The following is a 72,089-nucleotide window of genomic DNA, read 5'->3' as shown; positions in this document are numbered from 1 at the left end:
GAAGCAGGGATGACTCAAAGGGTCTCCTCCCTACCACCCGCCCCAAGAAAACTGTATCTGTGTAGCTTGACCATCCCAACATCTCTCTTTCCTCAGTTTGGCTGCTCTGAGTCTTCACCCTCAGCGAGTTGTTTACTCTTCTTTTTGTTTTTTATATTGCTGAGGGACCATTAAGACTCAAACTTCAGCTTTCTCCTCCTGTTTACCTCCTGAGTCTCATGAGCCTCCCCCTACTTCCTGGGGCAAATGTTTCAATTTGAAGGGAATGATGCAATGGGAAGAAACATGCCAGAGAATCTGGCCATGGGAGACCCAGATTTATGTCAGGTTACAAATACAACAAGGTGGTCCTAGAAAAAAAGTTCTTTACTTTTTCTTTAATGTGTATTGGTGTTTTGCCTTGGATGGCCCGTCCACTGGAACTAGAGCTACAGACAGTTGTGAGCTGCCATGTGGGTGCTGGGAATTGAACCTGGGTCTTCTGGTAGAACAATCAGTGCTCTTAACCACGGAGCCATCTCTCCACTCCCTGCAAAAATTCTTTCCCAGGATGTGGAGGTGGAAGGGAGGTGACAAACCTCATGGATCGTCTCAATTCTGCCTTCCTCCTACTTACTCATCAATGAAGCATTAGGATGGAAGGCAACAGTGGATTGACCAGGTTTCGAGACAGCATGTGTGAAGGGACGCTAGCCCACTAGAGCTTGTGGCTCTGGCAGCCTTCTCCCCACCCCCTCTGCCTTGATAAAAGCCATTAGATTACACTCTTGAAGCTAGCCTACAAGGGCTATTCCCTTATTTGGCTACTTCCTCCTCCTGAGGCTGACTACCAAGGTCCAGCAATGAAAACCCCCTTTGGTTCAACTAATTAACATGGCCAATTAAAAGGAAAAACCTTACTTTAACTTGGGGATTTCCCCCTTTACCTTTATAAACCACCATTTGCCTAAGTGCCATGTCTGTCTCCTCTCTATCCAGAGGCAGTCTTTTGTCCCTCCAGGACAAATATCCTGCCCTCTTTCCCTTTTCCCTTCCTTCATCTCCTTTAGCATAGCATCCTAGCCTGTTCTCAAACAAACCTCCCGTCTTGTCAAGAATGACATCTAAAAGGTCATTGTGCTGCTGCTTTCCTGCCTGAGCCAGAAAGCAGCCACTTTTAACTTTTCTTCTCCACTTGGTAAAGGATCTCTCTGTAAAAACAGGTGTTTGGGTGTGGTTTGTGCCTGACCCAGGGTCTGGGAGGGAGTCCCCTCTGTATGGGAGTCCCCTTCAATGTATACCTACTAAGGCGGGTAAAATCTCTGTCCAGATTACTGGCTAATGGTCATATGAGTATGGACTTGATATCAGTGGGACAGTCAGAGACAGTTCCCTTCTGACAAAGATCATTGGGGTATGCCTTACATCTGTTATGAGCCGAGTGCTGGCATTTATACTCTATCCCATCTCTTGTAGCTGGCTGGAGCAGATATCTGTATTTTGGAGCTTTTCCACACCAGACTGGTAGGAGCTTGGCCTTAGACTTGGGTTGGGATGAAAGTAGAATGTGGTGGTGGAGACCAGATAGCATCAGAACCCTGGAGCTGGAATTGAGAGCCACCTGATATGTATATTGGGAACCAGAAAAACCCAGGTTCCCCAGAATCGCAGCAAGCACTTTTAACCACAGAGCCATTTTCCCAGCCCCTCTGCATCTCTCTCTTTTGAGAAACTTAAGAGTGGTTACTGGTCAGAGGAAACATTTGCTTGTCTTCTCCCAAATACTTCATTAAATTTATAAGGGGTGCCTTATTTCTATTTTCCATTATACCATCTTACAAACAGTGCCTGTAGCCATCAAATGATAATCACACAGACTCCTGGAGAGTTTTAGACATAAAATTACTGTTTAATAAACATGAATGGTTTTGTAACATGAACCAAAATTGTGCTTTGTACTGGAAAAATGAATGGTAGTTTCTCTATGAGAAAAGGTAACATGATTATAGTATACAAAGGGCTGTGATGGAAGTAAATGAAGGGAACATGAAAGATTGCTTCTTGGGGGAAGGGAAGGATGAATTGAATCTTAAAAATAGAGAAGAACTGGCAAATAAGTGTGGGTGAAAGCAGGGGATGGACAGAGATACTGCCTAAGGGAAGATCCTGCAAGCAAGGGCAAGGTATCCAAATCCCACCCTGCAGAACAATTGAACACGTTTATCCTGAGAACTAATAGGACACAATTCAATCTCTAACAAGCTCACTGGCAATTACATAGCGAGTGAGTTATAATGTGGCTCCTCTGAATGCAGTCGAGCCTGTTAGGACGCCTCTGTCATGTCGAGCAGGGAGGAAGAAGTGAGACAGGCATAAATGTGGGCCCTTAAGAACATGGACTGAGAGCCAAGGGGAGACAGGAGTGAGGTGTGGCCAGACTCAGGGTGAGCCTTCCTGTCTGGGCAGGTCCACTCTTGGAGAGGGGCAGGCTCAAGAGAAAGGGAGGAGGGGATGATGGGGGAAGTTGGGGGCAGAGCAGCACCCAGAGTCACATCAAGAGGCAGGCAGAGGGCAGAGCGCAGCAAGGGTTGGTGGGAACTGACTTCATCTTCTATGAGGAAGAATGTCCAGAGTTTAGGCCCTGAGCAGGGCTCATTAAAACTTGTTGGCCTTGAAGTGCGTTATTAACACTGTATTTACTTGGGATCAGGTTAACTTATACACTGTAGTTCACCCTTAGAAAATGGGCTGATGAAAGAGTTCTAATTTAGTCCACAGGCCCATTTGTCTTTTAAGCACTCACCTTACCTGCCTCTCTTGTCATGTGCATCTTTCCAAGAGAAGGTGAGCATCCCTTTTGTGTCTAATTCAGACTACTGAGTCTGTTTAGTGTTGCTTGCATGCATATAATGACTTCAGGGATGGCCATTTGGCACTGGGTGACTAACTAATGGGGGTCATCTCCCGGGGAAGACTAACTCTCTCCGAAGTCCTCGGTTGCCTGGAGTTCTTTGTCTAGGGGTAGGGCCCCATGAGATCTCTCCCTTCAACATTAGCATGTCTACTGCTATTGTCATTGTTCAGGTCTTGTCTAGGCAATCATATCATCATGAGTGTAGTCTCCCTGTCATTTCTAGGAGCCACAATCCGATAGTCAAGCTCCTTGACACCTGAGTCTTAGTAGTCTTTCCGTCCCCTCTTCTATGATGTTCCCTGAGCTTCAGGTGCAGGCATTGTGTTGTAGATGTATCCATTGGGACTGGGCATCCTGTGATCAATTGTTCTCTGCATTTTGACCAGTTGTGGTTTTCTGAGACAGTTTCTATTTGCTGTAAAGAGAAGCTTCGTAGATGTGAGGTGAGAGCTACACTTACCTGTGGGTATCAGGATCAGTACTTACAATGCAGTTAGGAGTTATCCTGACCTAGAAAAGTGATGCTTGTAGGTTCTCCTCTAAGATCCATGGCCTCACTAGCCCCAGGTAGTTGGCTAGATTTCTAGTAGCAGACATGCTTTCCCTCCTGTTTAGTGGGGCGTAACTCTAACTAGAGAGCTGTTGGTTGCCACCAAGATGTGGGTATCAATATTGCACCTGTAGGAGAACATTTCTTTTTTTCAAGTCAATTTCTCTGTGTAGCCCTGGCTGTCCTGGAACTTACTGTGTAGACCAGGCTGGCCTCAAACTCAGAAATTCACCTGCTTCTCTCTCCCGAGTGCTAGGATTAAAGGTGTGTGCCACCATGTCTGGCTAGGATAATCTTGCAGGACTAGTTATTGTCAGTTTTCATAGGCATCATGGGTGGGCAGGGCTATTGATTATTTTCTTCCTTTGGATGCTTGTTATACATGGTGAAGGGACCAGCTCCCCATTTCGGCAGCCATAACAGCCAAACACGTACTTGCCTGATCTTGTCTTGGTCACTAGGAGATCAGATGCCTGCCCCTTTCGGTAGCCATGCCAGTAACACATGCTTGTCTGATCTTGCCTTGGTCACTAGGAGGTCAGATGCCTGCCTCATGGCAAGGAACCAATCAGAAGTTAGCTGGTGGTGCTATGCTTTACGGCTCTGGGTGTGCTTTATGGACAAGTGCACAGCAATGACGCACAGAGCATAGCAACCACCCTGGGAAGGACTATGGGTCATAACAATCAGTTGACCAATTAACACAGAAACCCTCCAAGCCTGGAGGCACACCAATCCTGAGCCTGTGTGTACCCCTAGACACTCCCCTTACGCTGCCCTATAAGATCTCTATGCAGTGGCTTCGCAGCATCTTTCCTAGTCATCCGCATGGTGGGTGGATGAAAGACCTGAGCTAACATAGGGTTAGCTTGTTAAACAACTACAATAAAGCCTCTTGCTGTTTGCATCAAGTTTCTGACTCTGCATGGTGATTGGGGTGGCTGTGGTCCTGGGCTGAGATCCTGGGGGCCTGAGCCTCTGGGGGTCTTTCAATGATACTATGGGTACCTCTGGGTACTATGAAATCTAGTCTTTAGGGCAGAATCTTTCAGGTCAGGCCCAGATCAAAGGAAAGTACATGGTGTCTTCAGCAATAGGGACCTACCTTCAACCCCTGGAGGCATCTAAGAGCAGCAGAAATAGCCTATATTTTGGGGGGATGTCTCTTGGACTCTTCAACAACAACTTGAAAAGAGGTTTCTCCTGCTTGGTGCTGGGTTTTTATTAGATGGTCTGAGGCTCTTGGGGAGAGCATTGTCAGCCCAAGTAGCATAACTTCTATATATATGAATCACCATTTGTATGTATTATATACAATTTTAGTTAAATATAAAACATTTCCTTAAAGTGTTTTCAAACTTCCTTAGTGTTATTTTCCCTCCTCTTCTCTCTCTTTCTATATTAACCCCCCTTTCCCCTTCCCAATTAAAACTCCCCTCCTCATCTTTTCCATTTACCCCTTCACTTCATTTATATCTTGATACTTTCCTCTCTAGCCACCCTCACTTTATGGTCTCTTTCCTCTTCCCTGCTTTTTGTATTACTCTCTGTTTTATATTTGCACTTGAAGTTTTGAGCTAGGAACCACAGATGAGAGAGAACACACAGTGTTTGTCTTTCTGGATCTGGGTCACCACACTCAATATAATCTTTTCTAGCTCCACTCATTTACCTCAAAATTTCATGATTTCATTTTTTTCTTTCTTTTCAATTCTGTCAACTTTTATTCTTTGTGGATTTCATATCATGTATCTTGATCTCACTTATCTCCCTGCCCCTCCCATCTGCCCCCTGCTCTTGCAACCTCCCCCAAACAAAGCAAAAGAAAAATAAAAAACCAAACCACTGAAACTATTGAGTCACACAGTTTACCCTTTAGTCCATTCACTGTTACTTGTAAGTGTTCATTGCTATGAGTCATTGGTCTGGTTTAAGACCTCTGGCTTCTGCTACACTATTGATAGTGGTCTATCACTGGGGCTCCTCTTGGATATTCTGTTGATGTCCTGTGTTGTGGAGAGCTGCAGTTTTGGATCTGTAGGTTTGTCCCTTTCACATGCTCCAATAGTTCATAGAAGAGGAGGACGTTGGAATGGGCTAACTCATAGTCCTGGTTCTGGGTCTGGGTCGTAGCTGGGTTGGTCAGCCCACCAGTTTTCTGTCATCATCAGTACCCAGGCAAACACTCCAGCACTGCCTCAGCTTGCTCACCCAATGTAGCCTGAATCAAGGAGTGGAATTTCAATTTTCTTCACAATGTAATAATATTCCATAGTGCATATGCACCACATCTTAATTGTTGGGACCCAGCCCCCATGGGGTCTCTATGTGTTGTTTTCCAGCATAACCACAGGTACCTCCTGTTTTCACAACCTCACCCCACTAGCATCAACATCCTGTTGTGAACCCTTATACCTGGGGTTTTTGTAAATTTGTATATAAGGCTGATCCACAATAAAGATGAGAGACATTCTCTCAGAAAAGGACTGGATGTCTTGTCGTTCATCCAAATCTCCAGGCTTTCGCCCGATACTCAGATTTAGTGGTGGTGCAGGGCAGCCACACTTAATTATCCACTTGTCAGTTGAAGGACATTAGATTGCTTCCATTTCCTGTGCTAGAGCTTAGCATTTAGCCTTTATCCCAGGTTCACAGACTTCCATCCAGGGAATTCTTATGTCTGTTCTCTTGATCATATTGCGGAGTTCTTGGATATTGTGCTCTTGCTTAATTTTCTTTCAGCTTAATTGATCTTTGAATGTCGTGTTCCTTCTTTGAAGTTCAGTTGTGGTATTCTTCCATCCTTGACATTATTCTGTTCAGTCTATTGATGCTGCTTTCCCTTATGGCTAGGATGTAATTCAGTGAAAACTTTCATTTCCAACATTATATATCCAAAATCTCAGCTTCCTTCTTGAAGTGATCCTCTGTGTCCTGGACTTCCATGGTGCATATTTTCTCATCTATTTTGGTGACACTTTCTTCTGTTGTAGACTTTCCCCTACCAATCTTGAAATGAGCCAATTTGCTTGTTTGTATTGTCTTTGAGGTTGTTGTTCATTTTACTAGGAAACTTTTACAATATTCATCTGGCTTTTGCCTATTTCAGTTTTTATTTTTTTTTAATTCGGTAGCTGAGGAATTTTGATCTTTTGGAGGATAATGTCACCCAGCTTTTTTTTTCATCATTTCTTATGTTTCTATGACACTGTGTGTGCATCCATTGGTCCACATGTCTCTTTCAGTTCTATTTGGGAATCTTCTTAGTAATCATCCTTTTTTTTTTTCCGATGCAAAAGCAATGAGAATTTTGTTGCAATTATTTAATGAGCTAACCCCATTAGCTATGGCCTTCCATCCATCCACCATTGTGGATGGCTGGGGAAAGACCCCAAGAAACCAAAGGACAGAGATCTTATAGGACAGCATAAGGGGAGTGTCTAGGGGTACGCACAGACTCAGGATTGGTGTGTAAGTATCCTTCTTTAGAGCACTCAATCGGCTGTATCACTCAGACAGGAAAAAAAAAAACAAGTAAAGTAGCATCAAAAGCATTCATTTTGTACAAGGTACAGAGTTATACTTAAAATTGGTTAGAGTCCACTAAGATATCATCAATGATTATAAAATAGAATCATCAGAATGAACGTAGAGTGTTTTATGAAATAAAATATGTTGGGGAAATGTGAAAATAGCAAGTGTATGATGATGAACGGAGACAAAAAAGGAGGAAAGTGGGAAAGGAAGTGAAGGGGGAAAGGGAGAAGCAAAGGAGAATGTTTTCAAGGAGAGAAAAAAGAGCAAGGGCTAAAAAAAAGCAAAAATCACAATGGAAAAGAAAAAAAGGGGAAGACAAGGAGGAAGGGGAAAGGATAAAAAATAAACAGGAAAATGTGCTCAGGACATTGCTCAACAAAGTTTGCTGTGCAAACATGAGGGTCTAAGTTTAGGCCCAGCCCATATAGCAAGCCAGGCTCAGCGATGCACGCCTGTAAGCTTCTCTTCAGAGAGTTCCTTCATGATTTCATGTCTCTCAAGTCAGAATGGCCCCCATTAAGAAATACACAAGAGAAGAGGGTGAAGACGTGGAGGACGAGGATGATGATGAACCGTTACCCACTAATGGTGGGGATATAAGCTAGTGCGACCACTGGGTAAGTCAAGTGCATGTTCCTCCAGGGTGTGAAAGCAATATTCAAACACCACACTTCTGAATTTACTCAAAAGGATATTTGTGAGTATGCTTATCATGACACTGTACACAATACTGTAGACAAGGAACTAGCCTAGATGTCCTCCAACAAATAAATGGATAAACAAGGTGTGGTACATATACACCATGGAGTTTAAAAATATTCTTTGACATTAAAACGTAATTATATTTCTCCCTTCCCTATCCTCACTCGAGCCCCTTCTGTGTATTCCCTTGCTCTCCCTCAAATTATTGAACTCTTTTTCTATCATTCAGACATAAATGGAACGGAATTATGTCATTTTTCAAGAAATGACTCTGGAGGGCATGTTAAATAAAATAGATCAGACTCAGAAAGACTAATATTCTGTGTCTTCTCTCAACTGCATAACCGAGATTATATATGTAAATATGGAACGCTGTGGCAGAAGGTGGGATTATAAAGGGAGGGTGATGGTGAGGGATCCAGAGATGGTAATGGGGGTAATGGTGGAGGGAGAAAGTCAATGATTACATGCTTTCTGTTACATGCAGAAACATGACATGACATAAAAGCACAAGATGAGCTCTTTGGAGGTACATAGTGACCATTGGAAGTGGTGTCAGATATTAATAGGAGTGAATATGAGAAAGTGCAATGGTATACATGAATGGAAATGCCATCATTCAAACCTGTATTTGGCATACTAAAACATTTTAAAAAGTTAATTCTTTTAAAAATGTATTGCCATATATTCCTTCGGAATTTTATACGCATGTACAATGTATTTTGATTTAACCCATCCCCCACAGATCCCCTTGAACTCCTCTGCAATTGTTCCACCATATCTTTCAACTTCATGTTCTCTTTCTAACCCACTGATAGTAATTTTGTCCTTCTCATGTTTGCATTGGTGTAGGGCCACCCTCCAGAGTGTGGGCATTAGAGGAAATCTTTTATGCCATGTCCATTAACTGAAGGTTTTTCTGATTGGTATAATTTTACAAGTTATTTTCCTGGTTTGTTTAAGCACTGTGAAATCTATTTTTACTCTCTCAATTTCTGGATTTACTAGTTCACTGAATGGCACATGTTTGATCCTTTCCTCATTCTTATTTGTATCTCTCTCTTTCCCTGTGTCAGGAAATGTATCCTTTCCTGACCTCTCATACTTGTGACTCTTTCTTCTTCCTCTTTGCTTAGGGTTTCAAGTATCACCTCCAATGCTTATTTAGTACTCACCAATTGTTTAATTTGTGCTTATTTTGCAAATGTTATTTCTGCATCTACTTTAAAAGATAACTTTGCTGAATATCCCAATTCTTGCTGATAACTGTTTACTTCCAAAGCTTGACGTATACCACTCGCTACTTTTCTGGATGTTAGTTTTGGCCAGTTGTCTGAAATGATTCTGACAATTTGGCCATTGCACACAAGCTGGCATTTTCCTTTTATAGCCTTTTGTATTGTTTCTTTGTTGTACTGTCTTGGCACTTCAACCAAAAGGTAATGTGGTGAGGTTCTTTTGTGAGTATGTCAATTTGGAATCCTAAATGTCTCCTGCGCTTGGATGTTCCTATCAATTCCAATTTACATGTTATAAACTCCATAAACAGAAACCACAGAAACTACTAGTGTCCTTATTATTTTAGTGAGCAATTTAAATAATCTCTTCCAGTTTTGGATAGATCAAAAGGAAACATAAAGAAGGCACATGTTTACAAAACACATTGTAATAACTTATGGGCAATAATGATTCATTTTTATGAATTGCATAATACCTATGCTCCCATGAAGACATGGAACATTTAAGATAAGCCAGGCATGAAAGCTGGAACCTGAGAGCCCAAACTCATGAGGCCGAGGCAATAGGATTGCTATGAATTTGAGGCCAGCCTGGGTTGTATATCGAATTTCAGGCCATCATCAACTACTGACTGACAGAGAAAAAGAGATTGTTTAAAATTACTGCTAATATATAGGGCAATAAATTCTCTAGGTATCAAAGGATGAATAAAATATGGCCTTCTCTAACACTTTATGTGTAAATCAACAACTATTGTCATGTGTTTGGAGATTTTTTAAAATTCCCTTATAAATAATCCATGAATTAAAAAGAAATAGTAATAAAGTTTTACTAACACAACTGCAGTCAAATGTAAATGCCACCTAAGAGAATTTGTAGGATATACCAAAGACAGTGCTGAGGGCTATTAGAAAGTAGAAAAAAACTTAAACAATGAGTCCAACTGTTCACTCAATAAATTTAAATAACAATAAACTATAATTATAAAAAGTAATGAGAAAATAAAGATGGTAACAAACTAAAATAGTTGGGTCTTTGAAAGGGTTACTAGCCCATCTGTTAATACTGATCACAATGTGAAACACAGTGAGCATTGAGCCACAGAACAGGTAAATATTTCGATAATTACATCAGGCATGATTATATGAAGCACAAATAATGGCTCATGAAAATCCATGGCAGCAATAACACTTGGGATGGAGCGAATAGATGGGATAAGGAATGGTGTGAATATTACAGCTTAGGCATTTCTGAATAAGTGGTGAAGGACTGGTCTGATTTTTTAAGAATAGGATTCAGGGAATGTATTGTGATGTCTAGGGTAACCACTAAAACACGTTGTTTTTAAAGTACAAATAACAAGTTAACTAAGGGTAAATAATGAAGCAGTAAAATTTTTAATGCATGCATGACCAGTGTATGGCTTGGCCTCCGGGGTCGCCTCCCTGATGTATGTTGTCTACTTCCAGCAGGACTGGGGACTCTGGTCTCAGGTCCAGGGCGTCCTCAATTTTAAGAATCTTCTCATTCTTTAAGGGTAGTTGAACGTTTGCTAGGATCTGAAAGCACCAAGTGTGGCAGGCAGGTAGTGGGTTGGGTTCCTTTATTTCTTTGTCACTTTTTGAAACTTTTACCACCCCCCTTTTTACTATATTTTTAGTATTGTTTAACTTCTAATAAGTAACAATATTAATTGTTTAATATTGTATTATTATTCTTATCTTTACCCAACTTTATTTACATACTTTTCTTTATTGTAGAATCAAATATTAATCTCTTGCTTCTTTCTCACCTTTTTTTCCTTTGTATTTTTATTTAATTCCTTCCCCCTTTCCCTGCAACTTTATTTACTTCATTTATTATTATTACTATTATGATAGGGAGTTTTTAGTTTCAGAGCTTACACTAAACTCCTTTGCATTTTACTCTGTGGTATTTGCTTTAACTGATCTTAATTATATTTCTGTATATGGCTTGGGTTACTAGTGTTGCTGTTATTGTAGTTTGTATTCTTTTCCTGGGGTTATTAAGTTCAGAAGACAACCCATAGAATTTGTCCTCTGTTCATCATCTGGGCCTTGGGAATTAAACTCAGGTTATCAGGCTTGGTGCAGGGGTCTTTAACCACTGAACCATCTTAATGGCCTATTCTCCTTACCCTTTATTTTTACTTTTCCATTTCCCAAAGAATATAGGTAAATGGAAGGAGCTGGAAACATTCTGATTGAGAAAACTTAGACACACAGAAATACAATGTCTTTTTATCTCATTTGTGAATGTTAACTTTGAATCTTCAGAGATGTACATTTCCTTTTGAGTATCCATAGAAGTCAGGGGAAATTAGCAAGGCTCTAATGAGGAAGGGCGAGGCTTTCAAGGAAGGGGGGATGGAACATGGTTGTATAAGAAGATAAAGGGTAATAATGGATCAGAAGGATTAAATGGAATGGTGGATGTGAGAACAGCATGAAAGAAGGAAATTCGGAAGGATTAATAATACTAAAGACTTCTCAAAAAAGTCATACAAAAATCTACTACTATGAGCATTTCCTAAAACATGTACATACACTTATATTGAAAGAGTTTAAAGGGAACTACTCTATAATGTGATAACACAGGCAAATAAAAAGCCTAGTGCCAGGAATGAATTCTCTCTTTTGTAGTTGTTGACTAGTGAGGTCCTGTAGACCCCAAACATTACAGATTTTGATTTTCCTCCAAAACGTGACAGTAGACACAGTTGATGAAGACATAACACACTTGAATCAAAGAACATGGAGAGTTCAGGCTGATACTGTTGTGGACACTTTATCTCTACTGGCTAGTTTTCATAATGCTGGAAGGCCATATGTGTTCAACAGAAGAAAAAGAATGAGATAATACAGAGCAATTGTGAAAAAGAAAGATACTCTCTTTTGTATACACACACACACATGCACACACACACACACACACACACACACACACACACACACACACACACATTTGTGTGGGTATGAAGGGTAAGGGTGGGCCTGGGAGGAGTTTGAATATGATAAAATACATTGAACAAAATCATCAAAGACCTAATAAAAATTAAAAAATCTCAATATCTTGCAAACTGATTTCAAGAACATTTAAAAAATATCATTGTTCATGATCAGGTTGATTTCATTCTACATCTTCAGAAATGATTTAACATAGGCAAATCACTAAATACAGAAATAGACTCAGGGATATAAATCACATGATCACCTAGATGGATGCAGAAAAGGCTTTGACAGGATCCAATAGTTCTGAAAGTGTTACGAATAGAGGGCGTACATCTAAACATGATAAAGATTATATATGGCAAGCCTAAAGTCAGCATCAAGCTAAGCAGAGAAAAATGAAAACATTTACAATAAGATAAGGAATAAGACAAGAGTATTCATTCCCTCTCCTTCTATTCAGTATTGTGTTTGAAGTCTTACCTAGAACAATAAAATAAGAGTCAGAAATAAAAGGAATTCAAATAGGACAAGATCAAAATATCCTCATTAGCAGATGATATGAGTTTATACACAATATGCCCTAAAATGCCACTAGTAAACTCTTGGAGCTGATGAACATTTCCAACAATATGGCAGACTATAAAATTATCATACAAAAATCAGTAGTCTTCTTGTTCACCAACCAGAAACATCCTGAGAAAGAAATCAAGGAAAACAATTTCATTCATAGTAGCCTCACAAAGTCCCCTGGAATGAGTATAAGCCAAGAAGTTAAAGACTTCTGTAATGACAACTTTAAAATACCGAAGAGGGAAATTGATGAAGACACAAGAATATACAAAGAACTCCCTTGGTCGTGGGTTGGTATTGTGAAAATGGCCATCTTACCAAAATCAATCTACAGACTCAGTGACATTCCCATCAAATAAGCAATGCCATTGTTTACAGAAACAGAAGAAAATAATCTTAAAATTCATATGGAATCACAAAAAGGCAAGGATAGAAAAAAAGAATCCTGAACAAAAGGAATACTGCTAGAGGCATCACCATGCATGATTTAAAGTTGTTATACAGAGCCATAGTAATAAAAAGAGCATGATACTGACACCCAAACATAAACGTAGAGCAGCGGAATAGAAGACCCAACTGTAAGGCCAGGCAGCTTCAGCACATTTTTTAAAATATGCATGTGAGAAAAGGCAGCATCTTAAACAAATATTGTTGGGAAAACTAGACATCTACAAGGAGAAGAATTAAAGTAGATTCTTAGCTCTCAACCTGCATAAAAATCAACCCCAAGCTGACTAAGAATCTTGATATATGATACCTGAAATTCTGAAACTTCTAGAGCAATGAGTAGGGAGAACACTTCAAGACATACACATTGGGAGAGATTTGCTGAATAGGGCTGTAGTAGCCCAGGATATATGGCCAATGACTGACAGTGTTAACAACCATATAACTACAAGCTTCTACACAGTAACGGAGACTGTTCACTGGAGAAATACAGTACAGAATGGGAGGAAATCATTGCTAATTATACATCTGACAGAATATAAGTATACAGAACATGCCAATAACTCTAAATATGAAGCAGGAAGACAATAATCTAATCAGAGTGGGCTAAGGAAATGAACAGGGCTCTCAAAACAATACACTGATTAATAAATGTCTTAAAATTATTCAGTGTTCTTATTCATCAGGAAATGCAAATTAAAACTACTTTGGGTGGGGGGCTGAAGAGATGGCTCAGTGGTTAAGAGCACTTGCTACTCTTGCAGAGAACTTCAGTTTGGTTCCCACACCCTATGTCACCTGGCTTACAATCACCATTTACACCAGATCTAGGGGGCTGATACCTTCCTTAGGTCACTGCAGGCACTTGTACACACACATACACAGATTCACACACATAAATAAAAATATATCTTAAGTAAACTACTTTGAGATTCTATCTCATCCCAGACAAAATGGCCATCACTGAGAAAACAAGTGACAATTGTTGGTGAGGTATGAAGAAAGGGGAACCCTGGCACACTGTATACTGTACACTGGAACAGTTCCTATGGAAATCAATGTTGAGGTTTCTCAAAAATAAAACTAACAATGCAACTTCCACATGATCCAGCTATACCACTCCTAGGTATATGCTCCAAAGACTCATTATCCTACTGGATAATGCATGTCCTGGAGCAGTTCATTGCTGCTCTACTCACAATAGCAAGAGCATGGGATCCTCCTAGATGCCAATCAGCTGATTAGTGGATAGTGTAAGATGTACAAAGACACAAAGAATTATTCTGTTATAAGGGAAAGTGACATTTACAGGAAAGTGGATACAAATCTAAAGTATTAAGTGGATAATCCATGCTCAGAAACATAAATGCTACATGTTCTCTCTCTTTTATGTGTGTATTTGTATATGGGAATAAAAGTGTGTAGAGTCCAGGAAAGTAGGAAGGGAAGAGAAGACCCGAAGGTGAGAGAGGGTAGTGGAACCATGTGGCACTGGAAAGTGGAATGCTGGCCAGAAAAGCTTGAAGTAGGGAAGGTGGGAGTAGGGGTATGTGGTGGCAGAGGCAGGGGAGGAGGGAATGTTGATTAAACATAATGAGGAAATCTGATATTTGACAGGTAAACAAAAATAAAATATAAAATAAAAACCCAAAGGAGTTTGAATGGGGGTAAAATTGCTCCTAGAAGTCATTTATTTTATGTGCATGAGTGTTTTGCCTGTATGTATGTCTGTATGCCCCATGTGCCTCTGGTGCCCACTGAGGCCAGAAGAGGGCACCAGATCCCCTGGGACTGGAGTTATAGAGTTATGAGCAGCCATGTGGCCATAACCTGGAAGTCAAATTTGGGTTCTATATAACAGCAGCCAGTGCTCTTAAGTGCTGGGCTATCTCTCCAGACCCAAGCCATAGGTTATTTATATAAAAAATCCTTCAGTTATAAGGTACCTTACTTATGGGTTGTTGGTAAGGAAGACTCTTATACCTCCTCACAGTAATACAGGCAATTACTAGTTCTGTTGGTTGCCCACTAGGCTGGAAACAACCTTCCTGTTTGTTAGCCTCATCATGCCAGAAGATGCTATGCAGGCTACTGGGGGAGAAGGGGGTAAGGAGAACTGTCATTAACAGTCTTGCTCATCTGTGGACTTGTGTACAATACTCACTTGGCAGGATGAACCTACTGATGCAATAGTGTCAAATCTGTTATAGGAATAACCAACCAATTTCTGATTGGATTTGATGTCTATTCCACAGGAAGGAATTCAAGTCTGGTACTGTAAACGCAAACAACAACAACAACAAAAACCCAAAACAAAACAAAACAAAACAACAACAACAACAAAAATGTGTCTGATGAGGTCATAGGCCCTAATGAGGAAGCTTCTGATTTCTTTTTTTTCTAAATGTTTATGATATGCCTGTCAAATTGCCTTCTAAATAGTTTTTTCTTCATATGTTAAAGCTTTTATCAGTTTTGATCAAAGAATCTTTTTTATGCCACATTCAGAGGTTAGTACAAATCCGTATCAGATTAAATATGGAGAAGGAAATGACTGTTGAATGCCATCTATAAATGGTAATTCTATACCTCACTCCAATGCATCAGTGCATCACAAAAGGAGCAGAATAAATCTATATACCAAGGACTGGCGGTAGTAGTTTGGAAAACTGACTTCTTGCCATGAATGCCTATTACACTCTTAATAATCTTAATAATCACTGCACGTGATTACTTTCACAAGCTTGGTCATTCAAGCTGTCAATTCTTTGTCATGGGATGGGGGGGGAATCATTGGCTCTCACCCCTTCCTAACTATTTATCTATAGTTAGTAATGGTTGATGGGGCAGAAATACTTCCTTCAGTGGTATAGCCACTGGTAAGGTATTCATAGTCCTACAAAGCCACACTGATGAAACTCATTGGGTAGCCCCTCTCCGACATGAAAGTAAGATAGGGGTTAACTGAGAAGAGACAGGGATTAGCAGGAATGGGAGGGAACAAGTAAGGAATCACATAAACATGGTCAAAATGCATCACGTTCATAAATGACAATGTCATAATAATACTGTTTAGTATGTGCTAATAAAACACGAAGTATCAGTGTGGAAGGCTTTGGAATTTTTAACCTGCAATGCAGGACATCAGTTGCTGTTTCTGCCTTGCTTTTGCTTGAAAAAGCCATCATAGGACTCCATTAACTCTCATCTGGATTGTCATCTCTGGAAGCCTGGCTAATGAAAATGCTCCCTAAATGCACCCAATAAGTATCTTGCATTCTCATGCAGTGGGGCAATCTAGGGGTGCTCTCTCCTAATCAAAAGGTCTGGAACAGACGATCTCTGCCAGCTTCAGAAGAATCACTGGGAACATTTTATGTTTTTTTTTTCAGATAATGGAAATAGTACATATTTTATTAAATCTATCACCTGATTTGGAGTCTGGAGGCAGCAATACTTTATGAAGGTTTTGTCTCTAATGACTTGATGCTAATACAATTTTCAAAAATTTCCCTGGAGCTCATATGAATTTATCATCTCCTAATTTGGAACATATTTTCCTCTGCTCTCTTGGTACTTTGTAGTGGTAATACTGAAAGATTCTTGGTTATTCCTCATCTAGTCATATCTTTGCATCATCCCCCAGCTCCAACAACCTGGACATTCTGTTTATTTTAGTGGACCATAGCTTTCTTTTAACCATAACCATAACATTTTAACCATAATGTTCAGAAAAGCCTGTCTTTTTATGTTTACAAGAGACACTAGGGCTTCACTAGTTCTAGAAGTTGGCCCTTGGGAAGAAGCACCCTGTGCTTGGCTCCAGGGTTAGTGGAAATGTTGTTTCCTCATCTGAGGTACCATCATTGGCTCTGATGCTCCACTGTGGTTATGTTCAGACTTGGGAGCTTGAGCATCTATCTCTCCAGGAGTCCTAGAAAATACTGGATTTACAAACAGGACCAGAGACCCATTGTCAGCACAGAAAACTGCAGGGACAATCGCAATGGAAAAGCTGTTTCACCTAACTGCATCAGTTTCAGATTTTCCCTTTGGAAAATTATGTTGGCAGATTTATACTTACTGAAGTCAAGGAGACAAATTACAGAAAATCCAATGTTTTCCCAGTGTATTCTATGTTCCTTAAGACATTAGTATGAAAGTATTGGTATAAAAATATTAGACTATCTTTTGAGTGGCATTTCTCATAGGACAAATTATGTTTACACTTTAGATATGTGGTTGAAAAATGGCAGAGTATTATTCTCTTGTGAAAACTCCAGGCTTGGCCCTCTGTGTACACATTCTATCCATAACTATGCTAACCACTCCAAGCCCTCACCATTGTGGAAAACAATTTCATTCTTCCAAATCTAGTTAAAGTAGAAATACCCTTCAGGGGCATCAGAAACCTGAAGCTCTAGGAAGTGATTAGGCAAAATGTAAACCGGGGCACTTGGTTACAAGTATCGCTTTATTTATTCCATATGTTTGTCCATCAATGACTGGCATGGGCAGGTGTGCTGCTGATCCACCACACTCCCCTGTGATTGTGAAACAGGCAGAAGAAAGCAGGCACACATGTCTATCTGCTTTCCATGCTTTAATTCCACACCTGTGCTCCATTTCTGAAGCATCTCTCCTCAGTCCTTTTCAGAGGGCCAGACAAGCAAGGTTCACACTTTTTCAGCCTCCAAGGGACCTAGAACAGGTAAAAGACCCTTGGGCTACCAGGAGATACTACGTTTTAGTTCACAGTTACATGAAAATGAACACATATATAAAAAACCCAAATAACCACACACATATAAAAATCCATGTACTTCTGGTGAATTCTCAGGGTCCAAAGTACTAGGGTCCATAATGTTCCCTGACATGGGAGAATGGAGGCAGGAGTACCAAGTACCAGGTGTCAGAATAGTCCTAATGGTCTTGGCCAGTGGCAACAGCTGTTTCACACCTTCCAATGTGGTTTTTACATCTTCTCTAGTTTCCCTTATGTAAATGAAGTTACCCAGTCAACTGTGATTCTGCACTGGTTACAGTGCCTTTCTATGCTGACTGTGCTTCAGACTCCCTCTCACAACCCAAATGAAGGATAGGCTTAGGCATTGTGTGGGAATGTAAAGGATTTCACCATTGCTTAATTATGCTGCACTGAATTCTTCAGCACTCCAGTACTACCCCTTTCTTGTAGCAGGCATGTAAGGGACAAAACTGACAGTAGCTGACCAGTAGAAAAGCTTAAGACAGGAGTATTTAGACAGGGGATGGTGCACCCCACAAGGCTTTTGCAGCAGTGTATGGCACTTGGTGTCATTCTGACAATGGGAAAGGGAGCAGCTTCCAAAATCCCTGTGAAGCAGCCTTAAGGATTTGTCCTTTAACACTCTCCCCCTTTTCTCCAGCAAAAAAGAAAGTATACAGTGAAGAGGTGAGTGAGTGAGGAACCTGTAGCTAGCCCAGCAGTGTGTGGCAAATCACTGAGGACACAGATCTCCCTCCTGTCTTGAGTTTAGGGCTGTGTGCTTTACGGTTTGAGCCCAGTAAGGACAGACCCCTTTAGGTTGGTCCCTTATAAGACCTAATCCTTGACCACATTGAAGTTGAGGCTGGTAAGTAGTCTTCAGGATATAGAACAGCCTAAGTTTCTGAAAATATAATAAGCAAAATTTCTTAAAGTCCCAAATCTCCTACTTCATACCCATGAGGTAGAGGCAGGAGTATGCTAGTGAAGAAGCCTCAACTGAGAAAAGTTGAGAAGTTCTGGTGAGGGCTTTTGTTTGGGTGTTGGAAGAGGTGACATAAGGTATGGGCAAGTCAAAGAGATGCCTCAGAAAAGGTCTTCTAGGGTTGACACAGAGCCCATCCCATCCCAGTTTTGAGGGCTGAACAAAGTTCTCCATACACGGCACATAGCTAGGTCTTTCTTGTGTGTGTTCTCTGGTGCCTGATTAAATGATACCCTCTGCTGAAGCTTTTCCCACAGGTAGTACAGGTAAAAGGCTTTTCTCCAGTGTGTGTTCGTTGATGTCTGACGAGGTGATCCCTCCTGCTAAAGCTTTTACCACATTCATCACATCGGCAGTTCCTTACTGAAGCATGGCCTTTCACGTGCTTGGCAAATGCAGCACTATGGTTGAAGGAGCGCCCACACTCATTGCAGACATAGAACTCCTCGCTCCCATGTGTCTTTCGGTGTGTCAGATACTGTCCGTGGTCACTGAAGTCCTCTCCACAGTCCCCACAAGAGTAGGGCTTGCCTGTAACGTGGATTCTTTGGTGTGTTGTTAACACAGATTTCTGGCTGAAACTTTTGCCACAAACAGTACAGAAAAATGGTTTTTCTCCTGTATGTGTCCTCTGGTGCCTGACCAGGTCTGAAGTCCAACGGAAATGTTTTCCGCAATCATCACAGCTATGGGGTTTCTCCACGCGGGCATTTCCCTCAGACTGGGCCAGAGGGCCATCTACATTCTTCCTGTTTGGAGGATGTTTATGAGGAGGGTTCATCTTATGGACTTTCTGGTGCCTGGCAAGATGTGAGCTCCGTGTATAACTTTTCCCACACTCCATACATTTATAGGGCTTTTCTCCTGTGTGAGTTCTCAAGTGCCTAATAAGATGAGAATTACATGTGAAACTTTTTCCACATAGAGGGCAGTGATGTTGCCTCCCTATTGAGGAGTGGCCAGGAACAGTTTCCCTACTATTTGTGGAACTATTCACTTGAGAAATATTTGTGCCAAATCTTCTTTCATTAAGTCTACTTGTATTATCCTCAAAGACTATTTCCCAATCTGGAGTCTGGTGAATTTCTGCGTCTGCCAAAATAGACCTGTGTGTATCTTCCTGTTCAATGCGTTCTTCCTCATCTTCACTCAAGTCTCCTAGAGAAGGGGCAAGAATAGAAAGGAGAAGCTATAGCAACCACAATACCTTCTATAACACAAGAGGATTTTTAATAGCTTTTCTAACAAATGACAGGAAGAACACAGAAGAGATGAATGGCAGAAGGGTCTGGCTTCCAGAGAAAGACATTGATGATGGATGGAGTATTAGAAGAACCAGTGAGTGGGTACAGGATATGACCACTGCAGTGGATGAAGCAGGATTGTGAGTTCAATTCCTGGGCTACAAAGTGAAACCATAACAAAAAGTAAAAGACAAAATAATGAAAGAGAACCAATGAGAAATGTCCTAGGAGGAAAGAGGCACACTGACTAGGGGCAACTGTCCAGTGTGGTGGTCAGATTTGTCTGCTACTCCTCACCTGTATAGGTGAAACTCAGGATTTCTGGTTCTGTAGGCTCTTGAGATTGCTGGACATCTGGGACCTGAGGCTCTTGTTCACTAATCTGGGAGGTATCATCTAGTCTGGGAATTGGAAATGCTGCTCAAGAGATGGAAAAAAGGATATCACGATTGGTTCATACTTCCTCGAGTTAAGAGCAGATCTTTATGGACTGGTAGGTGGCAGAGCAAATACACAAGTTAACTGGTTCAGATATTACTAGTCTTTAGCTTGGCGCCTCTAAGTGCTGCCCATCTTGCACATTTCTTGAGCCTGCACCTGAGTCTCAGTAACTAGACTATTTACTGTGAGCTTTGCTCCTTTCCTCCTGTCAAGGAAAGCAGATTATCTTTGTTTTGATTGCTTCAAAAACTCCTATGCTTACTTCAAAAGCTAAATATTAAAAGCTCAAAGAACTATAACTGTATTCTCCCACTTATGTTTTCCATTCATCTTTCCAAGCATCTTTATTTCTTCCCTTCAGTTGGAAGGTTATCATCTTCTTCAGCTAACTGGTCTTTAATCTCATTGTGGGGTAGGCATGCATAAGTGAAAGTTTAGTTCATGGAGTCCAAGGTCTTTGATTCCCTATACTCCGATAGGAAAAAGATGTTTGTGGCTAGAATATCCTGGAAATACATGCAACTCCTTACACAGAGAGACCACAATTCCACAATCTTCCTCCAAGACATATTCTCCATAGAATTCTTTTTGTGTTGGATCCAGATCACTCCACTGATCCTGTGAGAAGCACAGAGCCACATCCTTGAATGTGACTAGTCCCTGAAATGATACAAGGATCCAATGAGGATGTGATGCTTCAGGTAGCCTACTGTGTTTTGGGACAGAGTCCACCCAAAGACAAAGGGAACACTGAAAGGCAGAAGCCTGTTTCCCACTGCTGCTGCTTCTGAGCCTTCAGCACTTGAGGAAAGCGCTGATCTTGCTTCTGCTCCTCCAACCCACTGTGTTTCCTCAGGCCAGACTACACTCCTCTTTAGGGTATTGTTTAAAACCCAAGACAGAGCTTAAATCATTCAACTCCCTATTTGGGGTTTTAATGGGAGGTCTCTGTAAAAATAATTTTTTTGCTAGGATTCTTTTCCAAATGACACTGACTATTATCATCTATAGTCAGAACATGGAAGATGTGAGTGAATTCTATCCCCTTTTCTCAGCCACGTAATTTCAGATAAAGATAGGATCTGACGCTATCTAGAGGGACATTTCATAAATATCACAGCAGTCATGTGAGCCATTCTTACAGATGGTAAAACCTACTTAATGTAAAAATTGTACTGAATACTGCAAAAATAACCCCACTAAGTACCTTTAGTTAGTATTTCTGGCAAATAAAGAGACTATGAAGACTGAAGTTGAAAACCATTATTTAATTTTACATAGTTTCTTTCCCTATCCTGTGTATCCACAGAACTGAAGACTTACAGTCTAAGTGTGCATATTTGTATTCCTGATTTGTTCAGCATACGGCTAACACCCAACAAATCTTCAAATATGTGTTTTGAACTAGGACTTACCTGAGAGAGAGCAGTGAGAAGAGCGACCATCTCCGGATCTCTAGACCCGTGTTCTGCAGGAAGGTCTGGATCCCGGGGCACTGGGAAAAAAAGGAGACAGAGATCAGTAGCATGAAGTGCAAGAGGTTGAGTGTCCTCTATAATACTGAACAAAAAGTGGCCTTAACTTCTCTTTTAAGAGAATCAAGAAACTGGTCTAAGGTGAATTATCCTATCCACCATCACCCATAACCCCACTGGAATGTTGGGAGCACTCAAGAATACCACTATTTAAACTTGGCCCCATATTGAGGCAGGTTCTAGTTGGTGCTTTCTGTTTTCAACATCAAGAGTTTGTGTTTTCTTTCCTTTACAGCTTTCCAGCCTGTGTGGTACAGGAGAACCCCCTATTTCCATTTCACTTTGCCCAAATCTCTGCTTCCTGCTGAGGCTCCTTCCTACCACTTTCCTGTAGAGGCTGGTGCTCCCCTTCATGCTGCAAGCTCTCCTGTTCCAGTGTCCCCAGATCTGTGCTCTGGAGGGCTTCCTCATGGGGCTGCTCAGGAGTCAAGGTCTGTGTTGGATCTTGTTGCTCACTGAAGGACTCCGGCTCCCCTAGGTGTAGTGTCTCCTCTGACAGGACTTCCTGCCCCTGAACATGGACGGTTACCTGGGAATAATTTTAACTTCCAGTCACCATGGAGTCAGGAGGAAATTCCCAGTTGTCTATCATCAGGGGTTATTTTAGAAGGACCACTCCCAGAGGGAACCAGATAAGGAAAGGAAACTCAAATTGCATAGGTATGTGAAGAACCAGTTATCTTTGCAAAGACAAGACAGAGGACTATTTGACTTTTCTACTTTTAAACTTTATTTCAGTCATCTCGGGCCCTGAGGTTTCTGTCCTTCCTTGTTTCAGATCTCCTTCTACTGTTTGCTTCACCAGATTACTATTCGAGGAAAGGGTCCTGGGGTTAAGAGTCTAGGTGAACTTCGAGGAAGTCTACTAGTTGCTTTATAGGACCCCAAGGTTCCGCCTCCAATGAAATTAAAAAATCCAACTTTCAGGTGGCACAGGCAGGTGATTCAAACTCTAGAAAGCCACACTCATACACACAGACATCCCTGGCCTGTTGGGGCTCATGGATCTAGACATAAACCAAAAACAGAACCAGTAAAAATTAGAAGATAATTTATGGGGTCCTCATACTCTCCCTATATCCAGTCTTTCAGGAAACAGGCCCCCTCCACATCACACAGATCAGGACTCCCCCTCCTCACCCACCGCCTTGGTCTCCTGGGTTGTTTCTGCAAACCCTCCACAAGTGTCACTGCCTCCTCGCCACTCTCTGGTCGTTGGCCTCGCACCCAGCTCTGCAGTTCTCCAGGTAGGACAGTGAGGAACTGCTCTAGCACGAGCAGCTCAAGGATCTGCTCTTTCGTTCTCCTCTCTGGCCTCAGCCATTGATGACAAAGCTCTCGAAGTCTGATGAGAGCTTCTCGAGGGCTAGAGGCTTCCTGGTAGCGAAAGCATCGGAAGTTCTGGTGAGAGGTCTCCAGCACAGGGTCATCCCCCTGCAATGCAGACTCTGGCCCACAGGTGAAGTCATCCTCCAGTTTCACCATCATGACTCCTTCTTCTTCCCAAAGATCTTGGTCCTCTGGTTCCAAGGCTGTAGCCATTTCCTGGCTGTTGGGTGTGTTATTACACCATTTAGGCCTCACACTGGCATTAACACATTTCAGACTGGGTACCTCACGGGGTTCCTCCCAAGGGACCTAGGATAGAGAGGCAAAGATGAAAGAGAATAGATGCCTGCAGCTATGCAGAGACAACAGTTGTGACTTTGTAATCCTCCCCACACTTCTTAAATAATTGTCCTCCTTCAGTCTCTATAACTGTATGTTGTAATGAAATCCACTTGGGATAGGATATCCATAGCCTAGCAAGGTCCTCTACCCTCATTTCCTAGGCAAGGCTCCTAGACTGGAGCAAAGCAGTACATGGCTATATCCTTAATATTGTAGTTCTACCTCCTAATGTCTTTCTCTCACTTCCTTCCTGCTGACTTCTTTAGTATGGCTCCATCATTTCCTGTCTAGACTATAGCCAGCACATTCTGAGCTCCCCATTGTTGTGGAATATTTTAACTAGGCAAAGATGTGTTACATTTGCTTATGCTGCAGAATATTACTTTAACTGTGTAAAGGTGTGTTACTTTTGTTTAGAATGCATTTTTTAATGATGTAAGGATGTGTGTTTAATTATGTAAAGATGTGTTGCATCTGTTTTACCTTGCTTGCCTAAGGTACCTGATTGGTCTAATAAAAAGACTTCAAGAAACAGCTTACAAGACCCTAATATGAGTAACACTCCAAAAGCCTGCCCTTATCTTACAAAAACACCTTTAGCTGAATGACTTACTGGTCTTCAAGTTCACAAAGGACATTCATTTATTGCTTGCAAACTTACTTTCTTCCTGCCTTGGCAGGGACCAATTGTTAAAAAAAAAAAAAAAAAAACCAAAAAACAAACAAAAAAACCCACCTCATTTTACTAATCCTTGGCCTCAACTTTGATTCTTTCTCATTGTTCAAAATTTACTAAACCCTTCCTGATGGGGGAAGTACTTCTGTGTATGTTTATCTTATTGTTAAATAAAATACTGTTTGGCAAATGAGACAGCAAGTAGATGGGACTAGGAGTCAAAGAGGATTCTGGGAAATGTAGTAGAGAAGTGATGATCCAGGCAGGAAGTGACATAGCAAGGAGACTCATATTTAAGAGAAGATGAAACAGGAAAGGCCTCTTTTCCCCTTCTTCCTCCAGCGGCAGGATGTGAGCCACCGGCAAGGAGGGACGCCAATAAGGCGTCCGATAAGTCTTATAAAATATATAGATTTATGATAATTAAGACTGAGCTAACAGATGAGAATGCTAGTCATTGGCCAAACAGTGCTTCCTGTCTCTTAAACTTCTAAATGTTTACTCCTCTTCCTTCCTGCTATTTCAGTGTGGTCCTCACCACCTTGCCTGAACTACAGCCATGATTTTCTATGTATACTCAACCATGAGTAAAATATAGTAAATCAGTTGTGAAGCTTTTTCTGTGCATTACTGTCCCAAGACATTCTGGTTCAGTATATGTAGACAGTTATGTCTTTAGAAATGCTACTTGTCATTCTATTGAGAACTTTCACTGGGCAATGTCAAAGAAAGTAAGGGAAGTTAAGAGTGCCTCAATTTGCTTGCTATCATTTAGTATGTATGGAGTGTGCAACCCAGTGGGAAGTTTTCTCTATAAATGACTTTTCTCATCAACAGAATGGAATGATAATACTGTCTGTTAGTGTATATTTGAGATTAGATGTCTTACTGTTTTCTGTGTTCAGAAGGAGATGGAACTTCAGTGTTTTAACTATTAAAGTTTTAACGTATACTTCCAATGACATTACTCCATTTTATAAGAGTAGTGTTTACGATGTTAATAAGATCATCTCAAACCCTGTTAAGACATGTGGTACTCTATAGTGTATCTTACCCATTCTCTCTACCACCTGCTATAATGCCACACTGAGGGTCAACAGCATGGCTTTTTCAGCCTCTCTGCAGTTTGAAGCTTGTGCCTATTGCACACACTCTCCACTCTGTCCTCTTTTCACTGCTACAGGGTGTGTGGCTATTTCTTAGCAGCTCTTCCTTTTTCACTTCCTTGCTTTAGTGACGTTCTAAGCAGTTCTCAATTTGATAACCACAACTGTCTCTGGAGTTGCAATCTTCAAGTTACCATTCTTTAGCAGGTATGTCTATTGGCAGCCTGTGGGTCATACATTTCTCAGGATAGCTATGAATATAGTCAACAATTTGTAGATGACATTATTTGCATGGTAAAAAGTTTGGACGCTGACCTTCAGTGTTACCAGTGTTAGTAGTCACAGTGAATCTGGACATGTTCTTCCCCTAGTGAAGCCCCTCTGCCCATTCCAGCTTTTTTCTTACATGAGTAAGAAAGGTCTTTAAGCATATCACACTCTAGTGGGCCTTAATCTTGTTATTCCCTTTGCTATCCTTTACAGCTAGCCCCTCCACGCATTCCTGAACTGGGTACATACAATATTTACAAGTGCCCCATGCACTTTAGCCTTTGAATACACATTGTTAAAATTCCTTCCCAGGGGGAACATAAGCAATAGCTACCCCTTGTTCTATGTTCCTAACAACAAATGGAGGCATGGTTCCAACAAACCTCATTCTGGGGAATGAAAGTGTTTATTAGGCATCCTTATGGAGAACAGGTAGAGGGTTACTTACAGGGGTGTGGTCACTCCTCCCCCAGAGAGACACACCTGGAAAGCTTTACCCAGCAGGGATGTAAGGTTTCCCTAAAAGCTGCATAGATGAAGGCCCTGCTCTAGTCTTCCCTGGTGTGTTTGTATTTTGGCTCCTCCCCCAGGGAATGTGCAGATTTGCCAGTTGATAGGAAGCAGTTGGATGGGTAGGGGAGAACTATAAACAAGCCCAGCTGGGATCCTTTGCAAGGGGGAACAGCTGAATGCTCCAAGATGGCAGTTGGTTGGCTTGGAGGAAAGTCACTCACTACTTTTCCTACCCATCACCTTTAGTTAGGCTAAACTTTACTTCTCTTGTAAGACATAGCTTAGGTTTCATGTCTTCTGAGATGTTTCCTCGAATCCTATTCTCTCTACCATTATACATGGTTAGAAATGACCCAGGTCAAAAGCGACCTGGTCCATCTCTGTCATTACCTAGTCTTACACAGCCACTATTTGTTTTCCTTGTGAAATTTCTTGATGTTAGGAACTGTAAATTTTACTCTCCAAAGTCTATTACAAAGAAGACAATAAATTAAAATGAATGAATCTCCGCTTTTTTTTCTACCTTAGCAGCCAACACCAATCTTTACATATCTATACTTATACTTTCCTAGTTCATTGAGGCTTGTTAATTCTAACAAAATGTCTTTCAAATTCATCAAGTCTTCAGCTGCATTAAATTCTCTAGTTGAGCATGACAACCTACCATATTTGAATGACTAGTCTCAACCCTGGAAAAGCACTGGCCTGTGTCAGGTACTATGCTGACTGAACCACTCGATTTCAGGTTTTACAACTGTAAAAACAGGCTCTGTCCTCCTCCAGACAAGAATGTTATCCATCCCAGGGACTCCTTATTTGTCAATCATTTTGTTCTGCACTGCAGCTGCCTGCAACCAACACTCAAGGTTATCACTTGCCTCTCACTAGCTGTTCTGTAACTACTGCTGCACTTTATATGACTCATGGCCAGTGATCACATGGTCCCCAAATTTCCTTTAATCCAAGTTACTTCATTATATTGTCCTCAACCATTTGCCATATAGCTTCCATGTGTTTGATAGTTCTGTAATTCTTTTTAAAAACCGTGTGTGAATGTGTCCATGTCATGTTGCATATGTGGAGGGCAGAGGACCACTTGCAGAAGGTGGTTCTCTGTCTACCAAGTGGGTTCCATGGGTCAGGTCTTTAAGCTTGGCAGCAAGTGCTTTTACTCACTAAACCATCTTGCCTAGTTCTATCATTCCTATGTCATCTTGTGCTAAGTTTCTCTACTTCTGGATAGCTTGCATTTGTGTTTACTTTATGCTCATCTTGAGTGAAGTTGTATTTTTTTGGTAGAATTAAAAATGGGCAGAATTTCATTTGTTTCTAGCTCATCAATAATGATTTCAGTAATCTGCAATTGGTTTTAACATTAACTTTTCAGGGTATTCCTGAAAAATAGTTTTATTATGTTATTTGGATCTCAAGTGATTTTTTTAAAAAAGATTTATTTTGGTTTAATGTGTGTCTAGCTGCCCAAGCAGGCCAAAAGAGGTTGGATTCCCTGGAGCTGGAGTTACAGGTGATTGTGAGCTGCCTGACATGGGTGCTGGGAACAGAACTTCAGTCTGTGAGAGCAGCAAGTGCTGCTAACAAACACTGGGAACATCTCTCCAATCCTCCAAAAGAGTTTTGTCTCACCAGAGAATCTGATACTCAAGGTTCTTCAGGGCCTGGCCTCTGGGGACCTCTCTTTTCTAGCATGAGTGCCACTTCCATGAGAGCCACTGCTCAGCTTACTATTTTTGTATCTCCTGTTTCCGTTTCATGAGATTTTCTAAGATCCCTGCAATACCATCACTAAGCCTTCACTTGCCTAATTCCAGTCTTCTTCCCAATCTTTTTCTTAACTGACTGCCTCCCAGGTTATGCATAATAAAAAACGGGGTCTCTCCATTTCACAGTATGCACTGTGTTATAAAAATTGTTCCTCTGGTGGCAGGATAACTCATGAAACTAATTAGGGTCTGAAGGGAAGGGCATGTGGTACCCTGCTCAAAATCTGGCAAACAGTAAGTACTTGCTTCATAATTGATGAGGGCATATAACATTTCCTGAGTTTCTGTCTCTGGGAAAGATAGCTCTCATGTCATATTAATTATTATTTAGTCATATGTCCAGCACAATGTGTGTTGGGTAAGTGAATACAGACATATTATTGTTTGCTCAATTTTGAGTAAATAGGACATTCATTCTCAGTGGTTTTCAGTGTGATAGAGTAATCTTCAGGTCACACATTACATAAAATTGGGCATTTGAGAAAAACATTTTTTTTTGAGATTTCAATCAGCCTTAGTGAGTACCAACCAGACATTAAATAACTTAATGTAATACCAATATTCATTATTTACCCATATAAAGCATTCCAATATTTATCTCTTTACCCTAACATTCATTCCTGTGAAGCAGATAAACAGAGCTGCTATACAGGGTAACCTAGCTTCCTAAAAAGATCTCTATTACTTAAAAGTCTAAAAACCAATGTTCAGTAAAGTAAATTAGGAATCCCTTGGTCTTCAAGGAGCATCAGGTATAAGAGATTCCATACAATGCATGTACTGATTGAAGGGAACCTGCCTTGGGTGGCTTTACTCTCCAAGGGATAGGGAATTCACCCATGCCACATAAATCCTGCCAGGGTTTTTAAATGCTCCTCAGTTGATATTTCTGCTGCTTGCTTTGCATTCAATTTAGCAGCCTCAAAAAGCAAGGTGGAGGGAAAGAGGTCAGCAATAGTGGGAATGAAGAGGGGAAGGAGATGGGAATGGAATAAGCATGACAATTGAGTAAAGCTATAGATCATGTATCCAAAGCAGCACGTTCCAGCTCCAGATCCACACACATACCAAAGTCCATGTGAAAGGTAAAGTTGTCTGCAGATAGCTACTGTAATGCAGCAGGGTGCCATGAGTTAAAATACACTATGCAAATGTCAAGCATTAATGGAGACAACATGGAAGATATGGTGTTTTATTCCCTCCTCTTCAATTCATGGGATGTGTGAGGCTACACGCACGATGCCTTGGTATTTGTTGGCCTTCCGATTCCATTACATTTTTTTTTTTTTTTGGTGTCTTTGGAAGAGTTCCACAGCAAGATCAAACCCTGATATCAAACCTGGTGGCTCTGCAACAAATCCTGGGGCCTGGGTAGCTTGCCTCTCTGCTTAATGCTCACTCCCTATCACCAGTGTCTCCCATAGCAGTCACCCTGAAGTAGGTGTCGCTCTTGGGCACACCATGCTAGAGTCTATAACTAGGTTGGGAGTAGTAAATGATTTGGTTAGAAGAGTCACTAAGACAAATGTCTACAAAGATACTTGGTAAGACAGGACAAGTCTCAAGCCTCTTGAACACGAATTGCTAGAGTACCCAAAGAATGGCTAGGAGAGGAGGCATGGGAAAACTAAAGCTAAGACCATTCTACTATTCCTGGATCAGCTTTCTTTGTCCCTTATCTGAAAGTGTCACATGACAGAGGTAGCTCTAACTTAGTTCTCTTGAGCATAGAAAACATACAAAATATGTAATTTTGTAACCTAAAAGATTTCTTTTCTAGCTACAGGAAAAGGGTGACCTCCCCTTTTATTGGAAAATAGTTTTTAGACAAGTAGCTAGCAGTTGGAATTAAATGATTATATTTAGTAGAGCTAGCTATCCTGTGTGTTCCCACCACATTGAAACATTCCCAAAGGAAGAGGGAAGTTCAAAAAACTCAGGCAGGTAATGAAACAAGGCTTAGGATGTTTACAAAACATACAAAACTCAGGAAGCTGAGTTATGCTCATCAAACCCATCTCCAGGGTTATACAAGCAGTAAGCAACAGCTGTGGACATCGAACTCCTTGATGGCACTGCCTACAAGTTAAGCAAGGAGATCCAGGGGGATAGTTTTCATGAATTGTCACCTAAGCTGGGGGATCTTTTCTGTGATGTAGGTGCCTTTGATTCACCCATGCTCCTGTAAGTAACCCTAAATAACTTACCAGATCACCACATTAAAATTGTATGATATTCATTAATAATTTATTTGTTCACATCTTCCCTCCAAAAGACATGCAACAAACACAACAGGCAAGTGAACAGGGTCTGAAAGGGTCAAAGACAGTTGGGGAGGAGCAGCTGCACAGTCACTGTGACAGGTTAAGGTATGCAGCTAAGACTGATCTGATACTAGAGCATCTACAGAGGCAACTCTTATGTCACCACCTTTCTGCATTGGCTATGCGTGGGATATATATCCCATGTCACCTTTCTCATATGGGATAGTGTGCTTCCTTTCTGCAGTGGCAACCTCATGTAATGGGAGATAATACATGCCACCAAGGTAAAGACGTGAGAATGGAGTGCCAAGTTGACCATCATATCTACATGATATGAGGTTGTACGCTTCCCTAGTGAATTGGGCCTACCATGCAACTGTGGGGGCATTCCCCAAAAAGCTGATGAGCTTGAGAATGTATGGGATGTAGTCATAAGCAGGCTAAGGCAGCAATTATGGCCATTGTTGCCGGGAAAAGGTATACAACTGAGCTCAGCTATCTGTCTCGGAAGAACCCGCCCATGTAAAGGAGACATTCTGATATGAAAGACATGTGAATGCTACCCTGACTTGGAATAAGGTGCAGAAGAAGGTGAAATGATAAGGCATGCTAGGCTGTCATTTCCTACATTTGGCAGGTGCAGGGTGGACAGTACAAACTAGATTCCTTCTAAAAAGCACTCCACTCTACCGCCCCCAATTTAAAAACTGAGATTCCATGAGAAAGTAAGTCCGTGAAGAGGGCAAAAGCGAAAGAAGATAACCCCCCAATTCTAATCTTTAACACAAAGGAAGAGAAAAATCATGGCTCAGCATGAGAGGGTATGGAGTGCCTGGGCCCAGTACAGAATAAGGGAATGCTGTACATATGAGATGTTTTAACTGAACGGATGCTAAAACAAAGTATGAGAGAGTTCCTTATAGCCTGGTTCATAAGGCTATGAGAGGCAAGGGCAGATGGGATGAGTCCAAGTATCAAGAAGTGGAGAAACTGAGAAGTGTAACTACTCATCCCTCCCTGAGACAGTACATAGAAAGCTGAAGCAGTGTGAGGAAGACCAGTCTCTGAAGTAGAGCTCATATAAGCCATTAGGTCATTTGGTTGTCATTGGCTCAGACTTCCTTCAGGATTAGCAGGAACTGGAAAGCCACAGAGGAAGGGAAAGCATTCCTGAAGGAAATGGATATGTGAGAAGTGGTGATTGATACCCAGCTCACTGGACTAGACGGGGATACCCGATGAAAGTTAAGATGTTGACTCAGGGGCGACCTTGGGACTCATAAGGGGCTTTAGTAGCATTGCTAAGTCCATGCTAGGGTATGATCTTTATTGGGCAGAAGAGGTTCTGGTGGATCTGAATACTCAGAACAGAATGTATATTGGGAGTTTAAGATGCTAAAATAATCAAAATAAGATCAGAAAAGCATGTAAGGGGGTCTTTCTTGGTCACTGTAAGGCAAATGTGGCAAGACTTAGGGTGAGCTGGAGTTCTCAGGAGGGGGTTGATAAAAGGCCAAATTTTATTTTATTTTCAAAAGCTTTAAAGCCTGAACAGTTCTATAAACCGATGAAACAAGACAAGGATGACAAAGCATTACAGGTGAATAGACTGAGGTTTCCCTAGGAGCAGACAGCTGTCCTCCAGAGTATGCTGTAAATGTTTTCTCTGCAAAAAGGCATACTGAGGCTTATACCCATAGACCACAGCTGCCATCAGCCACTAACATGGAAGGTATTCTGAGGTCACTTAGCCCAGGGCCCCTTTAGCAGCCACATGTGGCTGACAATGACAATGACCTGAAGCTTGATAGAATCAGAGATGGGTCTAGTGGCATGTGCAGTATGGAAGATAAGGGTCCACTTGGACTCAGCCAAGCTAGCACACCCGTGCAAGCTGTCCCCATAAGACCCAATGAGGGAATGCAAAGCGGGCTCTCAGCATGGAGTGGATGGCTTAGAGAGAATGACTATGATTAGAGCATGGGATAAGGTAGCACTTCCCATCTACACAACTATAACTAACACTTATCTTGTGACAAAGCCAAATGATTCAAACAGGATCTTTTCATGCTGTACTGGGCCTTACAAACAGTTCTTTCTTTAGCTGTCTTAGACCAATCGGCATTTACTTGGAATGGATGGTAAGCCTTCGGAGACTCTGCCTTCACTGTAAAAAGGTATAATGTTAACATTGAGTGTCTTGCAGACTTAGAAAAAAATCTGCAAGGACAGTAAAAACAGCAATGAGAATGTCTAAAGTGTCTTCAGGAAGTCATCCTAAGTGAGTGAGCACTCCCAGAAGTCATAAGCTTGCTGAGTGTTAACCCCAGTGGTAGGAGTTGGTTACCTATGAGTTATTGGTCAAGGAGACCCAAAGTCCCCTTCACCTCCTACTGCTTTCCATACAAGCTATTGCCACTGCTGTTGGTTTCACATTAGAACTAAATGGGAAGACTCTATTACTGAAGACATTGAATACTTTGATTATGTGACACAAGAAATCAATCTGGAACTGAGCTAGAAGCTTCTTAGTTGCTGGATGGTTTTCATAGTGCCAGAAGGTGCTATACACTTTACTGTGGGAGAAATGTCACCAACACTCCTGTTCAGATATAAATTCTATATACTACACTATAAACATGTTAGGAATTATATGCCAGATGTTGCAATAATGCCATAATTGCTACATGTGCAACCAACTGCTTTCTGCTTAGACTTAAAGCCTGCTCTACAGGAGGGGCTGACATCTACTTTTGTTAAGCCAAAGCAAATACTTGCGACTAGGGAGGTCAGGAGGGACAAGGGGGTCAGGAGGGACAGGGCGGGTCAGGGACTACTACTGTTTCTGTTTTAATATGTGGATGTGACATATCTAATTACCTTTGAGACAACTGTTTATATTCACAGATTATTGCTGTCATCAGCCTCTAATACAGAAGGTAAGGCTGCTCCCACCACCCCCACAAGTGGGTACAGCAGAGACTGATACAAGCTGCTGAGAATAACTGAGTGGAAGAAAATAATCCATCTCCTCCTGAGCAAATTGGGATCATGAGGGGAGGGAAGAGGGAACTAGGAACTAGGACAATGAGAGGAGGAGAAGAGGAGGAGTGAGGAAGACATGATGGGGCAGGGAGGTTGAGTTGGGGGAAGAACAGAAGAGAGCAACATAAGAGATAATACAATAGAGGGAGACATAGGTTTAAAGAGAAATCAGGCACTAGGGAAATGTCTGGAGAGCTACAAAGATGACACCAACTAACAATCTAAGCAACAGAGGAGAGGCTACCTTAAATGCCCTCTCCTGATAATGAGATTGATGACTAATTCATATGCCATCCTATAGCCTCCATCTAGCAGCTGGTGGAAGTAGAAGCAGACACCCACAGCTAAACCTTGAACTGAACTGAAATCCAGTTGCAGAGGAGGAGGATGGATGAGCATAGGGGTCCATACCAGGCTGATAAAACCCACAGAAACAGCTGACCTGAACAAGGGAGAGCTCTTGGTCCCCAGACCGATAGCTGGGAAACCAATATTGGACTGATTCAGACCCCCTGAATGTGGGTGTCAGTGAGGAGACCTTGGAAATCTATGGGGGCCCCTTGTAGTGGATCAGCACTTATCCCTAGCATAGGAATGGAGTCTGGGAGCCCATCCCACATGCAGGGATACTCACTGAGCCTAGACACAAGGGGATTAGCTTAGGCCCTATCCCAAAGGATATGTCAGACTTTGAAGACCTCCTATGGGAGGTCTCACCCTCCCTGGGGAGCAGACAGGGTATGGGATAGGTAGGGTATTAGTTGGGGGGGGGCAGGGGAGGAGAGGGACCTGGGCTTGACATGTAAAACAATCTTCTTTCTAATAAAAAAGTCTCTATGAAAAAAAGAAAACAATCTATCTCTTTTATCCCTTCAAAGGCTTAGGGAACAAGCTGGAAGACAGAATGGAAAGAACAGATGAGCCACAGGACGGAGTGAACGCTATGCAACTATTTCTTCCCAAACGAAATACCCCCTTTGAAGAGGTGGTAGGGTGTAGTTCATAAGCCTCATGAAGTTAATGAAACTTAGGCTCTGGAAGCTCATTGATTCAGGAAGCTCATACATACAACTACAGATTCATGAGGAATCTTTCCAAGATGATACAAACAGGAAGCAACTGGTGGTGAAGACTCTGGTGGAGTTGATTTCAGACTGAGCAGATTGAACTATGGGAGTCGTCCATTCTGGGTGAACTTTTTGGTGATACAGGTACCTCTGTGCCTATGAGTAACTCCTTACTCAGGTTATTACTAATGAACTCAATGCTTACCAAATGATATGGGTAGAACACTTTCTTTGATCTGTCATTTATACCTTACCTGATGTGGATATCTGTTCACACTTCTCCACAAATGACAAATGCAAGTGCTTACTGGAGCTTACTAGGGCCTTCTGGCTGTTGTAGAGTAAAAAAATTAATTTAAACCTCTAACTGTTCTCTTCTAAATTGCTGCTCTACAAAATTAAAGAATGCAACAATATGGTCCTTTCACTAGCCAAATTCTCACTCTTATTTCAACTGTTCTATATACATATGCACATCCAGTCTTCCCATGTAATGGTAACATGGCTTTGGAATCTTGGGTATGTATGTCTACTCTCATAAGCCACATGGCACTATTTTTCTCTTAGTCTCATCCTTGAAATGTGGTTAACACTGCCTATCTCACATACTTATTTTATGGAGTAAATGAAACAATTTACAAAAATCTCTTGCCATAGAATCCAGCACAGGGTAGATGCACAATATGGCTCATAATTTTCTGCTTCAAGCTCTTTTAAATCCTTTTGAGAAATCAAGGTTTAACTAATAAGCAAACATTCTATTTTATTTCTTCATAATTTTGAAAGAAAAATTAGATTACACGGAAAGGGCTGGTCTGTTTACTGTCTTCCACAAGTGAAGTGCTAAACTCAACCAAAAAGCAAACAGGCCATGCTCTGGAAGCTCTATAAACTGAATGAAATGAGTTGTTGAGCACAGATTGGATAGAACCTGGATGACAGGGTGGAACCAGAAAGGCCTCTACTTAATCAAAAGCAAAGCCCTTCCCTTTCTGCAGTTGGCAGGAGGCAATGTGGGTCACATCCAGTGAGTGTATAGCTCAAGTCCTGTGAAAGTTCAACCCAGAAGGCAAAGAAAAGCAAAGCAATGCATTCACTGCCTTCTGGCCTTCAAACATGCCATGATCAGTGTGCTTTGAACCATGCTGAAAAACTGGTTTGATTTTGGAAGTATTTGGATGGAATCCAGAACTTTACATAATTAGGCAAGTGCTCTACCACTGAACTACAGTCCTACTTTGAAAACCGTGGTTTTGTCTTTGTTTTGTTGGTTTTTGCTACTTTTTCCTTCATTAAAGTCATATTAGCTTAAAGCTTATTAAAATAGATTTTAAGAAACAGAATGAGGAATAGAAAAGAAGAAGACAGGAAGAAATGAGAGGAGAGGTCAAAAATACTGGTTGGTACAGGAGGTTGGGCAGAGGTTTATCTATTTTCTACTGTGAAATCTGACTGCCTTTGTAGTCATCATTTAGGTTTAAGCTGGATGTAAAAATGTCATGGAGAAAAAGGTAAACTGAAAATATAAAAACTATAGCGATTAATGGTATAGAAATGAATAAAATGTTTCTCTACTGTCACACACACAGGTAGCAATGGTTAACACAGTTCTGTCTTGAGAGACAGGAGACTTACATTCTACACCTTGCTCTACCTTGTGATATGTGGCCCCCTTAACCAGTTGTGTCAGCTCATTCTGAAGCAGATGATTTTTCTGTCTAAAGGCAGAGTGAGTCATCCTTTGAGAAGCTAACTGGATTGTGATAAGGAGGGGCTTCAGAAGGAACAAAGACAAGTGCTTTGTTTATTGTTTGGTTCACAATGGATTAGTGAGGGGTGATGAAAGAGGTTTACTCAAGAACTGAGATAGGCTGGATTTAAGCACATGTTTTAAGAGACCAGAATTGCATATCTGGCCACTATGACCATGTTTGTTAACTTCCAACATGATGTGAAGCTTCCTACATTTAATGCATAGCACCCAGGACTAGTTATTGACCTAAATAATGTGGGTCAATCATTGTACACAAATTTACAACAAAATACCACACATTAATCTGAAGCTGAACAAGTAAGGGTCACCAATCTTGACATCCACCTGGAAGAAAACAGCATTTATTATTTGGTAGCCAAAGTTAAACAGACACAATCAAGTCCCACAACAAACACAGTCAATGACAATCTCACAACAGGGAAGCTATCACTTAATGGGAACAGGATAACTAACAAGAATGTAGTGGGATCCCAGGGGTGGGTGTAGGTAACGCAGGACAGATTACCTTCTATGTCTGTACACTTAATACATCCTGCTTACCCACTACTCTGTATTAGGTGACTTCTTTCTGGCTTGAGCTGAGGCTTTCTTGCATTTATGTGATGATAAAGGTTGTGATCTCTGTGGTTTGACCAAGAAGAGTCATTTTTGGGTTTTTCTTAGTGAGCTGGGTCCATTAAGCAAGAATATATTCTTGGGCCTATCATTTTTCCAGGCAGGTTGTAGAAAAGAAGCTCAATATATACACACCCCAATTTGGATACAGAAGCACTGAAAGTGGGTACCAGCGCTTCTTGGTAATGAGTCCTTCATTGGGACAGCTGTAGTATTCCAAAGTCTAAATGTAAAGTCTATCCTGCTTTCCTGTTCAATAAAGACAGACCTCGTTAATATCAATGGAGAGAAACTTTGAGGGGAGAAGTACACAGAGTTGATTCAATCCATAAACATACACTGAACCTCAATTTTATATCCCATACTAGTCCAGGTGCTGAAGAGAAGGGGGAAGAAATGAAAGGCTCTGACCTTGAATTTAACAAGCAACCAGGAAAAAGCAGGGACTTCAGCATATTAGGAATTCACAGAAAAACCTGAATGATCTGAGTGGGAAGATCTGTATCAAGGGAATAAGAAAATCAATGGAGCTGGGCCTAAGCCTTTACTTCCAGCACCTGGAGGCAGAGACAGGCAGAGCTCTGGCTGTTCTAGGGCAGCCTAATCTATATAATGAGTTCCAGAATAGCCAGGGATACACGGAGAAACCCTGTCTCAAGAAACCAAAATCAAAATCAAAACAATATTAGGGAGAGAAAGACAAATCAACTACCAAAACCCTCATCAGTATTTCATCTTAACTGGCTATAATGGATGATTAGCATCTGGCTTTCTGTCTTAAAGGCATTTCATTTCACAAGTAACTCAGACTTGAATGGTAAGAAAACCCACTAAAGATAAGCCAACATTATTAGTATTTGCAAGTCTTTGTCCTCAAGCTTCTGTAAAGTGGCTGTCATGAGATCTGGAAAATGACAGTGGCTCTCAAAGTGATCAATCCAGACCACATAGCATCACTTGGGCCTCACATGCAGATTCTGGGCATGAAGGCCCAGCATTCTGTATTTGATAAGCATTTCATGTGTGCTAAACTTGATACCCACTACATGGACAAAGGAAGTAAGTTTGAGGCTTTAGGCAGAAAGGAACCAACTTACCCAGTGATGCCCATATTCAGGCAAGAAGACAATAGGAGGAGAAAGTCTAGAACTGTTTTATGTCTCTTATCAAGTTGCACAGCCACCTATATTTTCTGTAACGACAAGAGTCCCTCATAGTAATACAAATCTTGCAGTGCCCTTGAAATGACTGTCTCCTGCAATTATACAGAATGCAAAAGGGTATGTATATGGAGGGCAGAGGAGAAAAGATCAGTGTCTGATGGTGCTAGGAAGAAAAATGTCCCACCTCCCTCCAACGCTGTCTACCCTTCTATGTTAGGCAGTAATGGCAGAAAGCTACACAAGATAGATGGCACAAAGTAACTACTCCACTGTCACTTGCTTCTCCCAACAAGGCTTCCATAGCCATCCTGACACCTCTTTCAAGTAGTTTTCTGGATCAAGGTCCATGGGGCTGCTTGGACGAAAAGCTGCAGAGAGAGCTTTGTGACTTCAGTGTACCTTCCCCGGTTTTCCTCTACAGAGTATGGCCAGAGAACAAATAGTATTTCTAAGGGTAGCCTGTCGGCAAAACCCTGCATGTGGTACTTCTGTCCAGGACCAAGGCAGTTCAAGATCATCTGGGCCCATATGCCTCCCTTTGGGCAGTTCATTACAGAGAACTGACAGCTACGGCTCAGGGGGAAGAAAGTGTGTAAGAGAACCAGTACAGCCAAGGAATAGAAACTAGCAAACTTTTCAGCCGACTAAGACAAGTCCCGCAGCTGGTGCGGTGAGGTGGAGAACAGGCCACCGAGGTAGCAAGAGGGAAGCTGCAAGTGCAGACAGTAGCCTCTAGCTACAGGGAAGTTGTGAGTCTGTCACTAAGGCAGGTGAGAGCCACAAGCTAGACCGATTCCAAAGCCTGGCTTGATCACGGGTGATAAGATCGCCAGTGAAGGGGGCGGGGTTCGCCGGGAAGGAGGGAATGGAAAGCCTGCCGAGATGGTTCTTGAGCAGTGTGCGAGGCAGGGTGAAAAGACTGAGGAGGGAGGGAAGATGGGTGTAAAGGGGCCTAGACCACTCCCCACTGGGTTCTGGGGCACAGGGAGTAGTTGGCATGGATGCAATCCGAGGGGCACAGTGCGTGTCCGCAGGCCCCGGGAGGGGGCGGAAGGAGGTGGCTGAGCAGAGAAGACGCCTGGAGCACCACCCGTCTACGGACGTCCCGATTCCGGTTGCGGGGAGGTGACAGGGCCATACCGCCCAGGTCGTGGGGACCCCGCCGCCGCCCCTTCCCTAGGCAGCCGCTATCCCCGGACGCCGGAGGGGCGGGGTCTACAGCCCCTCCCCACGCTCCCGCCCCTCCCGGTCCTCACTCCCCGCCTGCTGCGGTGCCGGTTCGCCGGCTAGGTCCCCGACACTCACGTCTCCCGCGGCTCCAGCGGCTCCTCCCCTGCACCGCGCTCCTCCACCCACTCCCGGCCAAAAGAGCCGAGCGGGATCCGAGTCGCGCGGGGCCCAGCGGGTCGGAACACGTGGGGCCTCCGTGCCCGGAACCGGAAGCGACCGCTTGCCCCGCCTCCGGGCCGTGCTGGAGCAGGTCTAGGCAGTGGGAGGTTTGGCCCACTTGTCGTGTTTTTGCGGGTTGAGGGCTGAGGCTCTAAAGAGAGACCCATGCGGGAAAAGCCTCCCCTGCACCGCTGCCCTCTATGCCCAGTCCCTTGGCCACAATTCAGTCAACTCCCGGGGTCTGGGATTCATTGTCCACCTCCTACAGGGTTTTGTTTTCATCTTTCATGTTGGTTATGGTGTCGACACCTCTACGAGAGAACCCCCTCCTTCCCACACAGTTTTCTTTTCCTCCAAGCGTGGAAAAACAAAAAGGAAAGCTTTGAGTTTGAATGCTGGCTCTTGCATGCACAGTCAGCTGTTGCTGCACCGCTGGCACATCCGACTGTCAACTGTGCACATCTCGTAAAAAAGGCAAACTAATATTGTTGGTCTTAGAAATAAAAAGTGGAATGTAGTTGGAAGCTCAGGGAGAAGATGACGATGTTCTTTATTTGCCCTCGTGTGTTATTTTGGTGCCCTATGGACTTTTCTTCCCTCATCCGAGTTCTTCACTTTTGTTTGTGACACTGACGTTTCTACGGTCAGTTTTGCGCTGTGTGTCACTTGGTAATATGTTCAGGCTTTCTCTTGTCAACTGCGACTTGAAAAACCATTTCAGCCCATGGGACAAATTGCTGTTGATTGCTTAACATACTTTGAACTGGAGATGTTAATCGCTTTTGCTGGAGAGGCAGAATTCTGTAGAGAGGATGAAAGTGATGTTACAGTACCCTTGACCAGGGCTTTGTTGAGGCCATCAAAAGGAAAACTTTCTTTCTGATCAAAAGAATGGAATCTACCTCTGGCCTGGGTGGAGACCTAACATTTCAGGCTGACATGAGAGTTAATCATCAGACTAGGAGATTACCCCTCCAGAATGCAGGTTCACCTAAGACCATTGTAAAAGAGATGGGAGTGGGGAAAGTTACCCCTTTAATGGGATAATTTACTTTTCCCCCTCAAACCTGATCTGTTCAGTTGAGGCAGAAACACTTTGAGGGCTCTGCAGGTCTGTCTGCCCGTCTGAGTCCTGACTCAGATTTAATTTTTCCTTTTTTTATCTCTTTCTTAGGACACTGCCCAGAGCCAAACTATGCTTTTTCTGTTACTTTGGGCCCTTTCCATCTTTTTCTAAAGTACCTTCCCTCCCACACACCACGTGACTGCTAGCAAGTGACAGTTTTCCTCTCTTCCTCTTGTCCATCTTCCTTCTCTAGGTAGGTGCAGAAATTTACAGCTTGTTTGCTCTGGGGGTTTTCTTTTTAAAGTCTAATAAAAATTTTTTTTTAAATTTTAATTAGAAAGAAACTTATTTTACATGTCAATCCCAGGTCCCTCTCCCTCCCCGCCTCCCCCCCCCCAACTAACACCTTATCTATCCCATACTCTTTCTTCTCTCCAGGGAGGGTAAGGCCTTCCATAGGGGTCTTCAAAGTCTGTCATATTCTTTGGGATAGGGTCTAGGCCAACCCCCTTGTGTCTAGGCTCAGAGAGTATCCCTTCATGTGGGATGGGCTCTCAAAGTCCATTCCTATGCTAGGGATAAGTACTGATCCACTACAAGAGGCCCCATAGATTTCCAAGGTCTCCTCACTGACACTCACATTCAGGGAGTCTGGATCAGTTCCATGCTGCTTGTCCAGCTACAATTGTTTTTGAGCTTGCTTCCTAGTCCATTCTTAAATTATATTGTTAGTGAGGCTAAGTACCAACTAGTGGAAATTTAGTATGAGAATTTGGTCTTTCGATTATGGAGCCTGAGACAGTGCAGGATCAATGTGGACTGCAGAATGGAGAACTGAGAAAATGTAGTTCAGCCTGAGAAAAGATGAGTGAAAGTAGGGTGTTGCTGTGGACCTTGGCATCAACAGGTGGGAGAATCAGGTATGAAACTGATGTCTTGGCTCAAAAAAAAAAAAAAAAAAAAAAAACGAGTATTTATTTCTGCCTTTTTCTTCTATGCAGTCCTCAATGCATTGACTGAGGCCCACCGATTCAAGTGCTAATATCTTCTACTCTCACATGCATGGTCAGTATGTGTAAGAGACACACAGATTCCTTCCCAGTTATTTGGGCATCTATTGGTCTGGTAAACTAGACATTGACTCTGCTTGCTTCTATCACATCTGCCCTTTTCTCCTCCTCCTCCTTCTCCTCCTCCTCCTCCTCCTCCTCCTCCTCCTCCTCCTCCTCCTCCTCCTCCTCCTCTTCTTCTTCTTCTTCTTCTTCTTCTTCTTCTTCTTCTTCTTCTTTAGTTACTTTATTCTTTGGAGACTGTTAAGCATGGCTCTATTTTCTTATTCAAGGTGATTTCAACTATTGTCTAAATGGCTTTGGGTAAAATTTGTTGACTTCTATAGGAGGCCTTACCCCTTATGAATGGAGGAGGAGGAGTGGGTGGGGAGGGGTACAAGAGAGGTGGGGGGAGGGAATTAGTGAAGAGGAGGTAGGAGAAACTGTGATTGGTATGTAAAATAAATAAATATGAGTTTTAATGGGCTTTAAATGACAGTCTTCACTGTTGTGAAAGGGCATATGTAATACTCACTACCACAAACTGACTCACCTATATCATAATTATAGTACTAACAGATATCTTGCCCAAATGTATGTTTGCTTCTATAGACTCCAATGCTAATCTGCAGGGGAGCCTTTGAAGTCATGAACTTCACAGGAGTGTGATTTTTCAATAAGGCCCCCAGTTATGCTATCTCTGAGATATCTGTTGTCTGTGCCTGATCTCCTGAGAATAAATTCTAGAAACTGGAATAATCCACAAAATAGAAATCAGAACTTTTTGCACCATGGCCTCAGTGTTTTGTACTTTCTGGGAATGATCCCTTTAGGCTTACCTAAAATTGTGTATTTTGTCAAGGTGGAGGGGGCCTTATTAACATGTGAGCAAGAAGAAGGTAGGTTCCTTTTAGACAGTTTTGGAAGCCCATCAGCACTGACCCCAGTGTGTTTCTTTTATTTTAAAACAATGGGGCTGAGAAAATGAGGTATGAGTTGCCGTGTGCTTGAGACAAGATACAGTTGTTGAAAGTGTCTCAGTAGTAAACAGAATTCCTGTGAGATTACAGTTGACTTTGCTCAGCCTTGTGGGTCAGAAAGGAATGTCTGTAGAGACACTCTCCAAAGATAGCCTCTCTCCCCTGCGCCAACACTTTCAGGAAGGAGAGACGTGTAGCCCTCTACAGTTGTAGAATTTCCCCATTCCCGAGTCCCTTACCTAGCTCCTATAAAGGGTAGAAGCCTGCTGTTTTCCTTGGCAGATCCCTCAGTTTCCCTGGGTACAGAGGCTGCCTCTCACTGTGCAGATTAATAAACACACTCCTGTCTCTTTCCTACCTTCTGTCTCTTTGTGCTGCTTCAGAAATCCCAGTTATCAATAAAAGAGGGAAGCAGGATTCTTCACACACATCTAAACTCTCTGACATTTGTTTCTGACTTTGTCCTTTTCACCTTTGTAATGAAGAAAGTCCTGAGTTCTGCCTCATGCATCTTAGGAAATCATAAGATATTTTTTGATGAAAATTTAGATGATTTTTCCCCTTTAAGGAGAAATCCAAGTTCATTCATATATAACAAATATAAGTTCATTTTATACAATTTAATGGAGATTCTAACCATCATATCTCTGTCTTGGGATAACACTGTACTATAGCTTCTGGTATATAGGGGCAGACAATGTTACTTTATTTAAATAACTTTTTTCATTTATTTTACATACCAACCACAGATTTCCCTCCCTTCTCTCCTTCCCATTTCCCCTGTTTCTCCCCATCTACTCTGCTCCCCATCCACTCCTCCTTAATCTTCATTCAGAAATGGGCAGGCCTCCCATGGGTTTCAACAAAGCATGGAACACAAAGATAAGGGAGGCAGGACCTATGTAATCCAGAATGGGAACAGGTTCCCAAAAGCCAGCTAAGTGCCAGGGACAGGTCCTGATCTCACTGCTAGGAGCCTTACAAAGAGACCAAGCTACACAACTGTCACATACTAGCAGAGGTCCTTGGTCGGTCATGGGGGCAGGGGGGATTTTGCCAAACTTTTCTACAAGTTTGCCTCACTATCAGTCCTTGTGTTAATATCTGCATTAGGCTCATTTTGATGTACTACAGGTTTCACTTTGCATGGTGAGCTTTTGAACAAGTCACAGCTTTTCCTAGGGCCCCTTTCACTTCCTTGTTTCTAATGGTATAAATAAAGGGGTTAAGAAGGGGTGTAAGGATAGTATTTAGCACAGACACCACCTTATTAATCTTAAAGGAGGAGTGTGCTGTGGGTCTCAGGTACATGAACAAGACAGCTCCATAGAGCAGAGAGACAACTGTCAGGTGAGAAGCACAGGTAGAAAAAGCCTTTTGGCGGCCAGTGGCTGAAGGAATCCGTAGGATGGTGGATAAGATGTAGATATAAGAAATGATGGTGAAGAGGAGTGATCCTGGGATCACAAGGATGGTTGCCAGGAGACCCAGTAGTTCCAAAATGCTGGTGTCCGCACAGGCAGCTTTCAGGATGGGACCCACATCACAGTAGAAATGGTTGATGACATTGTTACCACAGAATGGCAACTGGACGAGCAGCATTGTCTGACAAAAGACAATGGTGAAGCCTGCTAGCCAGGAGCTAAGGGCCAGCTGCATGCAGAGATTGCTGGTCATAATGGTGGGGTAACGGAGGGGCTTACAGATGGCCAAGTAGCGGTCAAATGACATAGTGCCCAGAATTAAGAACTCAGTGGTACCCAGGAAGAAGTGGAAGAAAGCCTGTAGCAGGCAGCAGGCAGTGCAGATGACCGTTTTTGATACCACAAAGGTTTCCAGCAGTTTGGGGATGACGGTGGTGGTATACCAGATCTCTAGGAAGGCTAAGTTGCAGAGGAAGAAGTACATTGGAGTTTGAAGCCTGGGCTCTACCCAGACAATGAAAATAATGAGTCCATTGCCTGAAAGTGTTAATATGTAGATGAGAAAGATCACTATGAAGAGAAGTGCTTGGAGGCCTTGAATGCCTGGGAAACCTAGGAGGATGAACTCTGTGATTGCAGTACCATTTCTCATGTCCTTCGATCTCCTGGGAAGGCAGCAAGGATGGAGTTCTCAGAATCATTAATAATAATAATAATTTAGTGGGGTGTTTACCTCTATAGCTTACATTTTAGATGCATCTTTTATGAAGAACAGAAAATTGGGTTTTTAAGATAGTTTGCTATTTACTGCTATTCATTCACTAATTTATTTATTTATTCAGTGGTGCTGGTAATGTAATCCAGAACTTTGTGCATGCTAAGCAAACCCTCTGCCACTGAGCCACAGTTCCCTACAATTGAGCCAAGGAGCTTTAGAATAACAATCTAAAGATTGTATCTATGTTCCTTCAGGACATAGCTGTATTTCAGGTCCCTCCTCCTCCATTTATACACACCTAATAGGCATGACTTCCTTATTGATTGATGATTTGGCTGGTCCTTTGAGCACCTAAACCAACTTTAAATTCTTAAATTCCATTTAGTCATGTGTGAGCACATGTGCATGCATGTCACAGGGCAGAGGTTAGATGACAATTTGTGGGAATGATTTTCTTCCTTCCCTGTGCGGATACTGCAGATTGAACTCAGGCCATTAGGCTTGGTGAAGCACCTCTACTTGCTAAGCCACCTATCATGCTCCAAACCAGCTTTTAATAGAATTTAAATGTAAATATTAAGTAAACTTGAAAATAGTAATTTTTTACCTTTATATGTTTATGAAAATGATATATATTAGCTTATGTCAATAAACCATATAATAACTTAGTGAATAGTGCATAACAACTGAGTTCATGAGGAATTAATTCTTATACCCATATTACATTCTGAAAAATTTTTTTTTTTATTGTGCTGAGGTTTGAACCCAGGGTTTGGTATATGTTAGACAAGTGTTCTACCCCTGTTGTTGAGTACAGATTGAGTGAAGGAAGCCCATGTTATGTGTGTTTATAAAAGCAACTAAAACCATTGCTATTATATAGGTGGGTGGGATACAAATCAGAGAAGATGCCTTAAATTTTTTCTAAATTTATCTATTTATGTATGTTGAAAAGTGGGAAATAGATTGAGACACAGTCCCTTAGCCTTGGCTAACTCAGATTTCACTACTTTGTCCAGGCTGGCCTTGCATATCCTCTTGCCTCTGTTTCCTGAGTATCTGTGATTATGTGCCATATTCTTGGCTTTAGGACAGATTTTTGTTAATGAGTCCACATTCTAATTAAGGTCCTTTCTTTTAAGGAGACTAAATAAAATGTTACAAACCAAGTAAAAAAGATTATTGAGGAAGTAGGAAAGTGTCTAAATGAAAATCTTTAGGGCCAGTTACTTGCTATATGGAAACTCACAATGCATGCATAGTAGATAAGGAACTGTAGACATTAACATGAGAGAAGTGAAAAGGTAAGTAATTGCTAATGGTATCAAACTGAAAACCCAGGGAAAGCACCTTCTTTTGTGACTAATTATCTTCCATTGATAAATAAAGCATTCCCATTTGCATGTGCAAATTCATAGACAATGTTTTTTCCTTTGACTCTACTAAGTTCACTAGGAAACAGTAAAGAGGCAGACAGCCTGTGTTAATGAGAGTATTCTTCCTTATAATTCTCCTTTGCAATGTGTAAGATAAATTCCTGTGAGATGAATTGTACAGTTTCAAAGCACACCAAAAACAGCATGGAGGAGAAGCTTTTGCTTCTTTGTTGTATTGCTTAATTTTTCCCTAATATGAGTGAACACTAAGAGGTTAAGTGTTCATCTCCTTTCTAGACAAAGGCCAGGTCATTGTAATATCGAAAGCTCCCATACTTTCCATGAAATGGTAAGAAGAGGGAGGAATTTTCAAATGTGCATTAACAGTCAATCCAACCAGCCACCTGCATGGGCTTTTTAAAATCTAAGATAGACACGGAATTGCCTTCATTTCCTACACAGAGGGGAGTGGCAGCCTCTCCTGCTTAATACAAAATGTCCTAGTGCTAAACATTTGGAGAATTACATGGATGAATTCCACAAGTACTTGCCGAAAGCTTATGTTTCAAGTCCTGTGGGTCACTCAGGGGCTTGTCACTTAATCAGGATACACAAATACCCTGAATGGTAGTCCCAACATGATCCAGTGAGTGAAATGTCACAGTTGTGTCACACACAGGTTTCTTTGGGGATACTCAGAAACAACCCTTTGTTACAGACACATGAGCATGGAGTAGAGGTTTCCCAAAGGAAAAGAAACCTAACCTGAGTTAAGTAGAAGAGTGTTGGGAGGGGGCAAAGATCCAAAGCTTGTGAACTACAACTGGAACAATGAACCCCTCCATGGTGGAGCTGGGAGTCAGGCTTTTCCAGAAGACAGTTGTGAGGATTTTGTAGGGGAGGGTCTTGAATCTTGCTCACATAGAAAGATGCATGTGTAGGTAGTGTGATGTCAGCCTTCAACCCTAACACATGCAAGTGGAGGTAAGTGTTATGGAGTAAGCCTATAGGTGATACCTATGTGAGTTCAAAGCAACACTACAGTATCTAGGTAATCATACAGGGTGCAAACAAGAAAGGGCCATTTCCAAATAGATAGAACTAGAAAAAAATCATTTTGAGTGAGGTAACCCAGACTCAGAAAGATAAACACTGTGCCCTCACTTATTTGTGAATATTTCCGATGTTAAGCAAAGGATAACCAGGCTACAATTCACATCACCAGAGAAGCTAGATAACAAGGAGGACACTAAGATGGACACATGGATCACTGGGAATGGGAAATAGATGAGATCTCCTGGGTAAACTGTAGGTGGAGAGGGGACAAATAGAGGGGAGGGGTATGGGAAAATGAAGGATCAGGATGGTTGAGTTTGGTGAAGGAAGGAGAAAGAGACTAATGAAAGACAGGGTCATTAGTGGCCATTATGGGGTTAGGGAGAAACCTGGTGCCAGGTAAACACCCAGGAATTCAAAAGGATGACCCGATCTAAGATCCCTAGCAATTGTGGAGAAGGTGCCTAAACTGGTCTTCTCCTATAATCAGATTGGTAACTACTATAATTGCCATCATAGAACCTTTAGCCAGCAACTGATAGAAGCAGATGCAGAGACCCACAGCCAAGCACTGGGCCAAACTCCAGGAGTCCAGTTAAAGGGAGGGAGGAATCATTATATGATCAAGGGGGGGGGGTCAAGATCATGATGGGGAAACCCACAGAGACAGCTGACCTGAGGTTGTGGGGGCTCATGGACTCCAGACTGACAGCTAGTGAGCATGCATGGGACTGACCCCGTGCATGTGTGTAACAGTTGCATAGCTTGGTCTGTTTGTGGGGCCCCTAGAAGTGGGACCAAGACCTATCCCTGATCCATGAGCTGGCTTTTTGGGATTTATTCCCTATAGTGGGACGCCTTGCTCAGTCTTGATTCAGTGGGGAGAAGGTTGGTCCTTCCTCAACTTGATATGTATACTTTGTTGCTTTCCATGAGAGGCCTTGCCCCATCTGAATAGAGACAGAGGAGGAGTGGATGGGGGGTAGGGGGAGGAGAAGGGAGGAGAAGGAGGGGAAACTGTGGTTTGTTTGTAATAAATTAAAAAATTAATAAAAAACAGAAAAGGCAATTTCTTCCTTCCTTTTGTAAAGGCTATGGGTTGGCACAGGAATAATGAAGATCTTGGAATGGCAACAGAAAAGACACTAATGGAAGGACAGTGCCTGCTGAGACGAGTGGTCCTTAGCAGGAGTGGCAGGCGCAGCAGTGCCCAATGGAAACGATGCTAATAGAGGCATCAGGATATATAGGTCTTGGCTCCCCAGATTGCTGCGCAGGCAAGGTTTGGAGCATCCTGTGAACCGTGCTAGTTCTGAAGGAAATTGGATGTCTCATAGACACAAGGAACAACAACACTCAGACAAAAAAAAAAAAAAAAAAAGCAGCCTTGGAAAGCTAAGTCTTCAGACTTAAAACACTGGATCTATGTGCTTCTCAAAATCCACCCCTCTATTCTCTAGCAATTTTAATTCTCCATTAGAAATATTGTGATGTGCAGAGTCAAATGGCACTCCTCTACCTTTCCTAAGACCAATGAATTAGCTCCTTATTCTCCACGCTGTCTCCTTCGTTGTACTTCATGCTGGTTTTTTGAGTCCATATCTTCATTCTTAAGTCTGTGTATAAGTACAGCCCCTAAGTGGGCTCCCTTTCTCCTGATTCTCCTACTCTTTCTTACTCACAGCTCAAACTGTAGTAAGGCTGATCATCCGCAAGCTTCTTAGCGTAACATCCAAGGCCTTTGATGACCTTGCCTTAACCGTTTTTCCAGCCTCACCTGCCATTTATCTTTTCCCACTCTATGTTCCACACTAAATCACTTATATTCAAAGTCTGGCAAATCATTGCCATGTTTCAATAAATAAATTCTCTTGTAACACAGCCAGATTCACTTGTCTACGTCTGTGCTACAATGACAACTTAAGCAGTTGCAACAGGGATCAAACAGGTTTCCAGTGTGCCTAAAGCATTACCCATCTGTCCCTTAGCAGATGCTTTTCTCACCCTGCTCTAGTTTCCTGAGAGAGCCATCCTTCCCTTTGCTTTCCATTTATTGCACAGGGGGCTTGCATTGGTTTAATGCCCTTCCCCAGCATTTTCATTGTGTGCTAAGTCCTACTAGACTTCTAGATGTCAGCTTAGGAGCCCCCCTCCATGGAAAGTTTCCCTCAACTTCTTACATCTAGGCAATTTTAGAAGCTGCATCCACATCCTTCCAACAAGCCCTTGCCATATCTGTATCTGAACACTAATAGAATTGTATTATCTTTCTGGCTTTATCTGTAGATGCTACTAATCTCTCAACAGTATCTGTAGGACCTATGCACTGAACTGAGTGTGAAACACTCTTGAATGGTATTTCCTAAAAAATTGCTTAAATTCATAGCTTCTTGGCAGTATGTCACAATTATCTACAAGTTTAGACTGTAGACTGATACACATGCATTTGTATGTGATATTCACTTGTATTTTAAACATCTGCCGTATGTCATAACAGGAACAATGTGCTATATAATCTATTTTCAGGTTTGCTGTTACTCCTGGCTTCTCCTTATTCAGGCTTTGCTGCATGTAAATCTCCCTGTTCTATCTTTCCCCAAACAGGAAATGCTGTTTCTGTGTTGTGTTTTCGTTCCAAGCATTTCCAGATTGCTCCAGTACACATATCTTTCTCAACTCATTTAATGCTGACTGTCTTGTTATTGCTTTCTAGGCTCTGTTGTTGCAATAAGGCACCTTGCCCTTTTAAATTTTTTCATAGCCTTAGAAGAAGAAGAAAAAGAAAGTGTTAATAGATTTGTTTTCTTTTCTAGATAGGAGCTGAAGTTTAAAAGTGTTTTTATAAAACAAATTCAAGTTTTCAAGAATTTTGTCATGGAGTAAGTTTGAAGATTCTTAAAATGATAGAGCCTTAAAGCAATGCCACTATGTGGTATACATTCCACAAGGGGAAACTAACAAGAGTCACTACTTGAGACTGTTACTAAGGTTGACTTACTAAGGTTGACCTTCAATAAACAACAGTTGCTATTCCACTCGAGGACTCAGCATTCTGGTAAGATGCAGAAAATAAATGTCACTTGCACTAAATGAGGTTGAGGACATTTTTATGATTTTTCTGTATGAGACTGAAAGTCATTTGCTAGACTCTACTTGAAGATATCCATGCATCAAAACTAACTGTATATCTTCATTCCAGAGAAAAATCAAAATTTTATCCAAAACATTTCCTCTTTGTAGCCAAGAGATACTCACAGCACTGAGGATGCTCAAGGGAGCAGTTCTGGTCCAGAAGTGTGTCTCTGCTCACGGTTCTACTGAGAGAAAAGGGATCTTGTTAGAAAGACAGTATAATTTCAATAGAAAATGTTTCTTCTACTTCCTGTAAAGGAAAGTGAACCCCATTTTAGAATGGAAAGCAAGTGCTTTTCTGAATCGTTGAACTTTCTTCATAAATAGCACAAGAAATGAGAAAATCCTCAGTGTTTAGAAGAATTGCACTGAGTGTGAATAATGGATCACTTCATGCCAGACCAAGTTTTCTTCTCTGAAAATAATGATTTGTCAGTGTGGTACTTTCCTAGTTTCCTCTGAGACATCAGTCCCCATGGATGAGCTTCAGATAGTCCTGGGAGAAAAGGAAGTTCTCACTAAAACTTTATTCATGAGTTAAACTCAAGAACTCTAGAGTTTTCTGAATCCTAATTGGTATCCATCATCCTTGTATTCTTAAGGTAATTAATCTACACCCGAGAACTCACACTGTTACTTAGCAAATGTTCAGTTTCTCAGTTTCACTAAGATTGGAAATCAGTGGTATATGACTGGTTAAGTGAGGAACTCCATGTGAATCATGGGTAGGGAAATTTTTTTGGGATATGGCAACTGGTCAAGTACACAGAAATTTGAGAGGAACCAAGTTATATTTGATTTTTGTATGAGCTATCTCAAAGTGATGAATGAAAAGGCAGAGACTGACATCTTCATGCTATGTAGAAAGCTGGTAGAGGGAACGTAAATAACTCATCATTGGAGAAAGCTTCTGAGAAATAGGAAAATTGATTTGCAATTATAAATTGCTCCCATCTCTATCAAGAAGCTGTCTCCAGCTGACATCTGCTTGCAAAGAATCTATTAGTTTTCTCCATTGGAATCTCACTGGGTATATTAACCACACTTTAGGGTAGGCTCCATGCCTAGCAGTAGATGCCCAACACCATATGAACTCAATAGTATTTCTATAGACTTTTTATCTCATCTTTCTTTGCTTGGTCATTTTTTTGTCTTACTAGTCTTTCCTTGAACGTTATAGTTTCCCATTTTGTGTTTTATGAGTTTTGCTTTTGTTCATCTGTCTCTCTCTGTGTGTTTTATCTTTCTTTCCTTTTAGTCTGCTTTGTTTTGTTTGCTTGATTATAGAGAAGAGAGAGAGAGAGAGAGAGAGAGAGAGAGAGAGAGAGAGAGAGAGAGAGAGAACTCTGGAAAGGGGAACCATGATCAGAATTTTGCATGTGCACAATGAGATATCTTGGGGGATGGGAGCTGAGTTTAAATACAATACTTCACTTATGTTTCAGATATACTTTTATATGGATAGGCTGAAAGTAACTTGGGGTAGTATTTTCAGTGTTCATGCATTTTTATTAATTATTTTTTCATGTATTTTATATTCCAAATGGTTTCCTCCCCCTCATCTCCTCCTATCCTCCTCTTACCTCTCCTCTGCCTCTCCCCACTCCTCCTCTGTTTCTGTTCAGAAAGGGGAAGGCCTCCCACGGGTGTCAACAAAGCATGGCATGTCAAGGTGAAATGGAACTAAGATTCTTCCTTTGTATTAAGGCTAGTCAGTATGAGGAGTAGATTCCCAAAAGCCAGCTCAAGCATTAGGGACAGACCCTGATTCCATTGCTAGAAGTTCTATAAATAGACCAAGCTACACAACTGTCACACATATGTAGAGGGCCTAGGTCAGTCACATGCAGGCTCCCTCGCTATTTGTCCAGTCTGTGAGTTCCTATGAGCCCAGGTTTGTGGTGGTATATTGTTTATGATCTAATAAAGCTATTGAGGACCAAAATGCAAAGTCTGCCACACTAGTTAGCTATAGAAACTGGGTGGTGCTTTAATCCCTTTAATCCCTTTAATCCCTTTAATCCCAGGACTCAGGAGACAAAGGCAGTTGGATCTCTGTGAGTTCAAGGCCATCCAGGGCTACAGAAGAGTGAAACAGTCTAAAAGAGAATTATAGCACAAGCTTTAATCCCAGCCCTAGAGGTATGTAAAAGACAGGAGCCCAGTGTCTCAGGTGCCATTCTGAGAATTAGTCTCCCACCATGCTGAGAAGAGGCAGCAGTCGAGGCTTGATGAAATTTTAGCTGGAGTCATCCTTGTGGATTCCTGGGAGTTTCCCTGGCACCAGATTTCTCCCTAACTCTGAAATGCCCTTCCCTATCAAGGGATCTCTTTCATTACTCTCCATGTCTGTCCTACCCCAACCGATCCCTCATGTTTACATGCCCCTACCCCAGTATTCCCAGGAGATCTCTTCTATTTCCCCTTCTCAGGGAAATCCATGCATCCCTCTTTGGGCCCTCCAAATTTCATGATGTCATTATTTTTTACAGCTGAGTAGTACTCCATTGTGTAAATATACCACATTTTCTTTATCCTTTCTTCAGCTGAGGGACATCTAGGTTGTTTTTAGGTTCTGGCTCTTATGAATAATGCTGCTATGAACATAGGTGAGCAAGTGTCTTTGTGGTATTATTATTGAGCATCCTTTGGATATATGCCCAAGATTGGTATAGCTGGATCTTAAAGTAGATTGATTCACAATTTTCTGAGAAACCACCATATTGATTTGTAAAGTGGCTGTACACGTTTGCATTCCCACCAGCAGTGGAGAAGTGTTCCCCTTACTCCACATCCTCTCCAACATAAGCTGTCATTAGTGTTTTTTATCTTAGCCATTCTGACAGGTGTAAGATGGTATCTCAGAGTCATTTTGATTTGCATTTTCCTGATGGCTAAGGATGTTCAACAATTCTTTAAGTGTATCTTGGCCATTTGAGATTCTTCTGTTGAGAACTCTCTATGTAGATCAGTACTCCCCTTGAAAATTGCTTTATTTGGTATTTAGTTTCTTGAGTTCTTTATATATTTAGAGATCAGCCTTCTGTTAGATGTGGGGTTGTTGAAGATCTTTTCACATTCTACAGCCTGCCATTTTGTCTTATTGACTGTGATTTTGTGCAAGCAATCCTATTTTTACATACTGATAACCCCACAGTGAAAGGGTTGTGACACTAAATCAAAGCTACTAAAGAGAATCTGAATAGCATTTCTTTTAAATAAAAGCATAAAAATTCTCGACTTGATAAGGAAAGTGGAAAGTAATCATATGCAGAGGTTGTTAGGATCTGTGGTGAGCTATTGTTGATGTCTTTACTGTGCCCAATTTATAAATTCAACACTCATATTGTGTATGTAAGGGGAAAGCATCATATGCTTTGGTACTTACCACAGCTTCAGGAATCCACTTGTGGTTTTTCAAGCATACCCCCACAGATGGGAGGGCACACATTTCCACATCTCATTCCTTTCATTGTGTACATAGAGCAGCTCTTTGCACACAGGGCACATAGTTATTGCTGTTGGTTGTGCTGGTTAGTTTAGGTCAACTTGACACAAACTTGTAGCATCTTGGAAGAGGAGAACTAAATTGAAGAATTCCCTCTTTCAAAATGGCCTATAGGCAAGTCTTTGATGCTTTTTCTTCATTAAAGGTTCTTGCAAGATGGCCCAGCCCCTGTGGGTAGTGTTACCCCATGACAGGCGGTCTTAAGTTTTATTAGAAAGCAGGCTGAAATCAGAAGTTAGATGGTGGTGCTATGCTTTACAGCTCTGGGTGAGCTTTATGGACAAGTGCACAGCAATGACGTGCAGAGCATAGCAATCACCCTGGGAGGGCCTATGGGCCATAACAACCAGTTGACCAATCAATACAGGGCAAACCCTTCAAACCTGGAGGTACACCAATCCTGAGCCTGTGCGTACCCCTAGACACTCCTCTTACACTGCCCTATAAGATCTTGGTCCCGTGGCTTCTCAGAGTCTTTCCCCAGCCATCTGCCATGGTGGGTGGATGAAAGTCTGGAGCTAACATGGGGTTAGCTTGTTAAACAACTGCAATAAAACCTCTTGCTGTTTGCATCAAAAAAAAAAAAGAAAAGAAAAAGAAAGAAAGCAGGCTGAGTAAGCAATGGGATGCAAGCCAGTAAGCAGCATCCCTCCAAGGTTTCTGCTCACATTTCTGCCTGAGTTCCTTTCCCAAATCCCCTCAAATATGGTTTGTAATGTGAAAAGTGTAAGACAAATAAACCCTTTCCTCTATCAAGTTGCTTTTGGTGAGTATTTTAACACAGCAACAGAAAAGCAATCTAGGACATTGATCAACTAGATTCATTCATATAATTATCAATACTATAGTTTCTAATGGATTTGAAACAAAAAGGGATCATTCAGCAAAATATTAAAATCAGGTATGTTTGAGCAAAAGGAAATAAGTGACTATAAGTAAATACATACATATTTTCCATTTTGCAGTTATTTTAATACAAATTTTACATTAGTTTTTCACTTAGAAAAAGTTGGTAAAGGAAGAAAAAGCAAGTCTTGCTTGAAACTTGTGTAAACATTAAAAGAGAGGAATTTGGAAGTAGCAAGGAAGAGTAGGGCAACTGGTTTGAGGAAAGTGGTCATGAGTGAAATCAGTGAGAGAGGATTTTTTGAGTGGATTTCTGTTCTGGCAGGAAAGGAGTCACATCCCAAGAACTTGGCAGAAAGATGCCTCAATGTTAGAAACTCCTGGAAGTGACCATCCAACAGCTGCAGGCAGGCACGCCTTGGCACCTGGCTCCCAGCTTCTCTTCCTGCACATTGTGGGATGTTCTCAGAGGCTGTTTGTTTTATTTTTTTCAAATCCAAATCTTAGAGTAGCTTCAGATTTTGTCTTAAGATACAAAACGTTATTGATTAGAATTCCCCGGGAAGTAAGGCTGAATAACTAAATTCTCTGGACGAGTCTTTATAAATATAGAATGTAAATATTGCCTCTAAAGCACAGCATGGACAGCTAAGTAAGGAGAGGGGGAGATGCTGTGGGTTTTAGAGGGAAGGGAACTCCCAAAAGTTTTCAGATGGAGAAATAGGAGACATTAGGTGAAATAATATATTCATGACCAATTACATGGCTTTACCAAGCATCTCTTCTATTTGCTTTTGATGCTCCCTCTCTCTTTCCCTTCCCGTGTGTGTGTGTGTGTGTGTGTGTGTGTGTGTGTGTGTGTGTGTTGTGAAGATAAGGAGACCAGCATAGAAGAAAGGACTTCCGTAAAAGGTTGTCAATGAAGACATTACTTGGCTTTTAAGAAACTGCTTAAAATCCTCTATGCCACCCCTTGTCCACTGTAAATACTTGATTATTTTGAACAAAACCAATTTACCAATTTTATAATAATTTATGTGAACCATAAAATTAGCCAGGCATTTGTTTAATTGCCCAAAAGTGAAGAAAGTAGAGGAATTAAAAGGAAAGCTAGGTTTGTAGGCAGTTGTTTTCATTTCTATATGAAAAAATTGTATATATATATACATATTTGTATATATGTATTTCTTAGGGTTTATATTACTGTGAAGAGACACTATGACTACAGCAACTCTTATAAAGGAAAACATTTAATTGGGGTGTCTTACAGTTTAGAGGTTTAGTACATTATTATCATGGTGGGACATAGTTGTGTACAGGCAAAGATGGTGTTGGAGAAGGAGCTGAGAGTTCTACATCTTGATCCACAGGCAACAGAGAGTGAACTGAACTATGTGTAGCTTAAGCATAGGGGACCTCAAAGCCCACTTCCACAGTAACTCACTTCCTTCAACAAGGCCACAACTACTTCAACAAGCCACACTTCCTAATAGTGCTCCCTTTGAGCTTATGGGGGCCAATTGTATTCAAACTACCACTATATAACACACACACACACACACACACACACACACACACACACACACACACACACGTGCTCATTCATGATAAAGAATGTGACATCCTCTTTGGAAATGTTTCATCTCCTAGATTGTATGAAGAAAGACAAAATTAGCAATATAATTATCTAAACATTTCATGACTAAAAATAGTTTGACATTTTGTAATGAATGTTTATTAATACTGTGTTCAAACAGAACCAAGAAAGTTCTTATATGATTGTCTCACACTGTTTCAGAGACTAGTATGGTTCTGTAGGTTTTTTCCTTCATAAAATGAGTGTCATTAACCATGGCAATGACACTGGCTTGGGCTCTAGGTCTATGATACTTTCTTCTACTGTTCTCTTCTCCAGTGGGTTCCAGTCAATGTTCTCACCATTCAAGACATTTTTATGTTTCTTTTTTCTTTTCTTTTTTTCTTTCTGGATTTTCAAGACAGGGTTTTTTCTGTGGCTTTGGAGGCTGTCCTGTAACTAGCTCTTGTAGACCAGGCTGGTCTTGAACTCACAGAGATCTTCCTGCCTCTGCCTCCTGAGTGCTGGGATTAAAGGTGTGTGCCACCACTACCCGGCTCATTTTTATGTTTCTTAATATTTCAGATATTAGAAGAAATTATCCCATGCTTTCATTCATCAAGGCCATACATATTTTCACTGTGTTAAAGTAGCATGTTGCCATGTATGTAGTGTCTGTTTTACAGTTGTTGCTAACATCAGCTCCCTGAGTCAGTTCTCTTCACTTCTGTCTCTGTTCCTGCCATAATTTGCATGTACTTGGTGAGTTCTGCATTTGTTGTCATGTATATTGTATGCTGAAAAATCAATTAGCTTCTGCACATGACCCTGAAGAGCATTTAATTTTGTTTCATTGGCAAGATAAAGTACTAAGACTTCACCTTGGGATTTATAAAATACTGGTCTGTTGCTTTTATAATTACTTTTTAAAAACCCTCTCCATTCTTATGGAGTCTGGCTTATTCTCTGCTGTTACATCCATCCATTGCATATCCCAGTCATTCCAATGTCACTGTGGAACTCTGACTTCACACTTTTCTTGTGTCAAGGACAGTGACTGTAATTCACTTCCAGATTGTGCCCCTCCAGGTGCTGATTCTGCTAGGATCCTTGCCTTGCACCTGCTATGCAAATAGCAGTTTAGAAATCAGATGCTAACTTTGGGACAACTGACATAAAGATTTGGGGATCATGCCATCTGTCACTGCTAGATTACTGTGAACAGTGTTTAATTATCCCACATCAATTTCTGTCCTGGGTGTTTATCTATTTTTTTGAAATGTTGTCAGTTTGGTATGCAAAGACATATTGCTTCAGGAGATCCTTCTTTGATTAATACTAGACACGTTTGTCTTTGCACATCTTTGTTGGTCATTTCCAGATTCTCTTGTGAAACTTGCTGGTTTGTACACCTTCTGTATTTTCCTATTAAATTATCTTTATCTTTTGATTGATGTGCAAGTACTTTAAACTTTTAGAGGGATGCTGGAAATATTTTCCTTATTTTGTGACTTGTATTTTGACTTCGATTCTAACTGACACAAAACACAGCTCACACTCTAAAGGAACAAAACATAGCTTATTCTTGAGTCAATTATGATTGACCATGGCTTGGGAAAACATGTGGATGTAGGCCACCCCAAATACCATGTTCCAGTGTGGAAATAGTTTCATGAAATCTTTATAGTTAAGAAACAATTAAAAGCCACAAATCAGGGTATCTTTCAAGCACATTGATGGACCATCAGGTAGGGGGGTTACAGCAAATCAGAGAAATGCTATCTGATTGCATTCTTATGGTTTGGGTTAGTGGAAACTTATGGTCATAGAATCCAAAAGAGTTTTGATGATAGTCACAGAGTGATAAGTGACTAGTCAAGAGACTAAGATCAGCCTACAATGATTTCTCCCTAGATCTGTAACTTTCCCACTCTGCATAATCATGAAACCTTTGATAATCTTTCACAAAGATAGACTTTTTTCTTGCAAACTAGTTCATATTTTTATGTCTTTTACCAGGTGGGACTTTTATATTTTTATAATGATAAGAAGTTTCATATTAATACATTGCTAAGAGTATTAGTTCTTGTTTTGTTGCTGTATCAAAATACCTGACGAAAACAAAACAAATATCCCCCCCACAAAACCTTAAGGAAGGAAGGGGTCATGGTTTGACGATACAGTCCATCATGGTGGGAAGTCATGATGGTAGGGGCTTAAGGGAGCTAGTCACACTGTATCTGCAATGAAGAAATGGAGAGAAACCTGCAATCAGTCAAAATGCAGAGATGTGGGGCCCAGTTCCAATGGATACATCTACAAAATACTTCCATGTCTAAGATTCAGGAAACATTTCCGAAGAGGAAATGTGAAGATTAAGAGCCCGAGGATGAAGGAACTTGCTGTGAGATTTTTGTCTCCAGTAGAATCAAAAGCTACATCTATTAAAGGATCACAAACATGAGTGACCAAACCTGAGCTTAATAAGGGTGACACCAATGGACATGCCAAACTAATAGGGAAAAGCCCATGAGGCCTCAACCCTACACAAAGAGCTGTAGTCAACAGAGGTAAGCTGGGATCAGGAGAGATAGTCTTCCCAGGGAATCGAGGGAGTACTAATTGGTTGTTTAGTGTCAAAAGGTCAGTTTGAAAACATACGTACAGGTGATATTATATGGACTGAACATGTTTCATACATATATATGTACAGTAACAATTAGTGAAAAAAGGGGCATGAATTTGAAGGAGAGAGGGGAGGGGTATATAGGATAGTTTGGAGGGAAGAAAGGCAAGGGAGAGATGTGATCACATTATAATCTCAAAAATGAGAGAAAAGAAAGAATACAAAAGGAGCAAGGAAGAGAAAAAGAAGCACAGTGGTAAGAAACTTGCCTAGTATGTGAGGGCTTAAATTCACTGCTCTTATTTTCTTATAATATAATTTTTTTTCTCTGGTTCAAAGTACGTGCTAAGTTTTGTTCATACATAATTCACTTACAAAGCTTAGAAGAAACTAGCCTCAATAGTTTTCAGAATTTACATTTTCACATTGTATTATAGAATACTTTGCTACTTCACACGTCTTTTCCCCACACTGAAATCACCCCCATCCAAATTAACAGTGTAGTCTGTCCTTCTAAAATCTTCCTGGCTTATTGCTTTACATATGAGTATGTGAAATGGAGCAGTGTGTATTTATCTGCTATTTGTTTATTACTATGTTTCCTGTTGTTATTAAATTATTAATGTATTGATGCTTAATTATTTTTATTTTAATGAATAGAATACAAAGATTACTGTGTCTTAATGTGTGTGCTTAGTAGATAATCTCAGAATGTTTTGCATGAAAGACTCTACTACTAGTCTTCACTTTCTCCAACAATTTTAACTTGTGTTCTTTCCTCCCTTAGGATGGATGGCATTATTCTTACCAATATTCAGAAGCATTTTTCTACTTCCACTTTACCTTTGGATCTCACTTGTGTGTTGTCTTCATTATGTGTCGTGTTAGGCGGAGTGTGTGGTTTTCCTAGCTGTGTTTATTAAAGGATCCATTCAGCTCATAGAGTTGAAGTATCACATTGACCAGAGTCAATATATCTGGCACTATATTCCCTAGCCCTGCTCATTACCTCTCACCTTCTCTGTTAAAACAGGAAGAAAAATACAGAGGCTACATGCATATATAAGTCCTTACCAACCCACCAAAACCCCATTTTTCTATCAATCATGTATCTCCGGAGAACAAGTATTAGTTTTGAAATAATATCAGCACAGAAAGACTCATGCCTTGCACGTATACTTAAAAAGCAGAGACAATTGATCATAAAATATATCTGCAAGTAGGCTAATCTGTAATTTTCTCCTATTAAGTCATTTGATAATAAAAATTAATCCTTTTTATAATCCGTTGTGAGTAGCAGTTTCCTGAAAAAGCCTTACCGATGCTGGGAATTCTGCATTCTCACTGGAACTTGATGAATGTGGGGAGATGCATTGTTGCAGGGCCAGAGCCAAAATTTGGTACCAGTTATTTTTCTGTTGCTTTGGTAAAATACCAGAGTGGAAAACAACTTCATGGGGGAAGAGTTTATTTATGTGAGTGCTCCAAAAGGCTAGAGTCCATATGGTATGAAAGGCATGGATGGCAGCAGGGCAGGGAGAAGGCAATCACATTTTGTCAACCACAGGGAAGAGGAAGCAGAGAGAGTGACCAGGAAGTGTGGTGAAGCTATCAACCCTCTAAGCCTGTCTTTACTTCCTTTAGCAAGGCTGCACTTCCCAAAGATTCCATAACGTCCCTAGATAGCACCACCAACTGGGAGCAAAGTGTTAAATACAGTCTGTTGTGAGACATTTCTCATTCAAGCTGCCACAGGTTACATTTAGTCCCCTAAACAGCAATTATTATCATTCATGACTGCTTCAGACCCAGCATCCTTTTGGTTGTTAGGCAAAACTTTTGAGATGTAGGAGACCACACTGTTCCAGCAACCCCAAAGCTAGGGATATTTCTAGATAGCATGTAAAGTCTCTAATATTTTTCCACTTTGCTCCCTGGTGTCTCCACTGAAGTATTTGCATATGCATTGATTTATGACTGTTGTTCCCTGTCCCTCGTCCCCATCCCCGGCCCACCCCATCCCCTGAGACTAAAAGGTCATGTAATAACTTCCGTACTGGAAGTTGTACAGAATAAGCTATTTCTTCTTTCTTTTGGAGCAAGAACTATTTTTATCCTCAACATTGCATATAAATTCATTGTTGTGCTGGGTGTTGGTGACACACGCCTTTAATCCCAGCACTCAGGAGGCAAAAGCAGGCAGATCTCTGTGAGTTCGAGGCCAGCCTGGTCTCCAGAGAGAGTGCCAGGATAGGCTCCAAAGCTACGCAGAGAAACCTTGTCTTGAAAAAACAAACAAACAAAATTCATTGTTGTTTGCGTTGCAGATATCTCCATATGTCTGCTTTTTCTTCCAGCACTTCCTTCATTGAGTTTTCTGTCATATGGAAGTTTTAGTTTTAAAAATTAAAAATTTCAATCTTAGATTACTCTTTCTGACAACATTGCAACCTAGATATTAAGAAACTATCCTGCTGTACAAATTACAAAAAGAAAACCCACAAAAATTTAAACTAAAAACCACAACTATTTACCTATGTTAGTGAACCTTCCAAAAATAGTGCAGCCATCTGATTCCAGGAAGAGGTGGGAGCATCAGTGTGACAGGTCAATTAGTTTTGATGTTGCCAGTTATACTTGCAGAGGGTGGGCCAGGGTTTGACTCAAGGGCTTTACTTTCCTAAGAGACAGAAGGCAAAAGTTAGGCATCTGAGTGAGGCATGGAGTCAGGATTAAGATCAACTTCAGAGATCCCTAAGACAAGAAGGCGATTCCTCAGGAAAATGGGAATCAGTCTACCACAAGATCCAGCAATTCCCCTCTTAGGCATATACCCAAAAGAAGCACATTCATACAACAAGGACATCTGTTCAACGATGTTCATTGCAGCATTATTTGTAATAGCCAGAACCTGGAAACAACCTAGATGCCCCACAACTGAAGAATGGATAGAGAAAATGTACATTTACACAACGGAGTACTACACAGCAGAAAAAAATCAATGGAATCTTGAAATTCGCAGGCAAATGGATGGAACTAGAAGAAACCATTTTGAGTGAGGAAATCCAGTTGCAAAAAGACAGGCATGGTATGTACTCACTCATATGTGGATTTTAGACATAGAGTAAAGGATTGCCAGCTTGCAGACCACGCTGCCAGAGAGGCTGGTAAACAAGGAGGGCCCTAAGAGAGACATACATGGTCCCCTGGAGAAGGGGAAAGGGACAAGATCTCCTGAGCAAATTGGGAGCATGGGGGGAGGGAGAGGGAACTAGGAGAATAAGAAGGGGAGAAGAGGAGGAGTGAGGAGGACATGATGGGGCAGGGAGGTTGAGTTTGGGGAAGAACAGAAGAGAGCAAGATAAGAGATAATATAATAGAGGGAGACATTATAGGTTTAAAGAGAAATCAGGCACTAGGGAAATGTCTGGAGAGCTACAAAGATGACACCAACTAACAATCTAAGCAACAGAGGAGAGTGTTGGGAGCCATACAGCTTGGCATGAACCTTTAGGCCAAACTTGGCAAGCCATAGGGTTATAGAACTGTCTTTTGATTATAAATGGCTTCTGGAAGCGTGAGCATCCAGAAGGAACAACATGACCCAGACGTCAATCCTTTGTTCCAACCACAGGTCCACTTACCTGGGCAAGCCTCCCGAGTTTCCCACCACTTACCTAGGCAACCCTCCCTTACCCTACCACCCTGCCAATATCCTCCTTCTATAGTTTTCTAACATACTGCTTGAATTAACACCTGGCTCTTGGCCTCTTCTCCCCCTCCCTTTTACCCCATACTACTGACTATATAAGCTAGCCTGGAAAAATAAAATTTGCCACTTGATCAGAATCCTGTCTTGTGGTCATTCTCTCGAGTCTCTTGTCTCCATTCCCCTCCCTGTACTTCTTGCTCTAGGTTGCTGTCCTGCAGGTTGGGACAACTACAGGAGAGGCTACCTTAAATGCCCTTTCCTGATAATGAGATTGATGACTAATTCATATGACATACTATAGCCTTCATCCAGCAGCTGGTGGAAGTAGAAGCAGACACCCACAGCTAAACCCTAAACTGAAATCCAGTTGCAGAGAAGGAGGACTGATGAGCAAAGGGGTCCATACCAGGCTGGTGAAACCCACAGAAACAGCTGACCTGAACAAAGGAGAGCTGTTGGTACCCAGACTGATAGCTGGGAAATCAGCATGGGACTGATCCAGACCTCCCTGAATGTGGGTGTCAGTGAGGAGACCTTGGAAATCTATGGGGCCCCTTGTAGTGGTTCAGTACTCTTTGCTACCATAGGAATGGTCTCTGGGAGCCCATCCCACCTGGAGTGATACTCCCTGAGCCTAGACACAAGGGGGTTGGCCTAGGCTCTATCCCAAAGACTATGACAGACTTTGAAGACGCCCTAGGGAAGGACTCACCCTTCCTGGGGAGCAGAAAGGGTATGGGATAGGTAGAGTGTTAGTTGTGGGGGCAGGGGAGGAGGAGAGGGAGAGGGACCTGGGATTTGCATGTAAAATAATTTTCTTTCTAATAAAAATATATTCTTTATAAAAAAGAAGTGTTATGCTGTACAGAAAATAGTGAATTGCAGAAGAAATCCACCTTACATACTATTTTAATCTCAGACATAGATCAAGGAGAAACAATCTCTTTGTGAACCCCTCCCATCATTTTTCTTCTTTGAAAACTTAAAAGCCATAAATGTCAATTTCAGGAGACACAGACCTAGACCCAGGCAACTGGCAGGAGTATCTGCCCATCTTGAGTAGATGAAGACACTGTCAAATGGGCTTGAGAGAACTCTCTAGACACTTAGGAAAACTAAAGCCTGATGGTGAATTGAAAGTAATAACTTCGTGAGTACATGAGGTGTGATAAACAAGAGGAAGCAGAAGCAGACAGTGGCTGAATCGACCCTATAAATACTTCATAATTCAAATCTTAAAGCTGGGGCTAGAGGAGATGGCTTAAGGGGTGAAGATACTTACTGCTTCTCCAGAGGACCGGAGTCTCATTCTCAGTTCCCATATTTGGTGGCTCACAGGTGCCTGCAAGTCCAGTCCCAGGGGACCTGATAACCCCTTCTGTCCTCTATTGGTACTCTAGTGCACAATGGTATACTCCCACATAGACACAAATGCATACATATTAAAAACTTAAAATATTAAAATTATTAGATCTTGATAGATTATATATAATGGAGGTGCTAGAAAGTAGGGTTCCTCCTGGAAATTTTATGCAAAGAGTAATGATGCATCACTCATAGGTGCCCTGAGACAAGAAGAAAAGACCGTGTGTGTGTGTGTGTGTGTGTGTGTGTGTGTGTGGTGTGGTGTGTGTGTGTGTGTGTGTGTGTGTGTGTGTGTGTGTGTGCGCGCGCGCGCGCGTGTGTGATGAGCTTGCATGGGAACATGTGAAGACCAGAGGTAAATACTGGATGTTGTTTCTCAGAAATGCCAACCAGCTTGATTTTTTTTTTTTAACAGGGACTCCCACTGGTCAGGCACCAGCCAAGTAGGCTAGGCTCACTGGCTAGTGAGACCCAGGGATCTACCTGTCTTCACTTCCCCAGTGTTATGATTGGAAGTATGCATAGAAGTGTAGATTTTGATGTGGGTCTGGGGATTGAACTCAGCTCCTCCCTCATTCTTGCACATTAAGCACATCAAGACTGAACTATGTCCCCAGACCTATCCTGGCCTTAGTTTCATCTTTTCTGTGAATCCTGGCACTACTATGGTAAACTGTGCAAGGCAGGGATATATTGACAATTTTTCTCTCTGCAGTTTTGGTCAAATTAATAAGTAGATTCATCTTTTTCATTTTCATACTTATTGTGGTGAAATTTATTTCATTTTCTTTTAGTGGTGGTGGGTGTTTGGACCCAGAGCCAGGGATTTGGACTGAGTTCTAATGTAACATATGCTTAATTTATTTAAAAGTGAAAGACAGCAATTGACATGCTAAAGTGAGGAGGGAAAAAGACCATGAGGCTCAACCCCACACAAAAAGCTACAGGTAACTAAGGAATGCTGAAAGTAAAGCACACACCAGCTGGTTATCCAATACCAAATGGTCAGCTCTGAAAACATGCATATAAATAGCATTATACAGACTGAGCAGGTTATATTTAGGAATGTGATTTATATATATATATATGTATATATATACATATATATATATATATATATTATATATGTGTGTGTGTGTGTGTGTGTGTGTGTGTGTGTGTGTGTATGCGCGCGTGTGTGTGTATTCCTAAATATACACATATGCATGTGACAATGCATGTCAATTTCAGGAGACACAGACCTAGACCCAGCTTATGGTTTATGAAAAAAGAGACCTTGAGTTTGAGAGAGAGCAAGGAGAGAGGGAGGAAAGGGAAGGAGGGAATGATGTAATCATATTATATTTCAAACATAGAAGAAGTAAGTACAGAATTTTCAAAAAACATTAAAATGAATTAAAGAGACAAAGAACAAACATGAAAAATAGTCAAGTAAGTTTTAAAGAGACATTTGTGAGACTTTGAAAAATGTAAGTATGTTAAAATTTGCAAATTTGGTATAATGGTTTATTCAAATGAGAGGTTTTATGCAGCCTGAATAGATTAGTGATGTGGAAGACAGGAGGGAATTAGTCACAATGCAGAGACAAAGGAAAGGAAAAAAATGAAAGTGAAGTTTGAAATGACACCGATTCACAGATTCAGGAATTCTTGTGAATCCCAAGTGGAATAGAGAAAACGAAATCTACATCAATGACTCACAAGCCTAACAAAAGCCAGAGGACACATTATACACAAAGGGGTGAAAGCCACATACTGACCATTCCACAGCACAATGGAGGCCAGAATATGAGAGAAAATACTGTTATCCTATAAGTTCACAGCTAGAAAACTCTTGGAAAAATGGAAATATTTTCAAAGGAACAGAAACTGAGAACGTTTCTATCCACTGGGTCCCATTAATGGAGATCTAAAAACAACAACAATAACAAGATTAAACCAAGGGCTTAAAAATGGCAAAAACATCCGGACAACAATGGTCTGTGAGCCAGGGGATGCTGGAGATAAAGCATCCCAGGGATTCTGTGTCATTGTGGAGGCGAGGGGACAGAGATTGGAGACATCTTCAACTGTGCTTTACAAAACATTAGGAGTTTCTATGGGGAAATACAGATCAGAGACAGCAATTTGCAAACCAAATTGTAAAAATGAAAATTAACACCCAAATAAAAATTCATAACTCAGCAAATAAGGAAAAGAAAAAGTAAAAGCAAACAGAAGGATGAAGGGAAGCTAAAAGTTGTAAATAAATAAAATAAATCTGCATCTTCCAATAGGTTGAAGAAATGGATGAAATTCTTCAGTGTAGAGATTGAAAATCAGTGAGTGAAAATTATACATCCATACTGTATGACATTTCTTTTTTTTCTCAGATTTTTTATTTGAATTAGAAACAAGATTGTTTTACATAACAATCCAGTTCCCTTCTCCTTCCTGTCCTCCACTACCAACCCCCCCCCAACTAAAACCCTACCTATCACATATCCTTTCTGCTTCCCCTTGGATGGTGAGGCCTTCCATAGGGTGTCATCAGAGTCTATCATATCCTTTGGGATAGGGCCTAGGCCCACCCCCGTGTGTCTTGGCTCTATGTGGAATGGGCTCCCAAAGTCCACACCTAGGCTAGGGATAAGTACTGAATTACTACAGGAGGTCCATAGATTTCCGAGGTTTCCTCTTTGAAACCCATGTTCCTGGGGTCTGGATCAGTCCCATGCTGGTATCCCAGCTATCAGTCTGGGGACCCAGAGCGCCCCGATGTTCAGGTCATCTGTTTCTGTGGGTTTCACCAGCCTGGTCTGGACCCTTTGCTCTTCTCTTGTCCTTCTCTGCATCTGGATTCCAGGTCAGTTCAGTGGTTAGTTGTGGGTGTCTGCTTCTACTTCCACCAGCTGCTGGATGAGGGCTATCGGGTAGCATATAAGTCGGTCATCAATCTTATTCTCAGGGTAGGGCATTTAAGGTAGCCTCTCCTCTGTTGCTTAGGTTGTTAGCTGGTGTCATCTTTGTAGATCTCCAGACATTTCCCTAGTGCCTGATTTTTCTGTAAACCTAAAATCTGATTGGCATTTCTAAGAGGCATACCAATATTATAAGGAAGCAAAGTGAAAACATTAATGAGATGAACCAGGGAGATGTGAAGCCAAGAAAAACAGGTGTAGCCTCATTCTTACCAAGGCAGCAAATGGTGGAAGGCTCTTGGCTGCCATCTGTTTCTCGAGAACCACCACCACTTGGGATATGTGAGTGTCAACAGGTGGGCATCTTTTGGCACAAATGGCATGTTTGGTGGTTGGTAACACCTTTTAAATGTAATCACTGAGCACTTACATGAACTTTGTATACTCTGGCAACAGTATCAGATAAAATGAAATCTATAGCAAAATATATTACTGTCAATGAAGAGAGGCACTGTATGATGATGATGTGTTGAATTCACCAGAAGTAGGCTCATTGGGATCACCTGTCTTGCACTGAATCTAAAGCTCCAAACTATAAAAAAAAAAAAAAAAAAAAAAAAAACAGTTGAAAAATGTAGAACTATTGACAATCTAATCATGCTTGTGGGGACCTTTAACAGGTGTCTCTCAATAATTTATAGGTTCAAAATGGGTATAAAATAACAACACTGTACTTACTCTGGTGCACCCCATTTAGCCTTTGGGTGCTACCTAATAGAAGGGTCACAAGAGGTTTGGCAACAGTAAAGGTTTCTGTAACTCAGAATCAAAATATTTAATGTATCATTGGTGTTCAGGGCAGCTTTTGCTTACGTAGTATCACAAGTTTTTTATTTGTGTATGTGGGGTGTGTGTACATATGTGTTTATATGGGAGAATGAACATGTCCATGCCATAACATGTGGGTGGAGGTCAGAGGACAACCATTGGTGTCTGACCTTGCATTCCATCTTGAGACAGGATATGACATTTGTTCACTTCTGCGTGTGCCAGGTTAGACTTTTTGAATTTTCAGTAATTCTGCTGTCTTTTCTGCCAATCTTGTTGTTGGAGAATGGGATTACAGGCATGTGCTATCATGCCCAGTTTTATGCGGGTTCTGGGAATCTGAACTCAGGCCCCTGTTCTTTCACCATAAGGGCTTTGCCCCTTGAGCTGTCTCCCTATCCCAGCACCACAACTTCACCTTTTCTTTGTGTTGGTTCTGAGCATGAAACATGGATGCTTTGTATTGTATGTGCTGTCATGCCAAAATAAGCTGCTTGAAATTCCTCACTTGAACCAAGACTGTGATGAATGCTTTTCTTTGTACACAAAGTTCCCTGCTTTATAGAAGCATACTGATTTACTTACAGAAAACAAAGGCTTTTACTGACATTCCTCAGCGTATATCAATGTATATATAGTATATCTTTGCATTGAGCTGTTAAAAATGTCTGATTTTAAAACTTGCTGTTTGAGTTGCTGACTTGAGTTGCATAACTAATAGCCATTTAATTTTTAGCCTGGGATTAGAACAGAATTTCCAACAATTTCTAACTTTGGCACTAAACATATCTCTTGGGTTTGGGGGTGTCTATTTATGTAAAGCAGTGTTCTCAGCATTGGTGATTATAAAGTTAAAAGCTCCATCAGCTGTGAAAAGCATTGAAGGTGCTCTGTATCCTGCATTGTCCAATATTCAGGTGAGTTAAATTCTTTATGTCTAAATACAAAAATGTCCAGCTCAATATGCACTCTTGTTTTCATCATTACTGAGTTGTAAAACTGTATGTAAACCAAAGAATTATTTTAAACTGCGTTTCTTTATGGTGCATTATCATAGATGTTTGATTTTTATCCCATTTTGTATATTTGTATACCAGGGCCATATAAAAATTTCCATGGTAAAAAAGGATGTGATTGGAAGATGTGGGCACCCGTGGGTCTGCTTCTTCCTTCTGATTGCCTCATTGGTCCGTAAGGGTGGATGTAGCAGAAGCAGGGAACAGGATTCAGACAGCTGTGGATATGGAGGAGACAGCCTTCTGGGAGATTATTTTCATGAATCATCTCAACTTTATTCCAGACTATAGGAAATATATAGGATTGGGAAGCCTGGGGACAAACTCTAGCTTGCATTAAGTGACACTCTCCTTTCATAAGGTTTCATGCGTGGCAGCCAGGTCCTATAGAGCAAAGCACCCAGTACAAGTTTTAGTTACCATATGTGCAGCAAGAGAAAGGCTTCTAGCAGGAAACTGAGCCAAGAGTCATTCTACAGATAAATCAGGTATCCAGGCTTAGAGACAGCTTTCAGATAAGGTCAGTGCTCCAGGCCCAGGGATATTCTCCAGATAAGGGCAGGTAGAGACAAGGAAAACTTGCTGGAGGAGGGGGAGTCCCCATGTTGTTGAGTCTTGAAAAAAGTTGCCAGGCCATGATAGACTGCAACCTCTGACTATGAAGGCCTTCCAACATACATTAATAAAAAGCTCTTCACCTTCAAATTAGAGCACATGCTCATGAAGTAGTCACAGCATATTCACACAGAACACAAGCCAACGAAGAAGTTACATGCAGCCAGGACACTGTGGGTACTTGGATTACAGTAAAATTAAACTAATAGCTAAAAGAAACAACATGTAAGTAGATATAACTTCCTTCTTAGAAATTTAAGAACATCTTGAATAAACACTTGGATAAAAAATAATAGTGTATACTATTAAGAAACACTTGGAACTGAATGATAGTAAAATAGGTGCATTACAGCTAAGGAGTAATTATATCTATATTATAGCTAATGTGTGTGTGTGTGTGTGTGTGTGTGTGTGTGTGTGTGTGTGTGTGTGCATGTGTGTGCATATATGTATGTGTGTGTATATGTCTATTGCTTTGTAAATTACTTTGCTCAAAGAATATAATTTACAAAACACATTAAAAGATGAACCAAACTTTAATTTTCCTACATGGATGACTCCAGCTAAGACTCCAAACAATAGTGGAGAGGGTGCCTGTAAAGATTATCCCCTGTAATCAGATTTGTGACTACCCTAATTGTCATCATAGAGCATTCATCTAGTACCTGATGGAAGCAGATGCAGAGATCCACAGCCAAGCCCTTGGCTAAGCTCTGGGAGTCCAGTTGAAGGGAGGGAGGAGGAATTACATGAGCAGGGGGCATTAAGGTCATGACATGGAATCCACGTGTAGCTTGCTTGGTCTGTTTGTGGGGCCCCTAGCAGTGGGACCAGGACCTAACCCATGAGCTGGCTCTTTGGAACCTATTCCCTGTGGTGGGATGCCTTGACGAGCCTTGGGGCAAGGGGGAGGAGCTTGGTCCTGCCTCAACTTGATATGCCATGCCTTACCCCTTCTGAATGGAGATGGAGTAGTAGTAGATGGGGGGTGTATAGAAGAGAGATGAGGGTAGGGAATAGGAAGAGAAGAGAGAGGGGAAACTGTGGTTGGTATGTAAAATAAATAAAAAGAAATTAAGTAGAGATTTATGAACTGGTTTACTTATTTATCTTAATTTCCTTTTGTAAATGAAATTGTAGGACAGTTTTATGTGGTATATTGTTTAGATTTAGGGATAAGATAGGAGTGCAGATACAGCTGAACTCAGGGTTATAAACATTCCGGCTGTAAGTAAGCATGGCCTTTGTTTTGACATTCCCATTGAAATATCTTTAGCAACACAAGCATCTCTGCAGGGAACCCTGGACTTGCTGATTCATCTGAAGTAAGGGCTTCTCTCCCTTTCCATATTTGCTTAAAATTTCCCTACTTTCTATCCTGCCCCACTCTCCTGTAATTCTTTCCCATACCTTGTGAGGGGCCTTCAGTGTGATTTGCCAACCCACTGCTTCTTTGTCCACTTTCACCTTACCATGACTATACTTCCTAAATTGTTATTTGAACTGTAACCAATCATACTTTTACACGAGCATCACCTTACCTACTATCTCGCCAGTTCCCATTTGTATTTGAAATAGCTCCACAACAAAAGAAATATTTTTAAATAGAAAATCTTCATAGTGAGATTTGTTAACTGTCCCAAGATGTTTTACTCTGATCTGTTGAGAGACTTTAACTAGACTCTCGAGTTAAGGGTTGCTTTCCCTCACATGTCCACTTTGCCTGTCTTTCTATCCTGTCTTAGAGCATGTTGCCTCTATCATGACCCGCCATCTTATGGATCATTGCTGTGTTTGTTCAAAGTTTAGTTGAGTTGAGAAGACTGTTAGACCATTTTTAGTCAACACTAGTGAGCAATATACATGATATAAGACCTCAAATAAATGAGTACTGACTTTCAGAGGAGGCAGGGGAAGTTACAAGGAAGTAGAGAGATAAAAAGAGATTGAAATAAATGAGGATTTTGTCCCATATAGAACAATACTGATATCTTATCTTGGCCTGAGATGTATGATTTACTTAATTTTGCCAATCTAAATAACAATGTGGAGGGAGAGACGGGGTGGGGGGGAGGGATTCTTTAAAGACAATAAAAAACCTTACAGTGTAGAATATATATATCTTAAACCATATCTAAGTAGGTCAAGACAAGGGGAAACATTTAAATGCAAGAGAGAGGAGTCCAAATTATTTGTTTTGAAATAAAAGAAGGCACCTGGTGATGGTGGCACGCTCCTTTAATCTCAGCACTTGGGAGGTAGAGGCAGGCAAGCTCTCTGTGAATTAGAGGTCAGCCTGCTCTACAGAGCAAGTTCCAGGACAGAGAAACCTGTCTCAAAAAAATCAAAAGAAAAGAAAAGAAAAGAAAGAAAGGAAGAAAGAAAGAAAAGAAGGCTGGTGACAAGGTCCTATAGCAGGAGTTCATTCCCTGTTCTTGAATGGAACATTAACAGCATATTAGATAAGTATTCTTGTGCATCTGGATAGCTATCCTGTAACTCATGGAGCAAGCTCTGGTTTGGAAAGTTCTTAGAAAAAGTTCTTATTATGGGCATCTGCTTGTGAAAGTACTCCAGGAAGGATTTGTAATGGTTCCTACATGCATGGGTGCAGAAAGTCATGCTTCTCTTATGGCTTCTAGCTCTACACATGCACACACATTTGTTAGGGTTTTGCGCATGTGACTCCATTTTGACTCAGACAGCTTTTCATAATTATCTTTTTCTGAATGGATGTGGGGAGAAAGAAGGAAAGAAAAGAAAAGAAGAAAGGGGAACCTGGAGCTTTGTCAACAACTTGGTTGATTTCAAGGATGCTTTGTTACCAGGCTGCTCAGGATTCTCTGGGGTGTGGAAAATGCTTTCCTTCAAGTATTAGAGTAGCACATCTACTTTACAAATGAAAGTCCCTTCGAACTGCTGCACATATTGGCTCTATTCATCCTAGTCTCTGTTACACAACAACATAGTCTCTTTGTTTATAATCAAGGCAACTGAGAAAATAGAAATATACTGACTTGCTGAGGTCTGTTGTAGTTTGCGGGGTAACAGGCCAGGCAGAAGTGAGGATATTTTAAAGAGACACTCTTGTCTCTCAGTC

General features: G+C 41.3%; 2 protein-coding genes across 4 annotated transcripts; both read right to left on the bottom strand.

Annotated features, from left to right (window-relative positions):
* Window positions 1-17,365: 17,365 nt before the first annotated feature.
* On the bottom strand, window positions 17,366-39,241 carry Znf202 (zinc finger protein 202). Of its 3 annotated transcripts, XM_027411857.2 has the most exons (8): window positions 39,113-39,231; window positions 37,742-37,836; window positions 23,003-23,500; window positions 22,184-22,391; window positions 21,743-21,822; window positions 20,858-20,987; window positions 20,184-20,303; window positions 17,366-19,800 (listed from the first exon to the last, which is right to left on the bottom strand). In XM_027411857.2, exons 3-8 carry the CDS (start codon window positions 23,402-23,404, stop codon window positions 18,830-18,832), a joined length of 1,911 nt encoding a protein of 636 aa, XP_027267658.1. In that variant the 5' UTR covers window positions 23,405-23,500; window positions 37,742-37,836; window positions 39,113-39,231; the 3' UTR covers window positions 17,366-18,829. The 3 variants fall into 3 exon arrangements, with proteins under 3 accessions (XP_027267658.1, XP_027267657.1, XP_027267660.1); XM_027411856.2 differs by lacking the exon at window positions 37,742-37,836 and having other exon boundaries at window positions 39,113-39,241; XM_027411859.2 differs by lacking the exons at window positions 17,366-19,800; window positions 37,742-37,836 and adding an exon at window positions 19,851-20,044 and having other exon boundaries at window positions 39,113-39,241.
* Window positions 39,242-43,428: 4,187 nt separating this feature from the next.
* On the bottom strand, window positions 43,429-44,367 carry LOC100760226 (olfactory receptor 6X1). Its single transcript, XM_027412307.1, has one exon. The coding sequence runs from the start codon at window positions 44,365-44,367 to the stop codon at window positions 43,429-43,431; it is 939 nt and encodes a 312-aa protein (XP_027268108.1).
* Between the last annotated feature and the right edge of the window lie 27,722 nt (window positions 44,368-72,089).

Source organism: Cricetulus griseus, chromosome 4 (assembly GCF_003668045.3).
Source record: "Cricetulus griseus strain 17A/GY chromosome 4, alternate assembly CriGri-PICRH-1.0, whole genome shotgun sequence".
NCBI lineage: Eukaryota > Metazoa > Chordata > Mammalia > Rodentia > Cricetidae > Cricetulus > Cricetulus griseus.
Note: the sequence above shows the minus strand (reverse complement) of the source record. Positions and strands in the feature narration are given on the sequence as shown.

Excerpts from the sequence above, each read along its gene's own strand:
- Znf202 (XM_027411856.2), bottom strand. The coding sequence starts at position 23,404 with ATGGCTACAGCCTTGGAACCAGAGGACCAAGATCTTTGGGAAGAAGAA. Across the intron at positions 22,392-23,002 it reads CCAGGAGACCAAGGCGGTGG|GTAACCGTCCATGTTCAGGG; the intron begins GTGAGGAGGGGG and ends AATTATTCCCAG. Across the intron at positions 21,823-22,183 it reads CCAGCCTCTACAGGAAAGTG|TGCCCCGGGATCCAGACCTT; the intron begins GTAGGAAGGAGC and ends TTTTTTTCCCAG.
- LOC100760226 (XM_027412307.1), bottom strand. The coding sequence starts at position 44,367 with ATGAGAAATGGTACTGCAATCACAGAGTTCATCCTCCTAGGTTTCCCA.